Source organism: Jatropha curcas, chromosome 3, assembly GCF_041381405.1.
Source record: "Jatropha curcas cultivar XTBG-Jc1 chromosome 3, XTBG_Jcur_1.0, whole genome shotgun sequence".
NCBI classification, from domain to species: Eukaryota; Viridiplantae; Streptophyta; class Magnoliopsida; order Malpighiales; family Euphorbiaceae; genus Jatropha; species Jatropha curcas.
In genome coordinates this window covers 6185720-6257808 of record NC_143153.1, presented here as the reverse complement: position 1 = coordinate 6257808, position 72089 = coordinate 6185720, and the positions used below count along the sequence as shown (strand labels likewise).

Here is a 72089-nt window from a genome sequence, read left to right as displayed (position 1 = left end):
ATTGCAGCTCATTATGATTATGAGATTTGGCAAATGGATGTCAAGACAGCTTTCCTAAATGGAAGTCTTGATGAATGCATCTATATGAAGCAACCAGAAGGTTTCATAAACAATGGACAAGAAAATTTGCTTTGCAAATTGAATAGGTCCATTTATGGGCTTAAACAAGCATCTAGGTCATGGAATACTTGTTTTGACCAGGCGATCAAAAGTTTTGGCTTTGATCAGTATCATGATGAGTCTTGTGTGTATAAGAAATGGAATGGTAGTAAGGTTGTTTTTCTGGTACTATATGTGGATGATATTCTGCTTATAGGGAATTGTGTAGGTATGTTGAATTCTGTCAAAAATTGGCTATCCCAACGTTTTGATATGAAGGATTTGGGAGAGGCTGCTCATATTCTTGGGATTAAGCTTATGCGAGATCGCAAGAAAAGGATGATTGGCTTATCTCAAGCACTTTATATTGATACCATTCTTGCTCGTTTCAGCATGCAGGATTCCAAGAAGGGTTTTCTTCCCTTTAGACATGGAATCACTCTATCTAAGGACCAATGTCCTAAGACACCTGAGGAGATAGAGAACATGAAGGCAGTTCCATATGCTTCTGCAGTTGGAAGCCTTATGTATGCAATGTTGTGTACCAGACCTGATATCTGTTTTGCTGTTGGCATGGTTAGCAGATTTCAATCTAATCCTGGGCGAGAACACTGGACTGCAGTCAAGCATATAATCAAGTACTTGAAAAGGACTAGGGATTATATGTTAGTTTATCAATCTGACGATCTTGTACCCATTGGGTATACAGATTCGGATTTTCAGACTGATAAGGACTCGCGGAAGTCAACCTCTGGTAATGTTTTTGTCTTGGGAGGTGGAGCCATAAGTTGGAGGAGTATTAAGCAAACTTGTGTTGCTGACTCCACCATGGAAGCTGAATATGTGGCAGCTTCTGAAGCTGCAAAGGAAGCTGTATGGCTTAGAAACTTCCTTATGGATCTAGGCGTAGTTTCTTCAGTGCAATTGCCTATTACACTTTATTGTGATAATAGTGGGGCAGTTGCAAACTCGAAGGAGCCACGGAGCCATAAAAGGGCAAAACACATTGAGAGGAAGTATCATTTGATACGAGACATAGTTCAAAGGGGAGATGTGATAGTGACAAAGATTGCATCGGAAAACAACCTGGCAGATCGTTTTACAAAAAGCTTACCAGCAAAGACTTTTGACAGTCATGTAGAAGGAATGGGAGTTAAAGTTATAGATGCATGGTTATAAGTCTAAGTGGGAGATTGATAGAGATATACTATTAACCATGCATAATTAATAGTATAGCTATGAATGATTTTCTATTGACAATTATTTCTTTGTATTTAATTGGAAATTTGCATTAAATAAATGTTATTAGCATATGAATAATAATGGTGATTAGTACATTTTGTATGTATTTAATTGGACCAAGTAGAGAATGGATGTTTAGTACTGACTGTTAAACATATTCTCTAGGACATTAGAAATAATGTTTATTGTTCTTAATCTTGATTTATTTTAATATGAGCAAACATTGATTGTCTTGTGCTTTGATTCATTAAAGGGTGAGTTTCATTATTGGAATAATATTCTCGGTGAATTGGGCAAAGATTTTTTGTGTTTGTGAAATATTAATTAATGATAGAATCCATGTCTCGGTTTAGAGTTTGATGATGCACTTTAAGTAAGCTTATAAGGTTTCATAGTGTAAACCCTGCAGGTGGATATTGAATCCGACACATGAAATAAGTTGAGCGACAATCTTAAAGTTATATTGTGATTTAAATAAATTGTCAGTAAGTTATTTAAATGACAGCATCTGTAATCTTAACATGGGGAACATTATTTTATTATGTTGTGGAATAGTAAAATAAATAAGGAGTTCAGTCATGAGTTTTTAGTGGAATAATTCATGATTAATTATAATAAGAATATGTTGGTCTACATAGGTTCTTATTATAATTAGTAGCCTGATTTATTTTATTCCTGCGGTCCCTGTAGTGCCCTAATTATTTGGAAAGTTAAGGGTGTATTAAATAATAGATAAATTATTTAGTTTTAAAATAATTGATTTTATTTTAATTAAATAATTTTTTATTTAATTTATTTTATATTAAAAAATATCTTCCTATCGAAGAGAGGTTTTTTAATATAAGATTTGCAAACCTTAAGAATATAGAGACACACGTTATTCTATTCTCTGCCACTCAGAGAGTTCCAAAAGAGAGATAGTTAGGGATTACTGCAGAAGATCGTGGGTGACTCCAAGATCTCTGAAAAGAAGACCGGTGAGCGATTCTGCGCTTCAAGAGGTCAGTTTATTGATTTGTTCGATAATGTTTTTAGTTTGCCTCATATGGTTTCGATAAGGGTTGTTTCCGCTTTATACCCGCTCCCATCAAAAGTTACAGCTACAGCTCCATTGAAGAAATTGATGCAAGTGTTGTTGATAGTTTTTGGAGGTATTTGTTAAAGTCATTTAGATTTTGTTGTAGTCAAGAAGTAGTTGAACTACCTTGCTTTTAAGTAGGTTTGGTGAACAACCTTCCTTGACTTATGGAAGGTTGGTGAACAAACTTTAGACTAGCTCAACTACTTCTTGTCGACTCCAATTAGTTTGGATTAAAGTTTTAGTTGTCGTTGTTGTTATTGTATTAAAAAGAAAGAAAGAAAGAAACATAGAGGGCAAAGTAAAACATGGATTTTAAGTTTATGTTATGGTTGATTTGATGCAGAGAATGAACAATTTCAAGCAGACAAAGCTCAAGTCATCCAAGAAATTGCTAGTCTTAAAATTAAAGGAGACCAATCAGGTGTAGAGTCAGAAGACTGTGAGCTTGAATCTTAATTGCTATGTTCTTCCACTTACAACACCTATACCCATTTGAAATACTAATTAGCATTTAGTTTTTGTTTACACGTGATTTTTTGTTAATTATGTTCATCACAAACTGTAAAGAGTGTGCTTACTTGTCTATTACCAATATGATTGATTTTGTATAGAAACGTATAGAGTTGTTTATAGCAGAAGCTTCGTGTACCAGGCTACCCTTTCATAGATAGAGTTGTTTGAATTATTTTTTTCTTCTTCATATGTACTCATTCGCAAAATGGAATGGTGGAATCAACATCTTGAGAAGAACTTGGATTAGTTTTTCATCCTACCGTGTGGTGAAAAATTACTATTGATTATCACCATTTTGCAATATTGTTTTGTAATGTATTTGAATGTTTTAAGTATTTTTCAAGTTTTTCCAATCGCAAGCCTTGCAAATTTTTCCCACCATACTTATGCTAATATTTAAAAGAGGAATCAATGTTTCCGAAGATCAGACCAATTAATCTTTAAATTATAAATTTTGCAATAGTGAACAATGTCAAATGCCATGTTTGAGATGATAGATTTATCTAGACCGAATCCATGGCCTCATTCATAGATTAAATCAATAAAAAAATGAATTTTTGTCAAAACGAGAGTATTTCTAAGTATACACTGGAAAAAATGATAAAATAAGAATCATTTTTAAAAAATTATTATTTTCATTTGATACCAAACGTGGAGCTATGGACCCAATCTAGACAAGTATTTTTCATATTCCGAACCAAAAACAAGCATTCAACTGTTATTATACTCCTCTGTTATCTTTATTTAGCGAAAATTTCCTTTTTGGGTGTTTTTTTTATATAGAGAAAGTTACTCTAAATAGTAACTTTGGGATGCAAGTCAAGTTAAAAAGACTTGAAAGCCTTGAAGTATATATGTTTTTTAATATTGAAGCTCAACAATCAAGGAAAGTGGCAGACACAAATATTTTCAGCATTTAATACACGCGTGTTTCAAGGGACAAATTATCAACTCACTTTTTCATTTCGTTTTATAGCAACAGTAGTCTTTTTTATAAATTTGACCTCATAAATACAGAGTTAGCCCTTATTTATATGTTTGATGAATATATATCTGTTTTTATTATTGTAAATTTGGCCACAACCATTAACGTTATGAACAAATATATGCTATGCTTGGAGTGGGGATCCAAAGATGAAAATCGTACACTAAAGAAGCCAGTTACTCTTCCAAGAAGGGCTGGAAGAGTGCCTTCAGTTGCAGACAATAATTTTGAGATTCTAAAAAAATTGGATGCAATTATTACTCTTTTAGCCACATTAGTGGAAAAGATAGATAAAAACAGTGAGCAAACACACAAAAATAGTGCACAACTTGAAGAGCTTCAGTCTTTTGTTACTAATTTGAGGCAATTTCACCAAGAAACGGGTCAGTATTTTGAGATTTTCAAAATGCACTCGAAGGTAGTGATCTCAAGCACTTCTAGACTCAAATGAAATCCAACCTCCTACACAAGAACGATAGACAAGAGGGAAGTTTATTGACTCTAAAGATCCTTTTGCAAGTGATGAGATAGATGACCCAATAGGAAAAATTGTGGAGGACACACTTGCTACTATTAATACTGATCTAGGTAAGAATGGTGACAATAAATAAGTTAATGTGTAATTTTATTAGAAGTAATTATGCACTTTCTGATTATCTTTTGCTTTTTTATAAGCCAATTAGTGGCCTTTTGTTTTTTGTACTTGTGCACTTTTTCGAATCCTTATAATGGTTATACACGGTTGTAAGCCACTTAATGGCTTTTGTTTTTAGTATTTGTGCGTTTTTTCAATGGTTTTTGTTTCTCTGTGTTAGTTAACAGTTGTAAACTTCTGTAAGCCACTTTGTATCATTTTAATTATTAGTTGTGCACTTCTATAAGTTATTTTGTGGCCATGTTTGTAGTACTTATGCACTTTTACAATCGTTTTTGTTTCACTGTGTTAGTTAACAGCTGTGAAATTTCATAAGTTACTTTGTGGCTTTTTAATTTACTAGTTGTGCACTTTTTCAAGTCCTTATTATGGTTGTAGTCTTTTATATGTCACGTTGTAACCTTATTATTATTAGTTGTGCAATTTTCAAAATGTGAAGTTGTCACATATTTTGCTAGACTATGCACTTTCTTTAAAAGTTGTGCCGTCAAACTCACACTAAAACTCGGATTTTAATACTCACTTTTGTTAAGAGTTTTCAAATTAAAACTCGGAATCTATTTCATTGTCGCCGCAATGTATTGCATTTGAGCACTGCTTTCTGAATTTAATTTAAATTTGGAGAAATCAAATTTTGCTTTTAATTTTGAATTTGAATTGAAAAATTATTCAAGTTTAAACAAATTAGAGCCAAAATTTAAATTTTTCCTCCTTTATTTTTTGCAGAAAAGTTTAGAAATTTATGCCCTTCAATGAATAAGTTCAAAAATTTGGCTTTTAATTTGGCTCCAAAAGTTTTTTCGTTTTTTTGCACGTATGATGTTAAACGTCCCCGTTCTAATAAAGTCAGATAAAATTAATAAAAAATGTTGAAAATAACGCCCAAATAATGCAAGTAGGTTGTTGGATTATTTAGGATAATTCTTTATTATTATTTAGGAGCATGCTTTATTTCATTCTTTTCTCTCCTTCTACATACATTTTGTTAGAATCACTTTAGTTCGTTCAATGCTCCAAAAAATCAAAATTCAAATTAAAGTATTTTCTCATCTATGATTGTGAATAATAATAACTAGCATATACCATTTGCATCATACATGAATCATTATTATATAACGCTTTGTCTATTTATTTAATTTTCCAAGGACCAATTATTATATTATTAGCATTTATTACTTATATATTTATATATCTAATTGTATTTGCATATGATTGTCTATTTGTGCACTTGCATTATAGTGTTTAACGGTTTGATGCACTTGCATTTAATTGTCCTTCTTGATTACATGTGTTATGATAATGATGTGCTTTGTTTGTATGGAATTGGATGAAGTGAATCTCTGCGGGGTTTGTGAAGGTGAACTATGATACCGTCGACCATATATGGGGAGATCGGTGCCTCTGTGTGCATCTGATGATATATATTATATGGAAAACCACAGGGTGGCCTCCTGATGGTGATGGAAAAGAAAAGAGAGAATGGAAAAACAATGAGAGGACTGGTCAAGTGAGGATTAGATTGGTCGGCCATATATGGGGATCGGATCCCTGGTGCACACAATATAAGAGAATGGGCCATGTGTGAGGACGGCTCGCTGGGGGTTATGGTGACCTACAGACCAATCTCCACTTGTTTGATTATGTGAAGAAGATATTATTTGTGGGTGCTGTTGATGTGGCATATATATGTGTGTTTAAATGAATGTTCACTATTAGAATATCTCGGAGCATTTTGTGTGATTATATGAGCATGTAATTATTAATTATTCACTAAATTGAAGCTCTCACTTCCGCTTCACTTATTTATTATTATTTTTTTTTAGGAAACCTTGGTACTGCCTCTATATGAGCCAGAAGCATTGTATCCTTTCCTCTACAAAGCTAGATAGACTAAAGTTTAATTGAATTATAGGCTCTTCTTAATTGAATTTTCTTATTATAGTATAATTTGTAGAGATCTGCAATTATATAGAAATATTGTGTTTGTAAAAGCTTCTAAGATGAGTAAACTGCAGTTGAGCAAACATGAACCTGTGAATGTTGCATGTGTTACATATTTGATTGGAAGACCCATTGACTACAGGTGTTAAGCTTGTAAGATTATGAAAATTAATGGGATATATATGTACTTGTAGTTGAGCTAGGTTCGGGATAGATGTTTAATTGAGCGATTGTATTGGGCTTGCCAGGTAAATATTTACAATGGCCTTTAACAAATAACTATTAATGTATTAGGCTCACTACATGTCTCGGTGACCTTAACCTTATCAGGGCTCTAGTGTCAGTCCACCCAATAGTTTCGGGTCGTGACAAAACCATATAACACGTTGGAAGAGTTTTTTTCGAAAAAATTCATAAAATTAATTATATGCTCATAGACTTTAGCAAAAAGTAAAAAAAAAAAGGAAAATTTCCAAAATTATAAATGATAATATATAATATATAATATATTATAAATGATAAATGATAATATATATATATATATATATATATAGTATTCTATAATGGATATTTAAAGCATAAGAACCCAAGTCAAGCTAATCCTCTTCGAAAAAAATTTCCCACATTTCACTATATTTTATTTATCTAATATATTTTTAAATAACTTATTGCTTTATGGTTTGACCATATAAAATATGCTTTTCTAGTCTATGTGAAAGTCGAATAAGGCCTATTATGGGGCGGAATGAGCATATGGTTTCAAAAAAATTTAATTAATATATTTTTAAAACATGAGAAAATGAAAATGACGCAAACGGAGACAATACAAAGAAAGATAAACAATAAAAACGAGATAATATAAAAAGAAAATTAACTATAAAATGGGAATAAGATAGAAATGAAAATTTGATATCTCATTCATTCTCTTTAACATAATCCGCAACCCGAGCAAAATTATAAGCATTACAAGGATGCATGCCTATAATCCACCACTCAAGAATACAAAGGGTGCATCTCTGCATAAAGCATATTTTTATTAACAAACTATTAATTATTGTTATTCAAAGGATATGGTTCAAGACTTTTTTTGATTTTTTTATCTTAACATCCAGCCGGGGACAACTTTCCTGTGATTGTTGGCTTAACATTGGTGCATTCAGATTTTGCAGGGCCTTCACTTCCGGAGTATACAAGGTCGATATCAGCAAGTTCTACTTTTTCACATGGGAGGCCATTACTGCAAGAAAGTTGAACAGCAATAGGTGTTGTAGTAGTGCCTTTTATATTTTTGAAGGTAATATCGCTAATTTTTACTTTTGATGGTGCGTCCTAGAAAAACAATAAGAAAAAGAAGAAACAAACTTTAGTGATCTTTTAATGGCATTATAATTGCATAGTATGAGTTTTATTTTTCCTAGATTGAAGAGTACCTTGCTCGGGCACTGATCGTAAGGGCAATACATTTGATCTATAAGGACAGGATTCTTGACATCATTCATTACAATATCCTCAAAATGAATATTAGTTGCTTCGCCAGGTTCCATTCCAGGCCAAGATTTAATTCTCACTCCATTATCGGTACCTGTGATTGTGCAATTTTTAACGTTGACTCCACAAACAGGTTCTTCATTTTTATACCTCCCTAAACTTCCTATGCTGATGCCATGGCCAGGTCCGCATATTGCTTTTTCGATTTTCAGATCTGTTGTCCCATCACCAATAGAGATGCAATCATCACCCGTACCAATTTTTGTGTCAATTATAGTGACCTCTTTCGATCGTCCTACGTGTATTCCATCGGTGTTGATCGAAGTTCCAGGTGCATCTATTTTGAACCTTTCAAATGTGAGTTTTTCGCATCCAATGACATTTACGTGAAAATTCTTGCTATTGAGCGAAGTCACGTCCTTCACAACGCTGTTGGTGATGCAATTTAGCATTAACGACTGATAAAAATTTCAAGCAACGAAAATTCCGTTAAATATGTTATGGTGCATAGATTTTCTAAAATTGTTAGTTAAATTGTATTAGATATTACGAAAAGGAATTTACCATAGGAGGTGCTTCTCCGCCATTTTTACAATCATTTGCCTTCCATGCAGCTTCTCCCTGACCATCAAAAGTACCTCCTCCGCATATTGTGAGTTGATCTACATGATCGATGGTGATCCAACCTTCTCCTTTGATTGCTTTCGGGTCTGCCGGAGCCTTCAAGGTTCCTTGAAGTTCGATTTCCATTGCTCCTTTGCAAGGACCCTCCAACTTCACTATGCCCATCAAGAATGTTCCCTTCGGAATCAAAACTTTGCTTGATCCTGCCGCACATGCCTCTTTCCAAGCAGACATTACAGCCTAGGATTGAAAAAAAAAAGGAAAAAAGATTAGCGGTGATTTTTCAAGGATCAAATACTAAGGAAATACAGTTGTATCCCAGGATGAAACGCTTGCTCATACTTCGCAACAATCTGTTTTCTCGTCAGCTTGAGCACCATATTTGGTTATATCAAAGACAGCTTGTGCTTCAACTGTCGAAAGGAATAGTAACAATAGAGACATTGCTGAGATAATTTTTTTTGAATCCATTATTTTTATGGACATTTTTCTTTTTTCTCTCTTTTTTTTTTTTTTTTTTTTTGTTTTTTCTCTTATACGAACAAAAGGCGAAGCAAATTTAAAGAACTAACTACACAATCCTTCATTTGAAATTAAACTGACGTGATTAAGCTTTTATAGAACATAAAATAACTAAGTTAACTGAATGCTATAAAATATTGCCGATATTTTCGAATAACTTTTATTTTTTCTTCTGACTTTTCTATTTTGAAGCATAATATGTTTTTTAGTTAAACATAGATTCGTAAGATGAATCCTAACCAAGCATTTCCACACCATCCTTATTTCCCTTAAGCTAAATATTCAATATAAATGATATCTTAAATATTTATTATAATAACATTTCTCCTTTATTCAATTATATTAATAATTCACTTATACTTGAAGTGCTTTCAAATATATAGGTGTCGTCATGTGACTTATTCGCAACAAAAATAGTGAAATTAAAATTGAGTTTGAAATTCTTCATAAATAATAGAATAAAAATACTACTTTTGTTATAAGAACAATATTTGGTCCTCCATTAAAAAATTCAATCACAATGTTTGGAAAACCTGACCAAGTCATTTAGTCGTACCGGTTAAGGTGCAAACTAATGGTTGATATCCTGAGGCTCAATTTTAATAGCTAGATGAGAAAAATCCATGTTGGACTGCTAAAAACTACACAAACTTTTATGAACGCAATTCTATTTTAATTACTCTTTTTGGGCTTAAGCTCAGTAACTTCATGCCCTTTTGCAAATCCCTAACTCCTTTTGTCTTTTGATGCACTTCATGTCGGTTTACGATTATCTAGTTCCTTCTAAGAGAGTTGTTCTCTGGTTAGATATAAAGAGTATTAAACATAAAATATTAGGCCCTCCGTTGCTCAACTTAATCTTAATGCTATTATGAATTCTTCGTAAAGAAAAGGTAGCTCAAATACTGGGCAAGTATTTAAGTTCAACGACTTCAACGCGAACTGCTGGAATATAGAAATCCTGGCATGGAAGCTTCGCATGGTCTTTTCAGGAAACTTAAAACTTGAAACTCTTATATATCTGGCATTATCGTTAGATAGAAGTCCATAGCCTTCTGACCTAGATCGAAGGTTTCTAAAGTTGATTAGAATCTAACTTCACTTACTATTTATCCTAGCTTGAATTTAATTCCAATTCATTGGATACTATTTCACTTTATGAAGAGATGATCTGATACCAAAAATCGTGTACATATGGATTCTCTGGGGAGATCTTAACTCCTTTTATTTTCATATCAACACGTATTACCCAAAGGGCAAACCACATGATTATATTAACTAGGTAGATGACGATCAGTAGGCTAATGGGTAGTCTACTCTAAAGGCTATCTTAAAGTAGGGCTTGGCCTGGATGGATAATCCCAAGCAGACAATATCATACTGAGTTTGGGTACTTACATTTGGTATTACAGTCGATTTTTGTTCTTTTGTTTAAAGGTGGTGCAAATCTCAACGAGGGCAATGAGTCCCATAATGGGGTGAACATAACACCCTTAGGAAAATTCCATGTCGGATAATTAAGTAAAATGGGCAAGTGATGTAGATAAATGGAAATAGATTAAGGTTCTTTATCAAATTCCCAAAACCAATCCAAACAGACGGAAACTGAGCCAAAGCCACAGTTTTAAAAATTGATGATTTTGTTTGACTTTGTGAAATTTGAAAATCGATCTTTTAGTTCGGTTTACAGATTTGGGGCCAAAACTGCCCAAATCCAAAAGTATATATTGATTAACAAATTTAAACTTCTTTTTACATATCTTCTTATTTCTTTTTTCCTAGTTCTTGCAAAATTTTTCCATCAAGTAGCATGTCACAATATCCTACTTTTATTTATGCTATTCAATGACGGCATAGATCGTTATTATTGTGATTATGTGTTAACTTTGGCTTTCATGGTAATCTTTCATTCTGTATTTACCTTGCAGACTGTTGTGCGGTGCCCACTCAAGTGGGACCCACAATTGACAGCTTATTTTCGCAAGTGTACGAAATCGCTACAAGTAATATAGAGTGAGTAGAGTATCGTATCCACAGGGATCGTATACCAAGTACCAAAATTATGTTATCTTGTTATTATTTAAACGATAAATGAGGAAATTGTTTATAGAAATTAAATTTAACAAGTAAAAATAAGAAGTTAAGCAAGCAATTATTGATTAAAGAAATCAAGGAAGTAAAACTACTAGGGGTTTTGATATCACTTAACTCTATCCAATTTATTTCATTAGTTCATTGATCAATTTAATTATTCAAGTAGGGGAAACAACCCAAAAATCACTAACAAGCTCTCCTGATGTATTGTTAGCTATTTTAACCCGGTCTAATCACCTATCTTTCAATAGCGCAATCAAACATGAATTAAATCATTAAGTTTTATGGTTTGTTTGGTGAATTCATAACCTAAGGTCATTAACTTATGAAAACCCCCCATGAGTCAAACCGTATAGCTTCCGCATCAAGTTATTATTCTCATGTGTTTTATTAACCTTTTCATATCAAAGATCCTTCTTCCGATAGTGATAATTGAAATAAATCAATCTAGGGAAAAATTCTGCCTAGAAGCATTAAGTTCATTAATAAATCATAACTTGAATAAGGAAAAATAAATCTAATTGCATAAATTGGAAAAGAGATTAAGCTACATCAAACCCCCTAGTATAAGAGTTTAGTTACACATAGTACTTAAATAAAACTCAACAATACTTGATAAATATTCCATGATCAATAAAGATAATGAAAGAAATAAACAAGATTAAGAGTTTAGAAATAAGAACTAGTGATGAATTGCTTGGATGGCTTCCTTGAAACTTTGCACAACTCTTGAATACTTAACTTCTAAAGAAAATAAAACTATGTACAAGACTATAAAATGAGAGAAAGAAAGAGTGGAGTGTAGTGGGTGAGATAGATGGATCCTTTGGAGTGGCTCCTTCCTTTCCTTATATAGACTTCTTGGGGGAACAAGCCTTGTGCTTTAATGAGTAAAGTCCAACTTTGTGAGGTGGAAAAGTTTATAAATCAAGCCATAAATTGCTCTCAATTATGGTTTCTCATTTGCACATGGTTGAACTTTGACTGGCATGTGAAGAGAGTATCCAAAGTGTTTTGTGAAAATAGTAGGAATTAGTTGGCAACTTGACTCAAAATATTGATTTCTTGCTTGGCACGGGCGTGCACTGTAGCACGGGCTGGGGCGTGCACTCCTCTGGAAGTATGATGCAATAACAGCACGGGCGTGCTGATTAGCACGGGCACAATAGCAGCACGAGCACTGTAGCATAAGCGTGCTTAATGAGTTTTTACCTTATTTTTGTCCTTTTTCTTGCCAAACCCTACATTTTTCCTCAAAATCAAGTGAGTTGTGTTTCAAGGAAGCTTTTAAATAAAAACATATCAATATTACATAAAAACTAATTTAAATAAATTAAAAGTAATAGAAATTTTAATCAAAATCACAATAAAAATACTATAAAAATAACACTTATCAACAATAAATTTGAAAAGAAAAAAAAAAAAAAAAGGAAAACGTATTATTTGAAAATGTCAAAAAGTTGGCAGAAGGTTGGCAACCAACCATTACCTAAATGGAGAGCCGTGTGCAGCTCACACACGGTTCTCGCATTGCCTCTCCTATAAATAAGAGAGGATTTGCCTCATTTGAAGTACACACAGAAGAAAGAAGAAAGAAAATTTAGCGAGAGAGTTTTCTAGTTTTAGGATGGGTTTCCTAAAACTAGGGGGAGAGAAAAATAGTGAGGAAATTATTTTGGGGTGTTTTTGGAAAACACTTTGAGTGCCACTATTTTTGTATTACTCTCTTCGTGTGCCTACTATTTTTAATAGTGGAAGAATGATTCGGAGTTTGTCCCGCGGACGTAGCCCTAAAAGAGTTGAGTGTGAACCACGTAAGTTTCTGTGTGACCCATTTCTATTATTCCGCTGCGTTAATTTTCTCTTAATTTGTTCTTTTGTTTAAAGGTGGTGCAAATCTCAACGAGGACAATGAGTCCCATAATGGGGTGAACATAACACCCTTAGGAAAATTCCATATCGGATAATTAAGTAAAATGGGCAAGTGATGTAGATAAATGGAAATAGATTAAGGTTCTTTATCAAATTCCCAAAACCAATCCAAACAAACGGAAACTGAGCCAAAACCACAGTTTTAAAAATTGATGATTTTGTTTGACTTTGTGAAATTTAAAAATCGATCTTTTGGTTCGGTTTATAGATTTAGGGCCAAAACTGCCCAAATCTAAAAGTATATATTGATTAACAAATTTAAACTTCTTTTTACATATCTTCTTATTTCTTTTTTCCTTGTTCTTGCAAAATTTTTCCATCAAGTAGCATGTCACAATATCCTAATTTTTTTTATGCTATTCAATGACGGCATAGATCGTTATTATTGTGATTATGTGTTAACTTTGGCTTTCATGGTAATCTTTCATTCTGTATTTACCTTGCAGACTTAATCTTAGTCCATAGAAATGTCCAGACTAAGAAGCTTATACCTTTAATTTTTGTTCATTTTCCTTCAAGTAATTAATTATTTTAGCTGTACTGATGCTTCGAGTTGCAAGAGTAACTGTTTATTGACATACTCATGATTGTCGAATAAATTAACTAAGGTTATTGATAATTATATTAGTTTTCTCCAATTGCTTATAGCAGGAATGAAGGATCAAGGATTATTTTAGCCATGGTGGGACTGATGGTAAGCTATTGTAGAATTATATTATATATATATAAAGTGAGAATGGATGGGAAACATTAGGATTGTCAAAAACATCCATAATCAGTTTACACATTGACAAAAATATAATAGAAGGCTTTAATTTTATTGAATGAGAAATAAAAGATAATTTAATTATGATTTGTTATATTAAACTCTTAATTAAATCTAAATTCTACTTGATAATATACGAAAATATATTATATAGTATATAAGTGATATATTAAATATGATAAGAATATAATATCTTTAAGGATGTTGGATTTTTAGGGAAGGAGAAATGGAAATGCAAAAGATGATTAACAATATTTAGCACTTCATTGAATTAACAAAAGGATATGCATATTTATAGATTTACAAGTGAATCAATTAAGACCTAAAAATACTCCTAAAAATCATTAATCCTAATAATAAAAACATCAAATTTGTGTAGAAAATCTGCACTAACTAAAATTGAAATCTCAAAATATTTTTAATAATATTATTTTGAATTAATCCTAACATTCCCTCTTAATTCAAACATAATATTTTTTTATTACAATAATTAACAATTAAAATTTTTAGTCTAGCATTTGAAGCACCTCTCCTCAATTAACTTTGTTGAAGCACCTCTCTCCAACTCATCATTTTGATGCACTTCTCAACAAATATTGATGCACTCCTCATCAAACTAGCAAATGAATTTTAATTGTTTTTTTTTTTTTTTTTTGAAGCACTTCTCTTCAAATATTGATGCATCTTTTATCACTTTCTTTATTTTAGAGCACATCTTTCCAATGTTCTCTTGGAGCACATCTCTCCAATACTCAAAAAAAGATTTTTTTTTTTTTTTCAACCACCCTTCTTTCGAAAAATTCCACACCAAGTAATCTAATTTTATTAACAATGGACATGAGATAGTTAACATATTCTCTGACACCTTCAGATGTTTTTATTTTTTTGCATCTTAAATTCTCTTTTGAGATTCAAAACTTGCATCAATTTCATTTCCTCGTTGCCTTGATGCTCATTTTTAATAAGTGCCATATCTCCTTTGCTATTTCACATGTCATAATGCTTGTGAAAATTATGTCCGAAGCAGAAGAGAGTGAGGCAGGTTTTTGCTTTGAATTTTTTGGCTTTTTCTTCATTATGATTTTTAATTTGAACCATAGTTGGGTTGGATGGCAATGGAGGGATTTCTTTTTCTGTTTCAACATGCTCCCATAAGTCATAAGCTTGTAAATAAGCTTTCATTTTAACAGCCCATAGTTGATAATTTTCACCAACAAAAATTAGAGGGGAAGAAAATGGAATAGTGTTTATGGCCATTGTATCCTCTTTTTTTTTTTGGCTCAAAGGGACAGGCTCTGATACCAAAAATGTTGGATTTTTAGGGAAGGAGAAATAGAAATGCACAAGATGATTAACAGTGTTTAGCACTTCATTGAATTAACAAAAGGATATGCCCATTTATAAGGGTACAAGTGAATCAAGTAAGACCTAAAAATCATTAATCTTAATAACAACAACATCAAATTTATGCAGAAAATCTGCACTAACTAAAATTGAAATCTCAAAATATTTTTAATAATATTATTTTGAATTAATCCTAACAATGGATCCTTAATTTTATTATTTTAACAATAAATATAATTTAATTTTGATTGGTTATATTAATTTTCTATTTAAATCTAAATTTTTTGGGATAGGCTAAAAATCATATTGTATACTAAATAAAATATATATTAAATATGGTAAGGACGTAACATCTTTTAAAGATTTTAATTTTATTAGATGAAAAAATAGATGTAATTTAATTTTAGAGAAAATTACTGTTAGGTCCCTATACAAATTTTAAATATATTAGTTAGGACCTGCTTGTTTTTAAAATACATGAATATATCTTTAATTTTTGTTCCCATCTAACCATTTAGTCCATCTATGAATTTTAAGAGATTTTTTCCATTATTTTGTGTTAAAGATACAAGAAAAACCCTTCATCTTATTTTAAGCCTTGTAACTAACATTTTTGTAAAAATGGAGAGACAATGAGGAGAGAGAAAATAACAAACTCATTTTCACTTCTAAAAAGAAAAGAAAGAAATATAAGATAATCCACCCCAGCTCATCACTCATGCCTGCCACTCTTTTCCTCCAATTTTAATCTTAAGAGTCTCATTTCTTTCTCCTTCTAAAAAACAACAAAAATTTCCTTTCCTTCTATCTGGGACTTCACATTGCCATATCCTACTCTTTGTTGATAATGCTAAACACAGAAAGGTATGAGTTAACAAACTTTTGTTAATAAAGTTGGATTTGGATGATGAAAACAAGCTAGAATGAGTGATATACACTGACTTAAATGGCAAAAGCTTGTTGAAATATAGTAGCGAGATGCATATCAAAGAATCCATAAATAGTGAAGAAATAACAACAATTCAACAGATCCACAACACAGCTCAACCCAAAGTGTAATTCGACATCATACTATTCCAGCGATATTTACTTTAAATCCAAACAAATAATGCCGAACAGAAAAGATAAAGAGCATATGCATGTCAATCGCCGATCTAAGTTACAACCGACAACTTATTTAATTCATATTAATACCTAAGTTAATTTTGATGGGTTTGAGATCGGACATAGTTTTGTTCATATTGGAGGAGATGAGAAATTAAGAGTGGATAAAAATTTTTTACTTTAGTAAGGGAAGACAGGTTTCTGAATTAGAAATGATGAAGGAGAATGGTTGCTAAAGCAATTTATGTACAGAGGGTGTTGGATAACAAATTGGGATTTGAGGGTATTTTAGTTATAAAAGAATTCTCTCTCCTTTGACTGTGAGTTGACTCATGGTAAAACAATTAAAAATGAACGAAAGGACTAAATGATTGGACGGAAATAAAAGTTAGGGACGTAATAATATATTTTGAAAAAAGCAGGTCCTGAGTAACGTTTTTAACCATTATACATGGACGGAAAAATAATTTTCCCTTAATTTTAATTGAGACTATAAATGAGATTGTTGATTACATGTTATATGTGTATTTATATAATAATATCCATGCATGTTATTTCATATCTATAATTATGCAACACTATTAGTGAGGTTGATTTGGTCCGGAAACTTCTTGGTGGTGAATTATATAAACGACGGATGGGAATAGATATTGTGAATTGCTTGACGGATGAGCTTTTAGAATTTATTATTAAATTAGGGTTTCAAGCAAGTGGTTAATCCAGTTTTTAGGGGAGGTTCGACCGAAATTTCGATAGAATCTAAGATTAATTATACTTGTTAAATAGGTTGTTGGATTATTTAGGATAATTCTTTATTATTATTTAGGAGCATGCTTTATTTCATTCTTTTCTCTCCTTCTACATACATTTTGTTAGAATCACTCTAGTTCGTTCAATGCTCCAAAAAATCAAAATTCAAATTAAAGTATTTTCTCATCTATGATTGTGAATAATAATAACTAGCATATACCATTTGCATCATACATAAATCATTATTATATAACGCTTTGTCTATTTATTTAATTTTCCAAGGACCAATTATTATATTATTAGCATTTATTACTTATATATTTATATATCTAATTGTATTTGCATATGATTGTCTATTTGTGCACTTGCATTATAGTGTTTAACGGTTGGATGCACTTGCATTTAATTGTCCTTCCTGATTACATGTGTTATGATAATGATGTGCTTTGTTTGTATGGAATTGGATGAAGTGAATCTCTGCGGGGTTTGTGAAGGCGAACTATGATACCGTCGACCATATATGGGGAGATCGGTGCCTCTGTGTGCATCTGATGATATATATTATATGGAAAACCACAGGGTGGCCTCCTGATGGTGATGGAAAAGAAAAGAGAGAATGGAAAAACAATGAGAGGACTGGTCAAGTGAGGATTAGATTGGTCGGCCATATATGGGGATCGGATCCCTGGTGCACACAATATAAGAGAATGGGCCATGTGTGAGGACGGCTCGCTGGGGGTTATGGTGACCTACAGACCAATCTCCACTTGTTTGATTATGTGAAGAAGATATTATTTGTGGGTGCTGTTGATGTGGCATATATATGTGTGTTTAAATGAATGTTCACTTTTAGAATATCTCGGAGCATTTTGTGTGATTATATGAGCATGTAATTATTATTCACTAAATTGAAGCTCTCACTTCCGCTTCACTTATTTATTATTTTTTTTTTTTTTAGGAAACCTTGGTACTGCCTCTATATGAGCCAGAAGCATTGTATCCTTTCCTCTACAAAGCTAGATAGACTAAAGTTTAGTTGATTTATAGGCTCTTCTTAATTGAATTTTCTTATTATTGTATAATTTGTAGAGGTCTGCAATTATATAGAAATATTGTGTTTGTAAAAGTTTCTAAGATGAGTAAACTGCAGTTGAGCAAACATGAACCTGTGAATGTTGCATGTGTTACATATTTGATTGGAAGACCCATTGACTACAGGTGTTAAGCTTGTAAGATTATGAAAATTAATGGGATATATATGTACTTGTAGTTGAGCTAGGTTCGGGACAGATGTTTAGAAAATTCTAAATCAGTTTTTGATTTTCAGCAAGAGCAAGAACTTCCAGTTGACAATGAAGAAGAATCAGATGAAGATGATTATGCAATTAGAGGGACTAGATCCCTAGATGAAATTTACAGCAGATGTAATGTTGTCTCACTTGAACCAACTCAGGTGGATGAAGCCTTAAAATTGCCTGAGTGGAGAGCTGCCATGGAGGAGGAGTTGAAGATGATTATGAAAAATGAAACATGGATTTTAGTTCCTAGACCATTGAATAAGCATGTAATTGGAACTAAATGGGTATTCAAATTGAAATTAAATTTTGATGACTCCATCAATAAGCACAAAGCAAGATATGTTGTTAAAGGCTACGCTCAACAGCAAGGGGTTGATTTTACAGAAATCTTTGCACCAGTTGCAAGATTTGACACTATTAGATTGATTTTGGCACTAGCAGCAAGTGAAGGTTGGCAAGTCTTTCAATTGGATGTGAAATCAGCTTTCTTAAATGGTTCTTTGAAGGAAGAAGTGTATATTGAGTAGCCTCAAGGTTTTAATGATAGAAGCAATAGAGTGTGTTTGTTGAAGAAAGCACTCTATGGTTTAAAACAGGCCCCAAGGGCCTGGTATGCCAAGATTGATCATTACTTGCTGAATTTGGGTTTTAAACAAAGCTTGAATGAGGCAACACTTTACGTAACTCAACAAGGAAGTGATGTGCTTATCGTTTCTGTGTATGTTGACGATCTACTTGTCACAGGCAACAATTTACAATTAATTCAAGAATTCAGATTGAAGATGCAGCAGGTTTTTGAGATGAATGATCTTGGCTTAATGTGCTATTTCCTTAGGATTGAAATTGCTCAAGATGAGCAAGGGATTTTTATTTCACAAAAGAAATTTGCTTGGGAGCTACTTAAAAGGTTTGAACTTAGCAAATGCAAACCAGTGAGTACACCTACAGCCCATGGAATAAAATTGCAAAAGGATGATGGTTCTCACTCTATAGATGCTTCAACTTATAGGAGCATGGTTGGTTCTTTACTGTATTTATCTGTAACAAGACCAGATATCATGTTTGCAACAAATTTACTGTCGAGATTCATGAATTCTCCAACTGAAAACCATCTTACAGCAGCCAAACGAGTTTTGAGATATGTGCAAGGGACTGCTGAATTTGGCTTGTTTTATAGAAGATTAAATGGTGTGAAGTTGTTGGGGTTCTCAGACAGTGATTGGGCTGGGTCATTGGACGATATGAAGAGCACTACTGGTTTTTGTTTTTCACTTGGTTCTGCTGTCATTTGCTGGGGAACAAGAAAGCAAGCTTCAGTCGCTCAATCAACTGCAGAGGCAGAGTATGTTGCAGCATCTGCTGCTGTAAATCAAGCTATTTCGTTGAGAAAGGTGTTAGTGGATTTGAATTTTCAGCAAGAAAATCCAACTAAAATACTTTGTGACAATAAATCAGCTGTTGCTATGGTTAAGAATCCAATTTTCCATGGAAAAACCAAGCATATAAAAATCAAGTACCATGCAATTCGTGAAGCTGAAAAGGAAAATGAAATTCAGATTGTTCATTGCAGTTCTGAAGACCAAACAGCAGATATTTTCACCAAGGCATTGCAAAAACCAAGATTTGAATTTCTTAGGAATAGACTTGGTGTTTGTCTCAACTCTTGCATCAAGGAGGAGTGTTAAAGTTACAGCTACAGCTCCATTGAAGAAATTGATGCAAGTGTTGTTGATAGTTTTTGGAGGTATTTGTTAAAGTCATTTAGATTTTGTTGTAGTCAAGAAGTAGTTGAACTACCTTGCTTTTAAGTAGGTTTGGTGAACAACCTTCCTTGACTTATGGAAGGTTGGTGAACAAACTTTAGACTAGCTCAACTACTTCTTGTCGACTCCAATTAGTTTGGATTAAAGTTTTAGTTGTCGTTGTTGTTATTGTATTAAAAAGAAAGAAAGAAAGAAACATAGAGGGCAAAGTAAAACATGGATTTTAAGTTTATGTTATGGTTGATTTGATGCAGAGAATGAACAATTTGAAGCAGACAAAGCTCAAGTCATCCAAGAAATTGCTAGTCTTAAAATTAAAGGAGACCAATCAGGTGTAGAGTCAGAAGACTGTGAGCTTGAATCTTAATTGTTATGTTCTTCCACTTACAACACCTATACCCATTTGAAATACTAACTAGCATTTAGTTTTTGTTTACACGTGATTTTTTGTTAATTATGTTCATCACAAACTGTAAAGAGTGTGCTTACTTGTCTATTACCAATATGATTGATTTTGTATAGAAACGTATAGAGTTGTTTATAGCAGAAGCTTCGTGTACCAGGCTACCCTTTCATAGATAGAGTTGTTTGAATTATTTTTTTCTTCTTCATATGTACTCATTCGCAAAATGGAATGGTGGAATCAACATCTTGAGAAGAACTTGGATTAGTTTTTCATCCTACCGTGTGGTGAAAAATTACTATTGATTATCACCATTTTGCAATATTGTTTTGTAATGTATTTGAATGTTTTAAGTATTTTTCAAGTTTTTCCAATCGCAAGCCTTGCAAATTTTTCCCACCATACTTATGCTAATATTTAAAAGAGGAATCAATGTTTCCGAAGATCAGACCAATTAATCTTTAAATTATAAATTTTGCAATAGTGAACAATGTCAAATGCCATGTTTGAGATGATAGATTTATCTAGACCGAATCCATGGCCTCATTCATAGATTAAATCAATAAAAAAATGAATTTTTGTCAAAACGAGAGTATTTCTAAGTATACACTGGAAAAAATGGTAAAATAAGAATCATTTTTAAAAAATTATTATTTTCATTTGATACCAAACGTGGAGCTATGGACCCAATCTAGACAAGTATTTTTCATATTCCGAACCAAAAACAAGCATTCAACTGTTATTATACTCCTCTGTTATCTTTATTTAGCGAAAATTTCCTTTTTGGGTGTTTTTTTTATATAGAGAAAGTTACTCTAAATAGTAACTTTGGGATGCAAGTCAAGTTAAAAAGACTTGAAAGCCTTGAAGTATATATGTTTTTTAATATTGAAGCTCAACAATCAAGGAAAGTGGCAGACACAAATATTTTCAGCATTTAATACACGCGTGTTTCAAGGGACAAATTATCAACTCACTTTTTCATTTCGTTTTATAGCAACAGTAGTCTTTTTTATAAATTTGACCACATAAATACAGAGTTAGCCCTTATTTATATGTTTGATGAATATATATCTGTTTTTATTATTGTAAATTTGGCCACAACCATTAACGTTATGAACAAATATATGCTATGCTTGGAGTGGGGATCCAAAGATGAAAATCGTACACTAAAGAAGCCAGTTACTCTTCCAAGAAGGGCCGGAAGAGTGCCTTCAGTTGCAGACAATAATGTTGAGATTCTAAAAAATTGGATGCAATTATTACTCTTTTAGCCACATTAGTGGAAAAGATAGATAAAAACAGTGAGCAAACACACAAAAATAGTGCACAACTTGAAGAGCTTCAGTCTTTTGTTACTAATTTGAGGTAATTTCACCAAGAAACGGGTCAGTATTTTGAGATTTTCAAAATACCTACTAGAGAAAAAAGTGGCCAAAAAAGTAAAAATGCACTCGAAGGTAGTGATCTCAAGCACTTCTAGACTCAAATGAAATCCAACCTCCTACACAAGAACGATAGACAAGAGGGAAGTTTATTGACTCTAAAGATCCTTTTGCAAGTGATGAGATAGATGACCCAATAGGAAAAATTGTGGAGGACACACTTGCTACTATTAATACTGATCTAGGTAAGAATGGTGACAATAAATAAGTTAATGTGTAATTTTATTGGAAGTAATTATGCACTTTCTGATTATCTTTTGCTTTTTTATAAGCCAATTAGTGGCCTTTTGTTTTTTGTACTTGTGCACTTTTTCGAATCCTTATAATGGTTGTACACGGTTGTAAGCCACTTAATAGCTTTTTGTTTTTAGTATTTGTGCGTTTTTTCAATGGTTTTTGTTTCTCTGTGTTAGTTAACAGTTGTAAACTTCTGTAAGCCACTTTGTATCCTTTTAATTATTAGTTGTGCACTTCTATAAGTTATTTTGTGGCCATGTTTGTAGTACTTATGCACTTTTTCAATCGTTTTTGTTTCACTGTGTTAGTTAACAGCTGTGAAATTTCATAAGTCACTTTGTGGCCTTTTAATTTACTAGTTGTGCACTTTTTCAAGTCCTTATTATGGTTGTAGTCTTTTATATGTCACGTTGTAACCTTATTATTATTAGTTGTGCAATTTTCAAAATGTGAAGTTGTCACATATTTTGCTAGACTATGCACTTTCTTTAAAAGTTGTGCCGTCAAACTCACACTAAAACTCGGATTTTAATACTCACTTTTGTTAAGAGTTTTCAAATTAAAACTCGGAATCTATTTCATGGTGGCCGCAATGTATTGCATTTGAGCACTGCTTTCTGAATTTAATTTAAATTTGGAGAAATCAAATTTTGCTTTTAATTTTGAATTTGAATTGAAAAATTATTCAAGTTTAAACAAATTAGAGCCAAAATTTAAATTTTTCCTCCTTTATTTTTTGCAGAAAAGTTTAGAAATTTATGCCCTTCAATGAATAAGTTCAAAAATTTGGCTTTTAATTTGGCTCCAAAAGTTTTTTCGTTTTTTTGCACGTATGATGTTAAATGTCCCCGTTCTAATAAAGTCAGATAAAATTAATAAAAAATGTTGAAAATAACGCCCAAATAATGCAAGTAGGTTGTTGGATTATTTAGGATAATTCTTTATTATTATTTAGGAGCATGCTTTATTTCATTCTTTTCTCTCCTTCTACATACATTTTGTTAGAATCACTCTAGTTTGTTCAATGCTCCAAAAAATCAAAATTCAAATTAAAGTATTTTCTCATCTATGATTGTGAATAATAATAACTAGCATATACCATTTGCATCATACATGAATCATTATTATATAACGCTTTGTCTATTTATTTAATTTTCCAAGGACCAATTATTATATTATTAGCATTTATTACTTATATATTTATATATCTAATTGTATTTGCATATGATTGTCTATTTGTGCACTTGCATTATAGTGTTTAACGGTTTGATGCACTTGCATTTAATTGTCCTTCTTGATTACATGTGTTATGATAATGATGTGCTTTGTTTGTATGGAATTGGATGAAGTGAATCTCTGCGGGGTTTGTGAAAGCGAACTATGATACCGTCGACCATATATGGGGAGATCGGTGCCTCTGTGTGCATCTGATGATATATATTATATGGAAAACCACAGGGTGGCCTCCTGATGGTGATGGAAAAGAAAAGAGAGAATGGAAAAATAATGAGAGGACTGGTCAAGTGAGGATTAGATTGGTCGGCCATATATGGGGATCGGATCCCTGGTGCACACAATATAAGAGAATGGGCCATGTGTGAGGACGGCTCGCTGGGGGTTATGGTGACCTATAGACCAATCTCCACTTGTTTGATTATGTGAAGAAGATATTATTTGTGGGTGCTGTTGATGTGGCATATATATGTGTGTTTAAATGAATGTTCACTTTTAGAATATCTCGGAGCATTTTGTGTGATTATATGAGCATGTAATTATTATTCACTAAATTGAAGCTCTCACTTCCGCTTCACTTATTTATTATTATTTTTTTTTAGGAAACCTTGGTACTGCCTCTATATGAGCCAGAGGCATTGTATCCTTTCCTCTACAAAGCTAGATAGACTAAAGTTTAGTTGAATTATAGGCTCTTCTTAATTGAATTTTCTTATTATAGTATAATTTGTAGAGATCTGCAATTATATAGAAATATTGTGTTTGTAAAAGCTTCTAAGATGAGTAAACTGCAGTTGAGCAAACATGAACCTGTGAATGTTGCATGTGTTACATATTTGATTGGAAGACCCATTGACTACAGGTGTTAAGCTTGTAAGATTATGAAAATTAATGGGATATATATGTACTTGTAGTTGAGCTAGGTTCGGGATAGATGTTTAATTGAGCGATTGTATTGGGCTTGCCAGGTAAATATTTACAATGGCCTTTAACAAATAACTATTAATGTATTAGGCTCACTACGGGTCTCGGTGAGTTAACCTTATCTGGGCCCTAGTGCCAGTCCACCCAATAGTTTCGGGTCGTGATAAAACCATATAACACGTTGGAAGAGTTTTTTTCGAAAAAATTCATAAAATTAATTATATGCTCATAGACTTTAGCAAAAAGTAAAAAAAAAAAAAAAGGAAAATTTCCAAAATTATAAATGATAATATATAATATATAATATATTATAAATGATAAATGATAATATATATATATATATATATATATATATATATATATATATATATATATATATATATATATATATAGTATTCTATAATGGATATTTAAAGCATAAGAACCCAAGTCAAGCTAATCCTCTTCGAAAAATATTTCCCACATTTCACTATATTTTATTTATCTAACAGATTTTTAAATAACTTATTGCTTTATGGTTTGACCATATAAAATATGCTTTTTTAGTCTATGTGAAAGTCGAATAAGGCCTATTATGGGGCGGAATGAGCATATGGTTTCAAAAAAATTTAATTAATATATTTTTAAAACATGAGAAAATGAAAATGACGCAAACGGAGACAATACAAAGAAAGATAAACAATAAAAACGAGATAATATAAAAAGAAAATTAACTATAAAATGGGAATAAGATAGAAATGAAAATTTGATATCTCATTCATTCTCTTTAACATAATCCGCAACTCGAGCAAAATTATAAGCATTACAAGGATGCATGCCTAAATAAAGCATATTCATATTCAGATACAGTGTAACTATAATCCACCACTCAAGAATACAAAGGGTGCATGTCTGCATAAAGCATATTTTTATTAACAAACTATTAATTATTGTTATTCAAAGGATATGGTTCAAGACTTTTTTTGATTTTTTTATCTTAACATCCAGCCGGGGACAACTTTCCTGTGATTGTTGGCTTAACATTGGTGCATTCAGATTTTGCAGGGCCTTCACTTCCGGAGTATACAAGGTCGATATCAGCAAGTTCTACTTTTTCACATGGGAGGCCATTACTGCAAGAAAGTTGAACAGCAATAGGTGTTGTAGTAGTGCCTTTTATATTTTTGAAGGTAATATCGCTAATTTTTACTTTTGATGGTGCGTCCTAGAAAAACAATAAGAAAAAGAAGAAACAAACTTTAGTGATCTTTTAATGGCATTATAATTGCATAGTATGAGTTTTATTTTTCCTAGATTGAAGAGTACCTTGCTCGGGCACTGATCGTAAGGGCAATACATTTGATCTATAAGGACAGGATTCTTGACATCATTCATTACAATATCCTCAAAATGAATATTAGTTGCTTCGCCAGGTTCCATTCCAGGCCAAGATTTAATTCTCACTCCATTATCGGTACCTGTGATTGTGCAATTTTTAACGTTGACTCCACAAACAGGTTCTTCATTTTTATACCTCCCTAAACTTCCTATGCTGATGCCATGGCCAGGTCCGCATATTACTTTTTCGATTTTCAGATCTGTTGTCCCATCACCAATAGAGATGCAATCATCACCCGTACCAATTTTTGTGTCAATTATAGTGACCTCTTTCGATCGTCCTACGTGTATTCCATCGGTGTTGATCGAAGTTCCAGGTGCGTCTATTTTGAACCTTTCAAATGTGAGTTTTTCGCATCCAATGACATTTACGTGAAAATTCTTGCTATTGAGCGAAGTCACGTCCTTCACAACGCTGTTGGTGATGCAATTTAGCATTAACGACTGATAAAAATTTCAAGCAACGAAAATTCCGTTAAATATGTTATGGTGCATAGATTTTCTAAAATTGTTAGTTAAATTGTATTAGATATTACGAAAAGGAATTTACCATAGGAGGTGCTTCTCCGCCATTTTTACAATCATTTGCCTTCCATGCAGCTTCTCCCTGACCATCAAAAGTACCTCCTCCGCATATTGTGAGTTGATCTACATGATCGATGGTGATCCAACCTTCTCCTTTGATTGCTTTCGGGTCTGCCGGAGCCTTCAAGGTTCCTTGAAGTTCGATTTCCATTGCTCCTTTGCAAGGACCCTCCAACTTCACTATGCCCATCAAGAATGTTCCCTTCGGAATCAAAACTTTGCTTGATCCTGCCGCACATGCCTCTTTCCAAGCAGACATTACAGCCTAGGATTGAAAAAAAAAAAAGGAAAAAAGATTAGCGGTGATTTTTCAAGGATCAAATACTAAGGAAATACAGTTGTATCCCAGGATGAAACGCTTGCTCATACTTCGCAACAATCTGTTTTCTCGTCAGCTTGAGCACCATATTTGGTTATATCAAAGACAGCTTGTGCTTCAACTGTCGAAAGGAATAGTAACAATAGAGACATTGCTGAGATAATTTTTTTTGAATCCATTATTTTTATGGACATTTTTCTTTTTTCTCTCTTTTTTTTTTTTTTTTTTTTTTTGTTTTTTCTCTTATACGAACAAAAGGCGAAGCAAATTTAAAGAACTAACTACACAATCCTTCATTTGAAATTAAACTGACGTGATTAAGCTTTTATAGAACATAAAATAACTAAGTTAACTGAATGCTATAAAATATTGCCGATATTTTCGAATAACTTTTATTTTTTCTTCTGACTTTTCTATTTTGAAGCATAATATGTTTTTTAGTTAAACATAGATTCGTAAGATGAATCCTAACCAAGCATTTCCACACCATCCTTATTTCCCTTAAGCTAAATATTCAATATAAATGATATCTTAAATATTTATTATAATAACATTTCTCCTTTATTCAATTATATTAATAATTCACTTATACTTGAAGTGTTTTCAAATACATAGGTGTCGTCATGTGACTTATTCGCAACAAAAATAGTGAAATTAAAATTGAGTTTGAAATTCTTCATAAATAATAGAATAAAAATACTACTTTTGTTATAAGAACAATATTTGGACATGCATTACGATTATCATAAACATAAAATTTAGAAGGAACAATAAAAAGTTCCTTCTGAGAGAGTTGTTCTCTGGTTAGTTATAAAGAGTATTAAACATAAAATATTGGGCCTATCGTTACTCAATGTTAGGACCCAGCAATAAAATTACGAGAATAATAAAACAGCGGAAAAATAAAAATATGACACAGATATTTACGTGGTTCACCCTTTAACTGTTAGAGCTATGTCCACGGGACAAAAAACCGAATAATTCTTCCACTATTAAAAATAGTAGGCTTACAAAGAGAGTAATACAAAATAGTAGCACTCAAAGTATTTCCCAAATTATCCTCACTATTCTCTCTACCCGAGTTTTAGAACCCAATTCTAAAACGCAAATTCTCTCAAACACTCTCTTCTGTCGCTCGGTTGTGTGTGTTGAAGCTCTAGCACCATCTCTTATTTATAGGAGAGGTGGAAGCTTGATTAGGAGAGGTGGATGCGTGATTAACGCATCCACCTACCAGCGGATCACCTACCAAAGACTTCCTTTTTTTTTTCTTTTCAAACTACATGTACCTACCATTTTCTATTTTCAACAAAGTGTGGGTCCTACCACATTTTCCATTCTTCTCTTTTTTTTTTTATTTGTTTCAAATGTGGGTCCCATTGAGTGGGCACCGCACAACAAATCTCCCCCTGCACACTCAAGTGGGGACGTTAGCCATACCGGCTATCTTTCTGCAAGTGATAAGTTTCTCCGTAGGTAAAGCTTTGGTCATCATATCAGCGCCATTATCATCAGTGTGAATCTTTTCAATCTGAAATAACTTCATCTCCAGCGCATCACGTATCCAATGATACCTCACATCAATGTGCTTTGACCTTGAATGAAAGGTCGAATTCTTGCTGAGATGTATCGCGCTTTGACTATCACATAGCAGAATGTACTTCTCTTGTTCTACACCCAATTCTTGTAGGAATTTCTTCATCCACAAGAGTTTTTTGCTAGCTTCTGTAATGGCGATATATTCCGCCTCAGTGGATGAGAGTGCAACGCATTTTTGCAATTTTGATTACCAAGAAACTGCTGCTCCTGCAAAAGTCATCAGATATCCAGAAGTTGATTTGCGCGAATCAACATCACCACCCATGTCTGCATCTGTGTAACCATCTAACACAGGTCTATTATCACCAAAACATAAGCACATTTTCGAAGTGCCCTTAAGATACCTGAGAATCCACTTTACTGCATTCCAGTGTTCTTTACCTGGATTTGAAAGAAATCGGCTAACAACACCAACAGCATGAGCAATATCTGGTCTTGTGCATACCATGGCGTACATCAAGCTGCCAACGGCGGATGCATAAGGAATCTTCTTCAGTTCTTCTTTTTCTTTCTCACTTGAAGGACATTGATTGAGACTTAATTTGAAATGACCTGCAAGTGGAGTACTAACTGGTTTCGCATTGCTCATGTTGAATCTGCTGAGAACTTTCTCGATATACTTTTCTTGAGACAGCCACAACTTTCTCTTTTTCCTGTCTCTGGAGATCTTCATTCCCAGTATCTGTTTTGCCGATCCCAAATCCTTCATGGCAAAGGATTTTCCAAGTTCCTTTTTCAAGCTCTCAATTTTCTTAGCATCTTGGCCCACAATAAGCATATCATCCACATATAACAAGAGAATAATAAAGTCGCCTTCTGTGAACTTTTTCACAAATACACAATGATCAGAAGTAGTTTTCTCATACCCGTGATTCACCATGAAAGAGTCAAACTTTTTGTACCATTGTCTGGGAGCTTGTTTGAGGCCATACAAGCTTTTCTGCAATTTACACACCAAGTGTTCTTTGCCTTTGACTCTGAACCCTTCTGGCCACTCCATATAAATTTCCTCCTCTAAGTCACCATGGAGGAAAGCAGTCTTTACATCAAGTTGCTCGATCTCCAAATTCAACCTAGCTGCTAATCCGAGCACAACTCTAATAGAAGACATCTTGACTACAGGTGAGAAAATTTCTTCAAAGTCAACTCCTTTCTTCTGACCGAATCCCTTCACAACCAGTCTCGCCTTGTACCTTGGCTGTGAGTTGTTCTGTTCAGTCTTCAACCTGAACACCCATTTGTTCTTCAATGCTTTCTTACCTTGAGGCAGTTTCACCAACTCATAAGTATGGTTCTCATGCAAGGACTCCATCTCATCTTGCATGGCTTTCAACCACTCATTCCTTTTACAATCTGCCATTGCCTCCTGGTAGTTCTTTGGTTCTCCCCCTTGAGTCAACAAGTCATACTCATTAGGAGAATATCTCTGGGAAGGTATCCTGCCTCTCGCAGATCTTCTCAATTGAGGCAGTTCTTCTATTGGAGCTAGTTCAGCATCATTCTGAACTGGTTCACCATTGTCTTCTTCATCACTTTGTGGTTCTACACGAGGTTCTGCATCAAGACTAATAGGAAACTCATTGATAGACTTTGGCTTTTCATTTTTCTCAAAGTCTTCAATGGTTTGGTCTTCCAGGAATACTACATCTCTGCTTCTGATGAGCTTCTTTTCAACTGGATCCCATAATCTGTACCCAAAATCATCATTTCCATAACCCAAGAAGATACACTGTTTTGACTTCGAATCAAGCTTGGATCTTTCATCTTTTGGAATATGAACAAAAGTCCTGCAGCCAAATATTCTAAGATGATCGTAAGAAATATTTTTCCCTGACCACACCTTTTTTGGTACATCTCCGTTGAGGGAGGTTGAAGGTGAAAGGTTGATCAAGTAAACTGCAGTATTCATTGCTTCAGCCCAAAAGGTTTTAGGAAGTTTAGCATGAGAGAGCATACATCTAACCCTTTCAACAATGGTTCTATTCATTCTCTCTGCAACTCCATTCTGCTGTGGAGTTTTGGGAACTGTCTTCTAAAGTCTGATGCCGTGTTCTGAGCAATACTTCTCAAATGGACCTCTGTACTCACCACCATTATCAGCTCTAACACATTTTAGCTTTCTTCCCGTTTGTCTTTCAACACTGACATGAAAGACTTTAAACATATCCAGCACTTGGTCTTTTGACTTTATTGGAAAAGCCCACACCTTTCTAGAATGGCCATCAATAAAGCTAACATAATATGAGCAACCACTCAAGGATTTGTCACCCATTGAGCAAACATCAGTGTGTACCAATTCTAAAATACCAGGTTTTCTAGATGGAGAAGGAGATCTTTGAAAGGAAACTCTATGTTGTTTACCAGACAAACAATCAGTGCATATTTTCAGAGGCAAACCTTTCAAAGATAGCATTTTCTTCTTAGTGAGAGTCTCCATTCCTTTCTCACTCAAATGACCAAGTCGTTGGTGCCACAACTCAGCAGATGAATCTTCAACTGCATTCACCACTCCCGTGCAAACTTTGGCCTGGGTGTAGTAGAGGGTGTTGAATTTTCTTCCTCTACTGAACACCAAGTTACCTTTGGAAAGCTTCCACGTTCTATTAACAAACAGATTTGCATAGCCCAATTCATCAAGACAATGAACTGAGATCAGATTGAAGTTTGCCGTAGGAGTGTATCTCACATCTTCCAACCAGAGATCATAACCAGCATTGGTTTTGATGCATACTGTTCCAATGCCACAATTTTCCACATATGTGCCATTCAAAGTCTTGACATGGTCGTAATCTCCGAGGGTAAGTGATGAGAAATATTCCTTCTTTGAAGAAATATGATAAGAACATGCAGAGTCAATAATCCATAGAGATTGTTGACTAGTGGAACACTCACTGAGACCAGCATGAGAAATCAACGCACTACCATCACCAAGTGCGTCAGCATCAATAGCTACTGAAGCTACCTCCGGATTGTCTTTTTCCTCATCACTTTCTTTGGCTCGTTCCTTCTTCCACTTTCTGCAGTGCCTTTGGACGTGACCGGGCTTGCCACAATGATAGCAAGTGACTCCTTTTCTTGACTTGGATCTTCTCCGTGAATGGTCACGTTTGTCTGGATTTTGGGGGTATCTAGTTTTGCTTCTCCCCCTCCTTTCTGTAATTGTAACGAGTGCATCTGAGTTGCTACTCGTAGCATTCTCCTTCCATCTGGTTTCTTCATTCAGAATGCTTTCCTTAACTGTGGTTAAGGTCAGATTCCCCTCCGACACATTACTGAGTGTAACAGTCAGCGTCTCCCAACTGTCCGGCAAGGAACTCAATAAGAATAGTGCCTGTACCTGGTCGTCAAACACTATCTTTGACGTCGTCAGTTGGTTCACTATTTCTTGAAATTTGCCCAAGTGATCTGAAGCACTTTCACCATCTCTGTACTTCAGATTTACAAGCTTTTTAATTAAAAAAGCTTTGTTCTGGGCATTCTTCCGCTCGTACATGTTCTCCAACTTCTTCCAAATCGAATAGGCATCTTTCTCATGAGCGATATGATTTATGACGCTCATTTCAACAGACTGCCTGATGGTTGCGACTGCTTTTCTGTTAATTGACTTCCAATCGCTTTCATTTATTGAAGCTGGCCTAACTCCTTTCAACTCAATCGTTTCAAAAAGATTTTTACAGCATAGAAGATCTTCCATTAATATCTTCCATACTGCATAGTTTGATGAGTTGAGTCTAACCATTGTGCCTGTTGTTCTGTCGTCCATTTTTAACTTGTGCAGAATATTATCACCAACAAAAAACTGTATACGTAAATAGTAGTATACGTGAATAGTGATCGTATGCCTGAATAGTAACAGTATACGTAAACAGTACCTGTATTCGTGAATAGTAACTGTATACGTGAATAGTGCTGGGCTTACTTGAAACGGACTCAGCAACGCCAATAGTACTGTTCACCATCGACTTTGAGTTACTATTTTACTATTCATCACTAAATCGATTCTGCAACTTCTTTCCAAACGGACTGCACCAATGGACTCGGCGTAATTTTCTCGTCGCGTGGTATATTTATTTTCAAAATATATCCACGGAAAAATAGAAATATGACACATATATTTACGTGGTTTACCCTTTAACTGTTAGGGCTACGTCCACGGGACAAAAAACCGAATAATTCTTCCACTATTAAAAATAGTAGGCTTACAAAGAGAGTAATATAAAATAGTGGCACTCAAACTATTTCCCAAATTATCCTCACTATTCTCTCTACCCGAGTTTTAGAACCCAATTCTAAAACTCAAATTCTCTCAAACACTCTCTTCTGTCGCTCGGTTGTGTGTGTTGAAGCTCTAGCACCATCTCCTACCTATTTATAGGAGAGGTGGAAGCTTGATTAGGAGAGGTGGATGCGTGATTAACGCATCCACCTACCAGCGGATCACCTACTAAAGACTTCCTTTTTTTTTCTTTTCAAACTACATGTACCTACCATTTTCTATTTTCAACAAAGTGTGGGTCCTACCACGTTTTCCATTCTTCTCTTTTTTTTATTTGTTTCAAATGTGGGTCCCATTGAGTGGGCACCGCACAACACTCAACTGTAATCTTAATGCTATTATGAATTCTTCTAAAGAAAAGGTAGCTCAAATAACTGAGCAAGTATTTAAGTTCGACGGCTTCAATGCCAATTGCTGGAATAAAGAAATCCTGGCATGGAAGCTTCACATGGTCTTTTCAGTAAACATAAAACTTGAAACTCTTATATATTTGGCATTATCTTTAGATAGAAATCCATAGACTTCTGACCTATCTTGAAGGTTTCTAGAGTTGATTAGAATCTAACTTCACTCATTATTTATCCTAGTTTGAATTTAATTCCAATTCATTGGATACAATTCATTGGATCCCAAAAATCGTACATATGGATTCTCTGGAAGATCTTAACTCCTTTTATTTTCATATCAGCGCCTATTACCCAAAGGACAAACCACATGATTATAATAACTAGGTAGATGACGGTCAGTAGGCTAATGGTTAGTCTATACTCTAAAGGCTATGATGGTGGTGTCATTCTTTTCCAAGCTTTGTAGTATTGACACCCACTCAATACCTACTTATTCGATTAGGGGGGAGTTTCCTTTGTTGGTTAATGATTTTTTAAAATCCTTAATTGATGGGTTAATGATTTGGAAACTTTTTAAGGCTTTATTAGATATAGAGCCCATGAAAGCCACTAGTCTTACTGGCTTCCAAGTAAGTTTTTATCATTCTCAATGTAGTGTATTGAGTACTCGGTTTGCAATAAATTTTTGTCAAAAGTGGTTTGTGATTCTCCCTCTCTTATTTTAAAATTCCGGCCTATCATTCTTTTTGTGGTTTTATTTAAAATTATTATTAAAATTGTTGCTAACATGTTGAGAAAAGGTTCCTCCAAAGAATGCCGGTCCGACTAAAACTAGCTTTATAACACCCTTAGCTAAGTCGCCAATAGCATAAGGACAAGTGTGAATGATGTGTACGAGTAGGAATAGACATTAGATCATTAGTTTTGACACGTTTTCGGCTGAAGATTGTCTTGGCTTGAAAGGTCCAGAAACAAAACCATGCTGATATCTTAAAGTAGGGCTTGGCCTGGATGGATAATCCGAAGCAGACAGTATCATACTGAGTTTGGGCACTCACATTTAGTATTACAGTCGATTTTTGTTCTTTTGTTTAGAGGTGGTGCAAATCTCAACGAGGACATTGAGTCCCATAAGGTGGTAAATGTAACTCCCTTAGGAAAATCTCATATCGGATAATTAAGTAAAATGGGCAAGTGATGCAGATAAATGAAAATAGACTAGAGTTCTTCATCAAATTGTCCAAATCGATCCAAACAGATGGAAACTGAGCCAAAACCGTAGTTTTAAGAATTGATGATTTTGTTTGACTTTGTGAAGTTTAAAAATTGATCTTTTGGTTTGGTTTACGGAATGGGGGCCAAAACTGCCCAAATCTAAAAAATTATATTGATAAACAATAGATTTTTTTGTTCAAAAAAATTGAACTGAATTTCAAATTTCAATATATATATATACATACTCTCTTACATGTTAAACTTCTTTTTACATATCTTCTTATTGCTTTTTTCCTTGTTCTTGCAAAAATTTTCCATCAGGTAGCATGTCACAATATCCTAATTTTATTTATGCTATTTTGATAACGGCATAGATTGTTATTATTGTGATTATTTGTTAACTTTGGCTTTCATGATAATCTTTCATTCTGCATTTACCTTGCAGACTTAATCTTGGTCCATAGAAATGTTCAGACTATGAAGCTTATACCTTTAATTTTTGTTCTTTTTTTCCTTCAAGTAATAAATTATTTTAGCTGTAGTGGTACTTTGAGTTACAAGAGTAACTGTGTATTGACATACTCGTGATTGTCGAATAAATTAACTAAGGTTACTGATAATTATATTAGTTTTCTCCAATTGCTTATAGTAGGAACGAAGGATCAAGGATTATTTTAACCATGGTGGAACTGATGGTAAGCTACTGTAGAATTGCATTATATATATAAAGTGAGAACGGATGGGAAACATTGGGTTGTCAAAAACATCCATACTAAGTTTATACATTGACAAAAAAATAATAGAAGACTTTGATTTTATTGAATGAAAAATAAAAGATAATTTAATTATGATTTGTTATATTAAATTCTTATTTAAATCTAAATTCTACTTGGTATTATATGAAATTATATTATATAGTATATAAAGTATATATTAAATATGGTAAGAATATAATATCTTTAAGGATCCCAAATTTTGTTATTTTAAAAATAAAGATAATTTAATTTTGATTGGTTATATTAATTTTCTATTTAAATCTAAATTTTTTTGGATGGGCTAAAAATCATCTTGTATACTAAATAAAATATATATTAAATATTGTAAGGACATAACATCTTTTAAAGATTTTAATTTTATTGGATGAAAAAATAGATGTAATTGAATTTTAAAGAAAATTACTGTTAGGTTCCTATATAAATTTTAAATATATTAGTCAGAACCTGCTTTTTTAAAATACATGAATACATTTTTAACTTTTGTTCCAGTCTAACCATTTAGTCCATTTATGAATTTTAAGAGATTTTTTCCATTATTTTGTGTTAAAGATACAGAAAAACCCTTCATCTCATTTTAAGCCTTGTAACTGCCATTTTTATAAAAATGGAGAGACAATGAGGAGAGAGAAAATATCAAACTTTTTTTCACTTCTTATAAGAAAACAAAGAAATATAAGATAATCCACCACAGCTCATCACCCATGCCTACCACTCTTTTCCCCCAATTTTAATCTTAAGAGTCTCATTTCTTCCTCCTTCCAAAAAACAACAAAAATTTCCTTTCTTTCTATCTGGGACTTCACATTGCCACGATATCCTACTCTTTGTTAATAATGCCAAACACGGAAAGAAAAGAGTTAATAAATTTTTGTTAATAAAGTTGGATTATCAAGGTTTTATAGAACATGAATATAACTAATTTAACTGAATTGCATAAAATATAGCCAATATTTTGTAATAACTTTTGTTTCATTGTTGGCTTCTCTACTTTAAGGTACAAATTGTTTTTAGGTTAAAAATAGATTTCTAAAATAAATCCTAACCAACTGTTTTCACATACTCCTTATTTCCCTTGAATTATTTATTATATTGATTTCTTCATGTTTAATTATTACTAATGAACTTAAACTAAAGTTGAGTTGAAATTTTTCATAGATAATGTACAAGAAGAAAAAGAAACACCAGTTTCTTACGAGAACAATATATGGACACACACTACAAAATCGTGATTCAAGTGCAAGGTAAAAACTTAACCAGACAGACCAATCAGATTGATCAACCGGCAAACTAATGGTTGATTAGATTGGATTCAACTCTAAATCAAAAAAATCAAAAGATCGAGTTAGACCACTAAGAACCGAACAAAATTCATTGGAACCGGTTTTTGTTTTAATAATACCATTTTGGCTTAAATCCTATTTATTTTATACCCTGAAGACTCTTTGACTTCTTCATCCATTAGGAACTTTGTAAATTCTGGATTTTGTTTTAATTAATCTTTTGATCGGTCATTGGAGATCAAGAGAAAAGAATTATCAGTTAATTTGTTTCTCTGATTTCAATATATACATGTGTGTGTTCGGCCTTAAGTTCTAACTTTTGATATCACAACCTATTTATATAATAAATTAAAATCCTACTATGATTTATTTTCTAAGTTGCATATTTGGTTGGATCACAAATTAATATAAATTTGTGGATATTTTTGCTTACATAATGGAGTTCTTATACATGCACTCCAGCATTATTGGTTCTTTGGGTTTGTTTGGTGGATTGATGGATGGACTTTTGATTGTACATACGTGGTGAAAAAGTATCCAAGCTTGTTTTTCAGTTATAAATAAATTGCCGTTTATAAGTTTTTATAAAAAAAAAAAATTAAAAATCGAAAGTCCAAGCATAAAGGTTATTTTGCCATCAAGTAAAATGAGCTTTCCTCAGACTTGAATTTGTATTCTCATTCTTACAGGGTTAGCGTCGCTTACCATGCCAATTAATACATTGTTTGTTAGAAATTGAACTTTTAATAAATAACAAAGTGCATTTGAAAGGCACAAACGACCGCATGATACAAAAGTAATATAATGTTATACACCATAGCTTATTTTAATCTGTTAGGGTCCCGGCAATAAAATTACGAGAATAATAACACAGCGGAAAAATAGAAATATGACACACAGATATTTATGTGGTTCACCCTCAATTGTTTAGGGCCACGTCCACGGGACAAACTCCGAATCATTCTTCCACTATTAAAAATAGTAGGTACACAAAGAGAGTAATACAAAAATAGTGACACACAAAGTGTTTCCCAAAAACACCTCATAATAATTTTCTCACTATTTTCTCTCCCTTAGTTTTAGGAAACCCTTCCTAAAACTAGATAACTAACTCGCTACATTTTCTCTCTTCCTTCTGTGTGTGTGTATCTTGTGAGTTGCAATTGCCTCTATTTATATCGAATGAAGGACGCGTTATTAACGCGTCCACCGTTTTCTTTTTCAAAGAAAGCGTGTTGCAACGCGTGTACAGTATAACACGTTTTCTCTTTTTTTTTTCTTTCATTCATAGCGTGTAGGTCCCACATGTCGGAGGGACCCACAACAATTCTCCCCCTCCCGACAACATGGTGGGACTCTTCATTCCTGCTGCTTTGACACACAGCTCGAACTTCTCCTTCTGCCTCAGTTGTTGACAGAGCAACACACTTCTGTAATCTTGACTGCTACGACAAATCTCCCCCTGCACACTCAAGTGGGGACTTTAGCCATCATCATCCCTGCAGCTATAATCTATTAGATCTGCCCACCATCTTGTACCGCCGCTATAACTTTGCGGGACACGCTGCCCGACCTCCTTTTGTCGGGAAGACTTTCGACACAAGGCACCACTTGCAGATCTTTTTTCGGTCTTTAGCTACCACAAATGAACCTTTTGTGAGCTTCCACTGACCATTTCTGAAGGTGCTACAGAAACCTTCATCATCAAATCTACAATCGAGATTTGAAAGCATGCTCAAAATCCCATTCCTCATCAGTCTTGCCTTCCGGTTTAGTTGAACTAAACACGGTCACATGCATTTTGATTACCATAAGGAAATATCTCATTTCTCCATATATGGTAATTCTCGCCATTTAGACTGATCATTTTGCTTGTCCATTTTGACTTGCGCAGAATATAATCACCAACATAAACCGTATACGTGAACAGTAGTATACGTGAATAGTGACCATAAATAGTAACAGTATACTCGAATAGTAACTGTATGCGTGAATAGTAACTGTACATGTGAATAGTTCTATGCCTGAATAGTGCTGGGCTTATTTGAAACGGACTCAGCAACAGCCAATAGTACTGTTCATCAGCAACTTTGAGTTACTATTTTACTATTCATCACTAAGTCGATTCTGCAACTTCTTTCCGAACGGACTGCACCAATGGACTCGGCGTAATTTTCTCGTCGTCGTGGTATATTTATTTTCAAAATATATCCACGGATCCGGTAAACCTTCGGCTCTGATACCACTTGTTAGGGTCCCGGCAATAAAATTACGAGAATAATAACACAGCGGAAAAATAGAAATATGACACACAGATATTTATGTGGTTCACCCTCAACTGTTTAGGGCTACGTCCACGGGACAAACTCCGAATCATTCTTCCACTATTCAAAATAGTAGGTACACAAAGAGAGTAATATAAAAATAATGACACGTGTTTCCCAAAAACACCTCATAATAATTTTCTCACTATTTTCTCTACCCGAATTTTAGAACCCAATTCTAAAACTGAAACTCTCTCAAAAAACTCTCTTATTTGTTCTGTCACTCGGCTGAGCCATCTCCTATTTATAGGAGAGGGTGGACGCGTTAATTACGCGTCCACCGAAATACAGGTCACCTACCAAAGAAATCTCCCATTTCCTTCTTTCCTTTATCAACTATGTATGGGTCCTACCACGTTTTACATTCTTCTCTATCTTTTTTTTATTTGTTTCAAATGTGAGTCCCATTGAGGGTTAGCCTCGCTTACCATGCCAATTAATACATTGTTTGTTAGAAATTGAACTTTTAATAAATAACAAAGTGCATTTGAAAGGCACAAACGTCTGTCTATTATAATGCAATGACCGCATGATACAAAAGTAATATAATGTTATACACCATAGCTTATTTTAATCGGTTGACAGCCTATTCATAAAACAATTCGTTATTTTATATATATATATATATATATTCAAATTAAAGGTGAGATAATGGGTTAAATTCAACTTAACTGAACAATTCTTTTACGATTGGGGGCACTTCTTTTATTTATATCAATTGGTGAGAAATTTTTTTTTTTTTTTAATCACGCTTTCCACAACACTGCCCACCAATTTTTTATAAAAATTTTGATTCGAAAATATTTTTGGGTCGGATGAATTCAATAATAGACGTTTGTTGACATCTCGGTCTTCCTTTTAGCATCTTCAAATAAATTATATACTAACTCTTTAGAAAATAAATTTTCGTTTGTCCATGTTTCGAGATACGTAAGAAAAAATAGCAATATAAGGCTGCTGCAAAGAGTGGGCATGTTTGCTTTTTTCCATTATTAGTAGAGTACCATTTATTTTGAGTTAGACTGAACTAAAACTAGGGTTTATTGTTGGGTCCAACACAATGGAGGAACCAACTTGACTCTCAAAGATGTAGACATGGCTCGACAGAGAATGAGAAATTAAGTAAAGAAAAGAGAAATTAATTGGTAAAAGAAAATAATAGAAAAGAAAAAAAAAAGAAAAAATAATGGTGATGATAGGGAAGCGAAAATTATTCCATTTGAGAAATAGACAAATTGAATTATTTTATTGAAAATAATATAATATAATTTTTTTTTCTCAGTTTGATCCCGGAATACAATTGCAACTAAATTATAAAATTGGTTTCCACTAATAAGAGAAAAAAAAAAAAAAAAAACACTGCAATTACAATAAGCCCCAAATTATGAGAGAAAAAAACATCATTAGGCCATAATAATTCATAAAATGCAACTTTTTCTTAGATAAGAGGTTTAAATATATATTATTTACCCTAGTTATTAATAAATCATACGCATAGAAAGGAAATATAAACTAATGAATTTAAATTAAATAAATTTCATATGTCAATATAGTAGTATAATGCATAACAAGAAATTTATTTTCTTATAATAAGAGATTTAAATATGATTTACCCTAATTATTATTAAATCATAATAATCATCTAAAGCAAATATAAACTTGGAATAAACTTCATATGTCAATATAGTAATACAAACTATTGATAGATTATTTTTCTTATATTGAAAGAGAGGAATTATTACCATTAAATAATGTCCCTACATGCAATTCTTTTGCTTTCGAAAAATATATATACAATATATAAAAAAGCAAAGCCATATGTAGGCATATGGGGAGGGCTTTGACGAGCATCCTTATATTGCTGTCACAAAAATTGCCATGAGATCTAATAAAAGACAATCGTAAATTTTAAGTTGCAAGCATAAAACAAGTGTTTTGCACGCGAATGGGATTTCTCATTTGCTTCTAAATTTAACAACAATCAAACCCCAAAAAAAGGTTAATTCCCATATTGTAATTTACCAACCATTGTTGATGTTGATCCTTTTTTTTCTTCTCCTTCTTCTTCCCCTAAAACCCTAATCATATTCTAAGAATCCAAACCAAAACACGTAAACAAGGTACATGAAAATATCAAATACGTAATTCATATCCTATATGCATACACAAATTTCAAACTCCTCCAATTACATTTATATATAAACTTAATTACATTTAGAAAGAAAATAAAAAAGAAAAGATGAAAGGACTATTCAAATCCAAGCCACGAACACCGGTGGAGCTTGTGCAGCAAACGCGAGAGCTTCTAAACTTTGCCCATCTGAATAAAGAAACTCGCGAGCGCAAACGCGAAGAAAAGGTTTTTTTTTTTTCTTTTTTTCCCTTTTAGTAGATTTGGCTCTGATGGGGATTAGAAAAGTTCCTTTATTTTGGCTTTTGTTTTGTTTTTTTTTTTTTTTTTTTTTTCTTGAAATCATTTTCATGGAGAAACGCGAAAGAAATTATTGTATTGATGGATATATTGTTATGCAGATGTCAGAGCTGAGTAAATCAATCCTGGAAATGAGGACAGTTCTATTTGGAAATGGTCAAAGTGAGCCAAGTTCTGATGCTTGTGCACAACTAACGCAAGAGTTCTTCAAAGAGGATACATTTCGTCTTCTCATTATTTGTCTCCCAAAACTTGACTTAGGGGTAAAATTTCAATTATATACAAATTTTCTTTCTATTTTTTGTACTTTTATCATCATTTTTTTTTTGGGATTGTGATTGTTGTTTCATCATAGGCACGTCAGAATGCCACTCACGTCATAGCAAATTTGCAAAGACAGCGTGTTAATGGTCGGTTAATGGCTTCTGAGTTCTTGGAAAATAATTTGGATTTTATGGATATTTTGCTACCTCGGTAAGATAGATGTTTTTATTTTTATCAAGAAACCTAAAATTATGCCTTGTTGTATATATATGAATTTAAGTGCTTAACTAGGTGTTGACGTTGTTAGTTATGTAGATGGTGACATTGCTCTAACCTATGGTGCAATTTCAAGGGAATGCATACGTCATCAATCTGTTGCTAGGTAATCAATTTTGTTATTTGAGGTTAATTCTTTAAGTCCAAGAAAAAATATTACTATCAAATTTCAATTTGATTTAAGGCTTTAAATTTGATTCCGTAAGTTTAAAAATTTTAGCTTTAATTTCAAAGAAAATAATTCCCATAGTGATTTTTTCGATTGTTAATTTAGTGTCATTAGGATTAATATATATAATTTAATGATCAACTATCTAGAGAATCGAATCATGATAACCGCCACCCTCTTTAAATATTTCAGATACTTATACCTCAAAACATTGTTATTTAATTTGTGGTAGCTACCAGAATATAGGGACTTTTCTGGCTAAGTTCTATTATTGATCTCTCAGGTATGTCTTGGAATCAGAGCACATGAAGAAAATTTTTAGTTATATACAAATTCCCAATTTTGATATATCATCAGATGCTCAGGCAACTTTTAAAGTTAAGTATATTTCACAATTAACAAGAATAAATTTATTTTTCCTCCATTGCTTTATTCATTCTTTTTTAGTAGCTAAAGCCCCTTTCAAATTTTGCTTCTTATTTTTATTTTATCCATCCCTAAGCTTCTAATTTTTAACATTTCTTTTTTCATTTATACATTTGAACAGGAGCTTTTGACAAGGCACAAATCTACAGTAGCTGAATTTCTTTCTAAAAACTACGAGTGGGTGAGTCAATTTTCTTACAGTAACATTTCAGTAATATGCTCGTAAACAACCACTTTATACTAATTTCTTCCAACTTTTGGTTTCTTGAATCCAGTTCTTTCAAGAATACAATTCGCAATTGTTAGAATCTTCCAATTATATAACCAGACGACATGCTATCAAGGTATTTATCATTGTTATTTTAACCAATGATAATTAATATAAAAAATTTTTTTTAATGCACCAGTTTCCTTATACCCATTTTACACATGAAACCAATCTCGTTTTAGAATAACTAGTTATCTCTCCTCATAATTAAATATTTTTCCACGGATTGAACTGAACTTCTGACTGCACAAAAATTATTTGCAATGATTACTCTTTCTAATGACATATATGTACATTTTTCCATAGCTGTTGGGAGATATGTTACTTGAACGCTCAAATGCTAATGTGATGATTCGCTATGTGAGTTCACTGGAGAACATGAGAGTCCTGATGAACCTTTTAAGGGTACTCTTTCTTTCTCTATGGGTGTGTGTGTGTGTGTGTGTATATATATAACACTAAATTTTTTATCTACATCATAAAATTGTTTCATTCATTTGCAGGACTCCAAGAAAACTATACAGTTGGAAACATTTCATGTTTTTAAGGTAGCATAAAAGGTTTTTTGGAAATTATAGATTGTTTGCTCTTGCTTTTATTTATCAATGTTTATATATTCTTTTTTTCTTATTGATAGTTGTTTGTCGCAAATCAAAATAAACCCCCAGAGATTATCGGTGTTCTTGTTACAAATAGAAGCAAGCTTCTCCGTTTGTTGGGTGACTTAAAAACCGAAAAAGGTAAGTGGTGTTGATTTCATTTCTGGATATTATTTGTTGGGTCCCGGCAATAAGATTACGAGAATTATTGTATGTTTTTTTTTAAAAAAATATATTAGAAACGTTAGTTAGTGTGAACTTGATTATGAGCAGAGTAGAATGTAAATAAAAAATTTTTTATATAATCGACTCCAATTAGTTTGGATTAAAGTTTTAGTTGTTGTTGTTGTTATTGTATTAAAAAGAAAGAAAGAAAGAAAGAAACATAGAGTGCAAAGTAAAACATGGATTTTAAGTTTATGTTATGGTTGATTTGATGCAGAGAATGAACAATTTGAAGCAGACAAAGCTCAAGTCATCCAAGAAATTGCTAGTCTTAAAATTAAAGGAGACCAATCAGGTGTAGAGTCAGAAGACTGTGAGCTTGAATCTTAATTGCTATGTTCTTCCACTTACAACACCTATACCCATTTGAAATACTAATTAGCATTTAGTTTTTGTTTACACGTGATTTTTTGTTAATTATGTTCATCACAAACTGTAAAGAGTGTGCTTACTTGTCTATTACCAATATGATTGATTTTGTATAGAAACGTATAGAGTTGTTTATAGCAGAAGCTTTGTGTACCAGGCTACCCTTTCATAGATAGAGTTGTTTGAATTATTTTTTTCTTCTTCATATGTACTCATTCGCAAAATGGAATGGTGGAATCAACATCTTGAGAAGAACTTGGATTAGTTTTTCATCCAACCGTGTGGTGAAAAATTACTATTATTATCACCATTTTGCAATATTGTTTTGTAATGTATTTGAATGTTTTAAGTATTTTTTAAGTTTTTCCAATCGCAAGCCTTGCAAATTTTGCCACCATACTTATGCTAATATTTAAAAAAGGAATCAATGTTTCCGAAGATCAGACCAATTAATCTTTAAATTATAAAATTTTGCAATAGTGAACAATGTCAAATGTCATGTTTCAGGTAATAGACTTGTCTAGACCGAATCTATGACCCCATTTTTATAGATTAAATCAATAAAAAAAATAAACTTTTGTCAAAACGAGAGTATTTCTAATTATACACTGGAAAAAATGATAAAATAAGAATCAATTTTAAAAAATTATTATTTTCATTTGATACCATACATGGAGCTATGGACCCAATCTAGACAAGTATTTTTCATATTCCAAACCAGAAGCAAGCATTCAACTGTTATTATACCCCCTCTGTTATCTTTATTTAGCGAAAATTTCCTTTTTGGGTGTATTTTTTATATAGAGAAAGTTATTCTAAACAGTAATTTTGGGATGCAGGCCAAGTTAAAAAGACTAGAAAGCCTTGAAGTATATATGTTTTTTAATATTGAAGCTCAACAATTAAGGAAGTGGCAGACACAAATATCATCAGCATTTAATGCACGCGTGTTTCAAGGGACAGGTTATCAACTCACTTTTTCATTTCGTTTTATAGCAACAGTGGCCGTTTTTATAAATTTGACCATATAAAACAGAGCTAGCGTTTATTTTATATGTTTGATGAATTATATCCACTTTTATTATTGTAAATGTGGCCACAACTATTAACATTAGGAACAAATATATGTTATGCTTGGAGTGGGGATCCAAAGATGAAAATCGTACACTAAAGGAGCCAGCTATCCTTCGGCTGGAAGAGTGCCTTCAGTTGCAGACAATAATGTTGAGATTCTGAAAAAAATTGGATGCAATGACTATTCTTTTAGCCACATTAGTGGAAAAGATAGATAAAAATAGTGAGCAAACACAAAAAAATAGTACACAACTTGAAGAGTTGCAGTCTTTTGTTGCTGATTTGAGGCAATTTCACCAAGAAATGGGTCAATATTCTGAGATTTTCAAAACACCTACTAGAGAAAAAAATGGCCAAAAAAGTAAAAATGCACCCGAAGATAGTGATCATCAAGCACTTGTAGACTCAAATGAGACCCAACCTCTTACACAAGAACCATAGACAAGAGGGAAGTTTATTGACTCTAGAGATCCTTTTGCAAGTGATGAGATAAATGACCCAATAGGAAAAATTGTGGAGGGCACACTGGCTACTATTAATACTGATCTAGATAAGAATGGTGACAATAAATAGGTTAATGTGTAATTTTATTAGAAGTAATTGTGCCCTTTCTGATTATCTTTTGCTTTTTTGTAAGCCACTTAGTAGCCTTTTATTTTTAGTACTTGTGCACTTTTTCAAATCCTTATAATGGTTGTACACAGTTGTAAGCCACTTAGTGACCTTTTGTTTTTAGTAGTTGTGCGCTTTTTCAATGGTTTTTGTTTCTCTGTGTTAGTTAACAGTCGTGAACTTCTGTAAGCGACTTTGTGTCCTTTTAATTATTAGTTGTGCTCTTCTGTAAGTCATTTTGTGGCCACGTTTGTAGTACTTATGCACTTTTTCAATGGTTTTTATTTCACTATGTTAGTTAACAATTGTGAAATTTCGTAAGTCGCCTTTTAATTTACTAGTTGTGCACTTTTTCAAATTCTTATCATGGTTGTACTCCTTTATATATCACATTGTGACCTTATTATTATTAGTTGTGCAATTTTCAAAGTGTGAAGTTGTCACATATTTTGCTAGACTGTGCACTTTCTTTAAAAATTGTGTTGTCAAACTCACACTAAAACTCAGATTTTATTACTCACTTTCAAAATAAAATTTTTTAAGAGTTTTCAAATTAAAACTCGGATTCTATTTCATTGTGGCCGCAATGTATTGCATTTCAGCACTGCTTTCTGAATTTCATTTAAATTTGAAAATCAAATTTTGCTTTTAATTTTGAATTTGAATTGAAAAATTATTCAAGTTTAAACAAGTTAGAGCCAAAATTTAAATTTTTCTCCTTTATTTTCGCAGAAAAGTTTAGAAATTTATGCCCTTCAATGAATAAGTTCAAAAATTTGGCCTTTAATTTGGCTCCAAAAGTTTTTTCATTTTTTTGCACGTATTATATAAAACGTCCCCGTTGAAATAAAGTCAAATAAAATTAATAAAAAATGTTGAAAATAGCGCCCAAATAATGCAAGTAGGCAATAAATACACTTATTAGAATTGCCTTTTTTGTCGGCTATTGTTCCCATAATTAATGATGAAATAAAGGGCATTTTAGAAAGAAATTTTAATTTAACTAATTTTAAGAGCTGAAGGAGTATTAATTGTGTATATTTCAAAATTGTTAAATTCATTTTAACATGATAAACACGGTCAATAGATCTCATTTCAACCTTGACCATAGAATGAAATGACATTATTTTCTTATTTGATAAAATCTCCGCCATTCTAAGTGAGGATGACTAAGATTGAATTGAAATGACAATTTTGGCTAAGATGGCATGCTACTAAGTAGAGGTATAAACACCAAAAAAAATAAAAAAAAACAGCTGAGCCGGGTTGAATTCGAATCTTTAGCCATATATATTCGAGTTCAAACTCAATTCCAACTTCAAAAATTATTCTCGAACTCTTTAGTGTGTAAATGAGCCGAATTTAAGGCTTGTTAAGTTGGCTTACAACTCTCATTTCAAAGTTCAAGCTTGCTAGTCACATATAGGAACATAAACAAGTCAGCTGAGCTCGAACTTGTGAGACTCGAAGCTTGGCTCAATAACTTTAGCTTGACTCGAAACTTGACGAGTTTGAAAATTTTAGGCTCGAGCCTAGTCGTGACTCAAGTTTGACTCAACTCAAGGCTCGAGTAAATCTAAATAAATGTTATATATATATATATATATATATGAACTTGATGAGGTTCGACGAGCTGTTGAGCCGAACATCGTTAGGCATGAGCTCGGCTCATTTACTAAACAAGCTAGATCGAGCTCGAGCTCAAGCTTGTTTTTAGCCGAATTTGTTCAAACTTTTTTCAAGCCAAGCTCATACACACTTCGCTCAGTTACATCCTTAGTTACATATGTCAAATAAATACAAATAAATTTTTTTAAGTTGAATCTCAAGCAATTCAGAGTGATTTGATTCATTTACAATCATACTGTTGGATGAGTAAAAAACTAAAATAATAATAATAATATAACAACAACAACAGTCAATGTCAAAAAAACATTATAATAAATCATCACTACAGTACCATATGCTCCATTGTTTCAGTAAAATAACTTGAAGGAAAATAATTTACTGAAAAATATTTTTCATGAAAACATTTTCCTTGAAAAATATTTTCCAAATGACTTATTTTTCGTTGTTTGTTGTAATATTGAGAATTAGTTAAAAATATTAAAATTTTTATCAAGTAAGACCATAAAAAATATTAATAATAATAGAAATTTTATATTTAAAAATTTTATTATCAAATATGAGAAGAAAGAAAAAAAAAGATATAAATTAGGAAAGTTGCCAGTGGCTTGTGATGGCCGATGGTGGTGACTAGTGGTAATGACTATGGTGATTAATAAATTAAAAAAATATAGATTTATAAGGTTTGTCAATATCTGAAAAATGTTTTACTCTCTTGAAAATTGAAAGTTATTTTCCTGAAAAAAATAACTTAATTTTCCTTTAACTAGGAAAATATTTTCTGTTGACTTATTTTCCTGAATGCCCCCAAACAACAGAAAATTGTAATAAATATTTTCTTAAAGTTATTTTACGGAAACAAACAAAGCCTAAACTACAATAATAGTCCATTTATTTTTTAAATTTATTTACTTAGATCAGATTTATAGCCCCACTCATACACTAAATTAATGAAAATAGAATTTTTATTGAAACAATAATTTTTCTAACCATTAAGAGAAAAAAAGAATAAAATAAAAAAATTTTAAAAAAAACTTTTATATTCATTAATTTGATCTATTGTTCGGGTCATATATCCGGTCTAAACAAATATTTTCCTTTATTCTTAATCTTTCAAAGCTGTCACGATTTGAAGACGAAGAACTAGCGGATCTTTTTGATGATAATGCTCTATTGGATCAAGCCCGACTACTTTTTTCAAAGTAAATAATTTCAAGTTGATGAGTGTTTGAACTAGTGAGTGCTTTTTGCATTTCAGTTATATAAACAGACGGCTCTAATGGAACAATCCGCCGTTGCAAGGCACAAGCCCAACTTATTAGTTCAGCAATAGGAGCCTCATATAAGAATAGTACAGTTTAATTGAACATTTACAAATTAAATCATTTAATATCTGATTTAGTATAAATAAATTTCAAAGAATTTTGCAAATTTTATTTAAATTATATGAATAAAAGTGTTTCAATTTCATGAATTTATTTAAATATATTAAATCCTAAATTTTTTAGAATTTGGATGCCAAAAAAAGTTTTTAAAAATTAAAAGAGATAAAGTGAAGGTTTTTTTTTTTGGCATTATTTTGTAAAGCAAAATTGAAAAAAAAAAAAAAAAAAAAAAAGGAGTTTGAGAAGGCCTGGGATTGTACGAAATCAAACAAAAATAATAATACAAAATGAATAGAAATAAATATGAATAATGCAATAAAATCTCTCAATATGTAAACAATAGTGTGACAGCATCTAAACTAGTGAAATCAATCCTAACACAAATAAACTCTACAAACATATATATAGGTAATCTAATCTCTGTAATAGACCCAAAAAAAGAAAATAAAAGAAAAGAAAGTTACACAGACTGCTGAGAATATCCATTAGTCCCATTGACATGTTTATGAGAGTGGGCTGTTTTCTTCCTTCTGATCACAATAATCCATGTTACTACCTCCAAAACAACAGCGACGGCTCCCAAAAATATGATGATCCCAGTGTAAATCCATTTCCATTTGTCTTCAGGATGGTTCAAAATGTCAAGTCCCTCGTAGATGTTAACGATGCTCAAGGCGATGGTACAATATCCAATCGCATGGTGGTAGACGTTCCAGTACAGTCTGTATTTGTGATCTGGCTTTGGCCTCAACAGCAAGGCAAATAGCTGCACAGTAATACCATTTAATTATATTAGTTTGATTTCAACCAAAGAGGCTCCTTCTAGAAGCGTAAGTGGGGTATGCTTTGAAAAGATCGCACAAAGATTTGACCTTTTAGAAATGGTAGAAACAGAGAAATTGGTTCATTACCTGAAGAGTTCCAAGGCAGAAGAGGGTTATGCCAATGTTCCTGTGCTTGTTGTACTTAACGCCAGGAGAATCGCTGCCCAGTTTAAGACCGGTTCCCCATCCAGCAACCCCAATAATATAAGCAGAGGATTGGCAAACCACATGAAGGTAGAACCATGCTGGGTTTGCTATTTTGAACACTTTTACATATCTTGCTATCATCACTCCCATAGGCATCAGAATTCCCCAACTCACTGCGTTTAGTACTCCGTGAACCTGAAATCATTTCATTTTAAATTTTAAGTTAATCAAACTCAAATAATTTTTTTGTTCCATTTTATAATGAACATAAAAATTTCACTTACATTTTTCTTAGTGCTTGTTGGGGCACTTCCGGCAGCGGTAGCTCCGGTCGCAAAATTGATAGCACCAACAGATGCTCTGTTTGCTGTATCCAAGGGATGGATACCGAAAGAAGTTCCACTCATAGGACCTTCTTGCCAAACTTGATTTGTAGATACCAAAGTATCATCAAGCTGAAGAGTAGCAAATATAACCATCTCTCTATTTGTATACTCTGCTCTAAGATTAGACACACCAAAAGTCAAGCTCCCCTGTTGCATAGTCGGCGACGTACTCTGTATTTGCGTCGTGTAAGCAGTAGGAGAGCCACTAGAGTTGTGGAAAGCCACAATAGCCTGGGATCCACTCATCTGTTGCCCGCTAGGATTTAAAGCCCATGCAACCCAATTTGTCGTCGTCGTTCCGGTTTTCCGGAAGGCGATATCGGCTGTTCGGTTGTCAGTATGGTAAGTCCAATGAAGGAAAGAACTCAAAACTGGAAGATCGCTGCAATTTGCATATACTTGATTGCTAGAGAAACTATAGCTCTGGCAAGTTTGAGCTAAAGATGATGGAATGGACAAACAGAAAAGCAGAGTACAAGATAAGAAGGCAGCCTTTAAATATTTATCCATTTTTAACAGGAGATGTGATCAAAGAAGATGATTTCTATATCAATTTTGCAGAGAGAACAAGATTTCAGTATGTGGGTATGTCCTGAAATTGTTCCCTTCGGTGTTGTTAGAGACTTATGAATCCAGAAATTTGGAGAGAGATATATATAGGAGTCTCTTGAACTTGTAGTCAAGAGGGGAAACTGGCTTCTTGGAAGGGTTGTGGTGTGGTACTTTGACTAGTTCTTCTTTCCTAGAATTGGGAGTAGAGGAACATAATTTAAAAATACATTATTATTACAACCTACCAAAAAAAATATATTTATATACAATATTCATGTGGGAAATATCATTACAAAGAAAAGTTCATTTTGTATTAGGAATTAATTCTATATTTTGCTGTTAAATTAGACTAATTAATTTATTAATGCAAACTTTTTTTTACTGCTTATGTAAGACTTGGTGTATGTCAATTTTATAAATGTAAAAGAAACAATTAAAAAGAAAAAGTAAGCTGCTATGTTGTGAAAAGAAAATTCTGTGATCAAATGGTGATATTTAATTTACATTTCTATTGTCAAAATTATTTTTTAAAATATTTTCTTTTTGAATTAAATAATAAAAAAAAAATAAGTGAATTCAAAAAGTTAGTTTCTTTTTGAATTAAATAATGCTGAGTCCAACTAATCTCCATGTTCACACATCGTTGCTTTCTGGGAAGGTTGCTTATATTCCTATTCTGACCAATATGATGACGAATAACATAGTAGTTAGAAATTAGAAATGTTCCAAAAAGAAATATATGTATAGGGGAGTGGAAAATTAGAGGAGTAGGTAGGGCCTACACGCCACAAAAACAAACAAGTCTACAAATGTGAATTACAAAGTCAATTTTAATATATCAACCTATCCACCTACCCACTTGAAGACAAAAAAAAAACAGACCAACTTTGTTAACACGTAATTAGTTAAAATCAAAAACACAGTTATGTGAAGATTATGACTTTTTTTTTTTTTTTACTTTCTATAATTCAAACAATTTATAACCCACCTAATAACAACCGTTTCAAGTATAAATGATTTAGCTTTTTTTTTTAAGTATTAAGAAAAAGATTCGATTCTAGATCTATTGTCAGGTCATATATGGATTTATCATTAAATTATATCTCGACGTGTTTAACATTTTTTTTTAAATTATATTGATTTTTATAAATGGAACAAATATTAGTTAGAAGTGTTTTAATCTTTAATAGATTGATTTGATGCAAGCAGAATTTAGTTCTAAATAAACTAGTTGAATAGCTTTAAAAAAAATCATAATCTAACTGCAAATCTCAAAACGATCGACTAAATATTTTAAATTCAAATTAGATGAATGAAATAAATATTACTTAAAAGGAAAGATAACATATCCATTCATTTAAACCTTGGTTTGGCATATGGAAATGCTAGCCATAAGCGTGTCATGAGTTCAGTACCCTAGTGAAAATCCACGAACGTTATACGATATGATGTCGTTTCGTGGTTATTATCTCTATATATGACAAATAAATTCCAACACGCCAAAGATTATACTTATTCGCAAAGGAAAAGATTTTGGATATGATTAGAATTTCTCGAATTTCTAACAAAGATATTCCAATGGAAGTAGTTTTTTATTTATTTATTGAGATTAAAATAGATATAGTCATTTAAAAACATTAAATTTATTTCAATTAAGGGTTTTTCGGTAAAATTAACTCTTTTGATAACTGTTATTTATTTTAATAGCGTTTAACTGTTAGTTATTTTGAGTAGCCTTTTATGAAATATTAAAAGCTAAACACTATATAATTTAACTTTTCATAAACTTTTAGAAGTTAGTTCAAATGTTATGTTACTGAATACTATAAAAAGTAGCGTGTAGCATTTTGATTAAAAGTTATTTTAAAGTTATTGCCGAACACAGCCTAAATGTAATTCGGGTGATTTTTCATTTGAAATTTTCAATTTTTCATTTAAGGGAAGGATATATTTCTAGAAAATGGAATGTTTCTTATTCCATTCTTTTCCATTTATAAGAATTTCAATCAATTTAGTCTTTAATAAAATAAATAAAAATAAAAATAAAAATAAAATACTAAAATCAAAGAAGAATAAATTGGATATTAAACATTTATTTTCTTTTTATAGGCCATATTTGGTTTTGTTACTCATTTTATACTCTTTTTTATGATTTTTCTCTTCACAGAAAAATTTATATATGTAAATCGATAGAATGCAATTATACTATATTTTCTGTAAAGTTGTTTTTTTAGTATTATATTTTTTGAGAAGTGAACTTTCCAGAAAGAAGATTAGTTTGAACTAAACGAGGTCTTAGTACAGTTAAAAACATAACTCAATTGTGTTAAAATACAAGTAAAAATTGTTAACTCCAATTGTGTTTAAAAAAAAAAAAAAAAAGACATGTTTGTTATGTAGACTTACGACACAATGCAACTTAATTAATTTTTTTTTTTTTTTTTTTTTAGTATTGAGGAAGAAATTTGAATCTGGATTGACCTATTTAGATATGGATAAATTCTAAAACATACATGTACTTAATTCTAATATATTCAAAATAAAATAAATATCCTTAATCTTACATTAGAAAACTAAATATGTCCTATCTTAGACGTAATATTCCAAGTCCCATAATATTTCAAATTGGTAATATTAAACATATTTTAAAAAATAACTAATATCTCTAGTTTTTAATACTAGAATAGAGTCTTAGACAACGAGGCATTAGAAACTTCTTTTTTTAATATAAAGCTAGTAAACTGATGTGTTTACATTTATACTTTTATCGATTTTTAATTAATATTAATTATTTAAATTTGTGAAAAATAAAAAATTATTCAAAATATAAATCCAACAACTTTTATCAAATTTAAATGGATGGTATGCCACATATTAATATGCAAATCTAAGTAATTAAATAGATTATATTATATAACAACAATTAGAACCAAAAAAGAGAAGAATTCGTAGCACATGACGGACGTGTCATGTTAATGAAATTAAGTTTTTTTTTTAAATAAATAAATAATTAGTGGCGTAAACGTGTTGACCCAAGCCAGGTCAATAACGCATACAAAGTACAAAGTACAAAGTACAAACTTGAGCGTTCAGCAATAGAGTCGGCGTTTCAAACATGGAAAATGGAAGCTTCTACACTACATGTGCCTTCACTTTTTTTTTTTTTTAATTATTAAAAAAAAAAAAAAAAAAGACTCTGATACCTTTTGACCGACGAGTCTCCGTCGACTCGTCGAAACCTACGACGTCGTATCACACGTTGGACTTTCTTTGCCAGTGCCGTGTCGGTTCAGTGTGAACGTGCCGCTTTTAACGGCGTCTTTTTTTTAATCTTGCAGTGTGGTGTACGTGTGCCTGATTAGCCAAATACTTACTGTTTAAAGGTGTAACCTGCATTTCCAAGTTTCAATCATTTTATTAAAGAAAAAAAAACTAACAAAGCATGGTATTGTCTCGTAAAATTAGAAGAGCTGTCAATATTTTTAGCTTCGACCAGTCATCAAATCAAAGAATGGAATATTATTTTTGTTATTTTAATTTTTCTGCAAGTAAAATGCATAAGATTTTCTTTTAATAAAAATGAAAATCTGTCTTTACATTACTAATAAAAAGTTTATTTTGTTATATTATAGAACCTTATTTTCTCAAATTAAATATTTGGCTCTTAAATAAAGATTATTTTATTAATTGGAAAGAAATTATTATTTGTTATTTGTTATTTGTTTTCACAAAAATTATTTTGTCAAGCCCCATTTTAAAAAATAAAAGCAAATAAATTCTAAGTGGATTTATTTCAGATATAATTACATGGAATTCAATTATATTTTATATTAACATATTAAGCATAAAAATTTATTTATAATAAATAAATTTCATATTTTAAATTCATTTATATAAAATAGACACAATTTGCATTCATTTATAAAAAAAAATTGATAATGTACTTTTATTTTTAACTAGTTAACTTTATTAGAAAAAAATTTAAATTTTGCAAGTGAAACCTCGAAAATATTATATTTACAGGCCGGCCAAAAATATAGACCAAATGTGGTCAAATTAATTTGAAGGAAAAAAAAAAGTCTATGACGCTTGAGTAACTAACTTTCAAGATATATTGAAATTGGTCCATTTGATTAGTTCTGTTCTGGTTTGCGTTTCATTTCCGAAATTGGAATAACTAACAACATTAAATGGCATAAATTGGAGGATTTGATGGCTTCACAATCTGTACATCTCTTTCAGCTCCACTTTTGAATTTTGCCTTGTTTGAAATTCTGAATTACCTACCGTGTACTCTAACCTACAAAGTCTTCGAGTTTTATTTACGCTAATGTTTGGGAAGAAAGAGGAAAGTAAAATAAAGGTTGAAAGTGTAAAATAACACTATTCAATTTCCTCCTAAAATAGAGTGAAAGTTAGACTAGAAACAATGTAAAATAAATTTATGTTACATTTCACCTGATCCAAATACGAGATTTTGAAAATTTTAAAGCATTTTCACCCTCTATTTTACATTTTTACGATATTTTACCTCCATCCAAACAATTCATTAAGTTTTTTTTTAGAGAAGATATATCTAGAAAATACTACTACCTCCCTCATTTGTTCGGACAATATTTTTAATTAGAGTGACCCTTTCATTTAGATAAACTTATTACATTGGGTAAAAATCTAATATAATTATTTATGTAATTAAATTATTTTTAGGCATTTTTTTTAATCATCAAGTTTACTTTTTATTCATTGTATGAAATGAGTAATATTTTTTTGAATCCCTATAAAAAATTTATAGCTCTGTTAGTGCATTTGTATGATATATATTATGTACTAAATAGGATTAAAGCAAGTTGGAAATGAAATGTCCTCAAACGCTATGTATACTTGCTAAATGAGCTCCTTCTATTAATTGCTTCATTTACAATATTTTTATCAAATATATGTGATGAAATCATGGAGTGAGACTTTTATTTTGCTTCCCTTGCAAGTTTATGTAAGAAGGTTTCAATGTGAATTGTTGTTATTCACATGAGGACATTTGTAAAGCGGCTGAGACAATTCAGGTTGTTAGAAATTTTTAGCTCCAAAATCAAAACTTTCCATATTTCATTATGACACATTTCATAATAAAAACAACTTAGGTTTGAGTTTCCCAAAAATCAAAATATTAAGAGGTTATGTTATAGCAGTACTTTTGTTTCATAATACTTATTACATTTGGAATTTCACGTTACTTAAGAAAATTATTAAATTTGTCTGAGTTATAATAAATTATTGAGTAAATTGACTATATTACATTTAATTTAATACTAATTCTTTAAGAAAACCATTAAATATGGGGTAAATATGGAAAAAAGGCATTTATTACTTTTTGAAACTATAAATGTGACAAGTATTTTGGAACAAATTATTTTTTTAAATGTGGCAAATATTATGAAATGGGGCTATTATTATTATTTATTTTCAAGTTTTTTTAATCATCAATTCATTATTTTTGTTTTCAAGTCATTAAATGATTTTATTGGATAAAAAAAAATGAGATATTGTACTTTATGAAAAGAAGGGTGTAATTAATGCAAATGTTAAGGACAAATTAGAAAAAGAGAATCTTAATTCCAATGTAAGACTACTTTTATCCAAAAAAAATGAATCGAAGAAAATACTAAGTAAAGGAGATTTCGAGTCTTTTCTTTTTCCTATGCTAGTATGTTTTATTAGAAGAGATGAGTTTAAATTTGTTTAGAAAACCAAAAGTCAAAAGATGCTAATTCATACAATGAAAATAAATAGAAGAAAGATTGATAGAGGACTAGTGACAAAAAAAGCCTGAACTTTGACATTTTATCAATTCTAGCCATATCTTTTAATTTTATCAATTAATACCACGTATTTAGTTTTCCGTATCAATTCTAGTATCCATTTGTCTTTCGTCAATTTCATGCTAATCTGGCAGTTATCTCTCATAAATGGGCCCTACAACATCCAATGTCAGCGCCAAGTCAATATATCCATGTATACTAAAAAACATGAACTTTAACGTTTTTATCAAATTTAACCAATTCTTTTAGTTTTATCAATCAATACCGCGTACTAATTAATTTCTATTAAATGATTTTGTTATATTGATATTTATTGAATTAAATACTTTATTAATTGACTATGTATATTAAGTGTATATTAGGATTAATCAATTAGAATTCAATTTTACTCAATAATTTTTTTAAAAATGTCATTTTTAAATATACTAATCAATATAGAATTTAACTTCTCAAAACTTATTTTTCTATTATAATAATAAGTTCTTTTGAATGAAATCAAAGAAGTTTTAGAAAATCACTATAAGAAGATATCTACTGGTTATACCCATCAAGATCATGATCTTTTTCAAGTTGTTTTTCGCTTTCGATTGTTAAGAGAGCAAATATATTGATTAGTATATTTAGAAATAATATTTTTAAAAGACGCTTAAATAGAATTGAATTCTAATTATTAATCACATTATACAATTAATATATATATATAGTTAATTAATAAACTATTTAATTGAATAAATATCAATATAACAAAATCATTTAATAAAGATTAATCAGTATGTGGTATTGATTGACAAAAATTAAAAGAACTGGCTAAATTTGATAAAAACGTTAAAGTTCATATTTTTTTGAATATATGTGGATATATGATTCGGCACTGACATTGGATATTGTAGGGCTCACTTGTGAAAGATAACTGCCACACATTAGGATGAAATTGATGAAAGACAAGTGCTAGAATTGATATAGAAAATTAAATATGCAGTATTGATTGATAAAATTAAACGAACTGGCTACAATTCAAAGTTCTGGCTTTTTTTTGTCATTAGACCATTGATAGAAAAGGTAATTCATTGACTAATAAATTAATTAATTAAAGACAAAAGTAAAAGGAAAATATTGTTCTCTCCATCCTCAAATATAAGTCATTTAAAATTTTTGTATAGAAAATAAAGAAGCACTTAATTCTCCTAAAATTATAATAAAACTGATGGTAATTTAACCAAATTAACTTTTATCTCAAAATCAAAAATAATTTGTGAAGATTGCTATTGTATTTAATATAAATAAAGGTAACATTCACTTATTACTTTAAAAATGCTCAAAATGAGTTATATTTTTGGAAAAAACGATCGCCCTAAAATGATTTATATTTTAAAACGGATAAAGGAGTACTTATTTTATTAAGTTGGTCGGTTTTTGTCTTGTTCATAAGAATTAATTAAATGACCAAGTCATTTCAATTTTTTGAAAGAAATAAGAGTAATTGAGTAAATTACCCTTTAATTAATGGTCATTTAATTAGGATTGTATTTGGCAACAATTTTTTAAATAGTTAGTCAAAACACTAAACGTTACTTAAAAAGTTGTTCGGTAATTTGGATTAGCTTCAGAGATTATGGTAACGTTTTTTGAAAAGTTAACTCATGTAATGTTTAATTTTTAGCGTTTCATGAAAAACTATTCAAACAGCTAACAGCTAAATACTACTAAAACAATTAAAAACTATTAAAATAATTAATTTTATCGAACAGACCTAAGACAATTTAATGCAAATATTTAGACAAGGGTAAAATTGAAATAAAATACTTAATGTTACTGTGATTTTCTTAACGTTTCTTTTAAATTAAAAAAATAAAAAAAGTTTCAGATTTAACAGAACAAGGGAGTTATGAAAAATGTAATTAATTAATGTTTTAATAAATTTTCTAAGAAAATATGAAGTGACGTTGTTTAATTGGACCAATTTATAAATAATGTAATAAGCATAGTCTACCTAAAAGTTTATGAGGAAAGGGGAGATGTGGAATGTAAGAGGGAACCAAACCTCTCGTTAAACCTCCAAAACCACCATGAAGCAAACGATTATGTAATAGCATTTGAAACCATGTTATTAATTAATTAAATGCTGAATATATAAATTCATATCTGAAATTTACAATTTTAATCTTGTAGCACTTTTAATTTTGCGGATGACTTATTATGCACTTGAATTTATAAATTTTAGTAATACTATATACTTTTCGATACTAATATCACTAATTTTTTAGATTTTTGGTCTTTATATGCAAAATATCGACTTGTCATGTAGTTAGCATAACTTTTGGAACAATAATTTTCATAAATTTTAACTTTTTAATAAATATTTAATTGATCTAATTTTACAAGTTGTAGTGTTCAATAAAACAAATTTGAAAATTAAAGTGTTTAATAAGCGTAATTTTATAAATTGAAATATTTGATGGATCAAAATAAAAATTGAGAATGTTATAAAATTAAAATAATAAAGTTCAGTGGTGAATTTATGTATTCCGTTATTAATTAAAAACAAATGTGTTGAAAATTATAAGGTTAAAAAATTGACAAATAATAGCATTATCTTTTGACAACCTGATTTTGGAAGTAAATTTTACCGATAAATTAATAATATGAAAATCATATCACTAATAATGAATAAGGTCAATTCAAAAGATTTACTGATAAAGATGTTTTAAGACATAATCGAATCATGATATGGGGCTGCTGGACCATATATACCTCAAGTCTTATGTCATATAAGAAATATAAAATCATAAGATAAAAATATAATCAAAATCAAAGCCCATGGTTTCACATCATATAATTGTTTTGTTCCTTTTATTTATTTATTTATTTATTTATTAAAAAATAAGTGAACCGAAATAGTTAGACATGACTATGGTTCTAGAACCGCTAGTTTTAGTTTTAAAACTATCAATTCCAGTTAAAAAAAGCTGAAATTGAAATCAAACTATTTTTAGATGGTCTTTAAGACGGTTTTGGAATTGTCGATTTCGAATTTATTCCGGATTTGAACCAAAATTAGATAATTTATTTCAAACTTTTTAAAATTTTTTTAGAGTTGTAGTTTAAATAATAATAATAATAATAAAATATTACTATTGAAAAAAACTAAACCAATTTAATAAAAATTCTTAAAATTTATTTTAAAATTTTAAAATAAAACAAGAAAATAAATTGAAAGTCTTTTAATAACGTGTCTTTCAAAATTTCAAACTGGAACAACTATTTTTAAACCAAAATCACTTGTTCTGGTTTCAAAAAATAAAAAATCAGAATCAAACCTTAATTATATAGTTTTGATTATGGTTTGAAACTAAAAACCATTGGTGTTGACCATGGTTTAATTCGTTTTGACCTATTTAATCTAGATTCAATTCTGGTTTGAAACTAAAATATGATCATTCGTATAAATAATACAAGTGTTTCATCTCTTTCTTTTCCAACAAAAAAAAAAAAAATACAAGTTTCTCATATCTTTAATATATTAATAAATAAATTAGCAAAAATTCTTATCATGCTACTTGAATTTACGGGATCTTGCTTTTAACATTTTAAAAAACTCTTTACACAGTAGAACTCAAATTTGACATTTTTTATTTTTCAGTCTTTTAAATGGTCAATCAAATTACATTAATAACATAATTATATTATTCTGTCAATATTTTCTAGTTGAAACAATTAAAGGTTATATTTTTATTTGTGGGACATCAAAATTTTTTAAAAAAATTATTCAATTCATAATTGAATAAAAATACTTCTTTCATATTTTTCTCTAATTATATTATAGTTTACGATCAAAGCTTTATATATAAGTTATCAGAATTAAGTAATTTTGACATAATTTCTAGTAATTTTGTCATTTCGAGTCGATCTTAATTCAATCTTTTCAATTTTAAACCAATTTTAAAATTGACCATTCTGAATTAATTTCAATCTTTTTTTTCAAATCGATTTCAGTTTAAAGCTGACATTGATCGCATCAATATGGAAGAGTGGTGTGCATACGATGCTAGTAAATTATTATGATCCATGTGATGTGAATATTCTTGACATTATAGTCTGTAAGAGTCTATGAAATTGATATTTATGGACCTAAACTAAACCAAGTGGTCAATTTTAAATAAGTGAAATTTGTTCACACATACAGCAGCATGACAAGATGATGACCTTTAAGATTTTAATATTTTAAGATTTAAAAACCATATCAAACGGAGCAGGTAGACAACTTTCTTCCTAATTTTAGGTTGGCATCCATCGAACTTTCGTCTTAATTGTTGATTTTTCAAGCCCTTATCTCTCTCTTAAATTAATGGTACATATAATAATATTCTTTGAAATTCAAATATCACCCCAATTGAATCTTTTTTATTAATATTTTAAAAAATATTAGAATATTAAATTTAATATTATAATATTTAGCTATTGATTTTAGACAAAACACTTTCAGTTGGTAATTAGCTATCAACTAGCAATGGAAAATTTAACTGTAAAATTAAAAAAGATTATGTGAATACATATTGACGAATTAATAATGAATTGCGTGTCTATGTATTTAAATTCCATAAATATTTAAATGTGCTAAATATTCACGTTTAATTTTTACCTTTTTTATAAATCGGTGAAAGATCTTAAATTCAACCAATGAAAAAACGTATGATTAATTTATTATTATTTTGATAATCTTTTGCCATACCATAGAGTTATTAGTGACAAAATAATATTATGTCAGCTAACCTTTTGCTATTTGACAACAAATTAGCCTAAGTTGGAAAAACAATATTAAAATTTAGGCAGCATAAAGTAGTGGTGGTGATAGAAAAATTTAGTGACGAAATTCTAAAATTAGTGTTACATGCATAAATTGGAAAAAAAAAAACAGCCAAGTTAACAATGAGAATTTTTTCATGCAGCGTCAACAATATTCAGAAATTGTTATGGTGTTTGTTAGGCCCATGTCTATCGGAAATGCCTACAGATAGGCACTACAAAAAAAAATGAGACAAAGGGACGAGAATTAAGGATAACAAATACTATTTGTCCCCAAAAGTTATAATCCCTTTAAATTAGGAAACAATTTTAAAAATTGTCACCTTTTATGATAATAAGACTCAAATAGGAGAATTAATGTTTATTACAATAACTTTTTAATATTTTAATTAGAAATTAGAATAACAGTTACGCCAACAATAAAAAACAATTTACATTTCCAATACTAAGGAAAAATATTATTTTTAATTTTGAAAACGACTGATGTTTCATATGGGAGATGGGACAACTGGTGTCTCTATTACTAATAACAACTTACGTCTGACATCTGACATCCTATATATTGGGATACGTCTGACATCCTATATATGAGATACATCTTACGTCTCGTATACTAAGGACAATTATCGCATCAATTTTGGGATGATTGATGTCGTATATGTATTGGATACAATTTATATATCGTATACTAAGAGCAATTATTGTTATCAATTTTAGGGATGATTGTCGTCCCATATAGAGGGGATAATTTATGTCTCCTATGCTAATAATAAGTATGACATATATTAAAAAGAGAGAAATTAGTTATCAAAGACATTGTTTGGTGTAATGGTTTGCAAAGTTAAAAAAATTCTTGAGTTAAGTGTGTTTCTTTAAAAGAAATCTTAGAATGGGTAACCTCCTGGTAAGTTTTTTTTATTTCATGTAAGGGATGATATATGACTCTTAATTTGAGGATAATCATCGTCCATTGGAAAGGGGATGATTTATTATTCCCTATAGAATAGGGGACCCTCAATAGAGACAATGTTAATTGTCCCGAAAAGATTTTCTTTTCACAACACAAACATATTGCTTTTTCTTTTTAATTGTTTCCTTTACACTCATAATGCAAATAGATAAATTCATAAATTTAATTTGTAATTTACAACAAAAAAAAAAAAAATTGTGGCATTCTCAACTTTGATTTTAATATATATAAAGTTAATTTTGTAATCATTAAACACCAAAAAACATTTTAATAAACTAAACTCTAAATTATGAAACACACACATTAAATTTGAAAAAACACAATTAGCAGTCGTCTCCTTTATCAAGCTCTCCTACATAAATAACATCAAGTTCTTATCTACTACAATTATTTTTTATTCTACTTCTTTGGGTATGAAGTGATCCACCTCCTATAGTTCTTTTACTGCTTCAAATATCCAAATCCTCCAATCACTAACTAAAGCTCAAATTCACAAAAATAAAGCAAATTCCTCAATATACAAATATAAATAACCAATTTACTATTCTTACCACCAAAATCCAATCTTCATACGCATATAAATTACCGATTCAATCACCGTTTATATTCATAAAAATGGCGAAATGTTTAAATGTTAAAGCTCTATGGTTTTTTTCTTTACATTTTTCCTACATTTTCTTAAATGTTTCTTTAACACGTGAAAAATACACGCAAAAAAAAGAAAGTACCAAGTATGATTCGTGTTGGTCTTATTAAATAAATTTAAGAGCCAAATAAAGGATGTCACTCGACTCCCAATTCTACGAGAACGAGTCACAATATCAAAACCCCTTCCAAGAAAGCCAGTTCTCCGTGTTGACTAAGGACTACTCGTTAAACAGATTCCTATATATATCTCTCTCCAAATTGCTGGATTCATAAGTCTCAAACGCCACCAAAAGGAACAATTTCAGCACATACCCACATACTGAAAACTTGTTCTCTCTGCAAAATTGATATAGAAATCATCTTCTTTAATCACATTTCCTGTTAACAATGGACAAATCTTTAAAGACTAAAAAAATTAACTGAATTCATCTTATTGAATAAGAAGATGGAGAGAGCGACAGATACAAGAGAGACCTAAAAACAGAGGAAGATTACAATATTGAAAAGGAGAAGAAGAATACTCTAGAAAACTTCACCACCCAAGATCTTTATACAGTTCTTTATACATTTTTTACGGACGCCAATGACATATCAAATTTAGCTCTTAAAATCTATGACAACTCATCTTTCTCTCTTCATTCTCTGTAACTGATTTGCAACTCCTTAACTGTTTTCGTTATCAGCAAGAAGAAGGTATACTGCATATGTTTTGTCACTTGCATTCGTTAGCTGTGCGACGCCGTTTTTCTGCTTTTAATTTCTTTCTTTCTTTTATAAAACGGTGTCGTTGGCTACTAGCCGTTATTAGTAATAACGGCTTTCTTCTTCAAAACATCAGCATCTTCAACCTCTGTTACCCCCCCGCAAGCTGGGCCATGGATGTCAGACATGCCCAGTTTGGACATGAGAAACTTAAAGCGAGAAGGGGAAAGGGATTTGGTATACACGTCAGCAAGCTGCAGCTCTGTAGAAATAGGCATAAGATGAACAAGGCCAGAATTAACTTTTTCTCGAATAAAATGGCAATCTATCTCTATATGCTTCGATCGCTCATGAAAGGCAGGGTTAGCTGTGAGATAAATTGCAGATTGATTATCACAAAAGATACTGATGGGTGCAGATAAATTATGACCAAGATCTGACAATATATAGCTCAACCATTGAAGCTCACAGGTTGTAACAGCAAGAGCTCGATACTCTGCTTCTGAAGAGGATCTGGACACAGTCACCTGCTTCTTCGATCGCCAGCTGATCAAGGAATCTCCCAGGTAAATTCCATAACCTGTTATGGATCGCCTTGTATCAGGGCAACCTGCCCAATCAGAGTCGCTAAAAGCAGTGAGCTTTGGTGCTGAACTAGCTTTATAGAATAAGCCATTACCAGGACTAGATTTAACATATCTGAGAACCTTGAGTAAAGCCTGATAATGAGATGTTCTTGGTGCAGATAGAAATTGGCTCAAGGTATTGACAGCATAAGTGATGTCTGGCCTTGTGGTAGTGAGATATAAGAGTTGCCCCACTAGTTTTCTGTAACCAGTTACATCATTCAACAAGTCACCATCATCTTTGGACAGTTTGACATTATAATCCATAGGAGAGGAGGAAGGCTTAGCACCTAAAACTCCATACTCAGTCAGGAGCTCTAGTGCATACTTTCTCTGACATATATGCAGTCCTGCCTTTGACCTAGCAATTTCCAATCCCAGAAAATACCATAGATTACCAAGATCTTTTATTTTGAATTTGGCATCAAGAGAAGCTTTGACTGAGTTAATCTCTGAAGAATCATTTCCTGCTAGAACAATATCATCTACATAAATCAATAAGGCAGTAAATTGTTCCCCTTTTGATTTAGTGAATAGAGAGTGATCTGATTGTGATTGTTGAAAGCCAATAGCAACAAGGAAATCTGTTAACTTGTGAAACCATTGTCTACTGGCTTGTTTCAAGCCATATAAACTCTTCTGCAACTTACAAACTGAACCAACAGGAACCTGCAACCCCAAAGGAGCCTCCATATAAATTTCTTCATGCAAATCGCCATGAAGAAAAGCATTGTTTACATCAAGCTGCTCCAAAAACCACCCTTTCATTGTAGCTAAAGCTAAGAGAATTCTGATAGTTGTAACTTTAGCTACAGGAGAAAAAGTATCAAAAAAATCCTGGCCCTCAACTTGTGTGTAACCCTTGGCAACAAGTCTTGCCTTGTGCCTCTCTACAGAACCATCTGACTTCAATTTTGTTTTATACACCCATTTACAACCAATAGGCACCCTGTTTGGTGGAAGGGGAACCACAATCCAGGTATTGTTTAAAGCCAAAGCTTCAAGCTCCTTATCCATAGCTTCCCTCCATACAAGATGTTTAACAGCTTGTGTATAGGTTTTTGGGTCTTGAAGACAAGAAACATTTAAAATAAAATGTTTGTAGGAAGGAGACAACTGAGAATATGTAAGCACTTGGGAAATAGAATGCTGTGTAGAAGCAATAGGCATAGTTTGATTATCATATGCCAGATTACAATGATAATCCTGCAGGTATTGAGGAGCTCTCCTTGTCCTTGTGGATCTTCTTGAGCCATTATTTTGCATAGAAGCATCAACTACATCTGCTGCAGTGACTGCATCTGCTGCAGGTGACATAGGAACATAGTCTGCATCTGCATATGTGTCATTCACTTGAGACAATAATGGTTGAAACTGTTTTTCTGAATAAGGAAAAATAGTTTCATAGAATATGACATTCCTTGAAACCAATAATCCTCTAGTATGCAAATTCAGCATTAAATACCCTTTGGTACCCTCTTTGTAGCCTAAAAACAAACATTTTTGAGCTCTTGGTTCTAACTTAGTTCTCCCACCCTGTAAAGTATTGGCATAACACAAGCTCCCAAAAACCTTTAAGGTTGAAAGATCTGGTAGGCTATGATAAAGCTTTTCATATGGAGAGCATTCCTGTAATAGTGGAGTTGGAATTCTATTAATGAGATAAGTGGCATGCAATACAGCAAAATTCCAAAAATTCTTTGGCAAATTAGCTTGAAACAAAAGACTTCTTGTGACATTGAGTATATGCTGATGCTTTCGTTCTACAACTGCATTTTGCTCTGGGGTTTCTGGACAAGTAGTTTGATGTAATATACCCTCTGCTGCATAGTAATCTTTCATCAAGAATTCTGCACCATTATCAGATCTGATGCTTTTAACTCTTTTGTCAAACTGTGTTGCTACCATCTTAACAAATTGTTTGACTAAAGGCCTAACTTCATTTTTCTCTTTTAGCAGGTAGACCCACAAGAATCTGGTATGATCATCAACTATAGTCAAGAAATATCTATGCCCTGTCCATGAAACAGTGCCAACTGGACCCCAGATATCCATGTGTAACAAATCAAAAGGAGATTGAGACATAGTTACACTAACAGGAAAAGAAAGTTTCTTCTGCTTTGCCATATGGCAAATATCACAAGGTAAATCAGTCTTATTCATATGAATTTCTGGATGTTTGGTACATAAAATGGATAATCTGGTCTTGGGAACATGACCAAATCTAAAATGCCACAAATTATTATTACTACACTGAGTACTAAACAATGTAGTAGCAGCCAGCACTGCTTTATTTTGTCTAACATCAGTAAACTTCTTAGGATCTTCATTTTGCAGCAACTTGTATAGTCCATGGAACACTTTAGCTATACCAATCATCTTCCAGGTCTTGAAATCCTGGACTAGGCATAAATCATGATAGAGAAAGAGTGAACAATGTAGTTGAGCAATAAGGCTTGTAACTGAGACAAGATTGAAAGCAAATCCAGGTATATACAGCACATCTTTAAGGAAAAATACTTCTGAAAAAACTACAGTGCCAGAAAAATGAGCTAATAGGTATTCTCCATTTGGCAGCTTTACTCTTATTGGTGAAATTCTTTTGAAAGTTGTAAACATATCAAGAGACTTGCATATATGATCTGTAGCTCCACTGTCCAAAAACCACACAGAATTAGATACAGATTTTAATATACCTGTTTTCTGTGTTTGATTAGATATGGAAATTGCTGATTGTTGATCATTGGTTGCCATGATGCTATTGACTGCATGCTCTCTATTGATTGTATGTGCTGTGCCATCTGCTGAATCTTGATTAATGAGTGTCATAATCTTGTTATATTGATCCGGTGTAAAAGAAATAGCTGCTTCAGATGGTTGTTGTTGAGTTGCACTCCTTGAACAGTTTGTGAAGTTATTCTCCACAGCTTGAATAGGAAACACATTAGAGTTAGGATCATAAAATTCACTTGCATTTTGATAATAAGAAGGATTCTGTTGATCTCCATAAACTGCATTGACTGCTGCATTTGCAATCACATTTGGTCTCCCTAAATTGTAGTTGTTTCTTGGCTTGAATCCTGGAGGATAGCCAATTCTCTTGTAGCAACTGTCTATAGTATGATTAGTTCCATTGCAAAAAGTGCATTTTCTTGTTGTATTAATTTGTGCAGGAAACCTTTGTCCTCTGGATGTCTGCTGTGGAAAACTTTTAGCACCAAAATTTGGTCTATAAGACTTGTTGAGCATAATCTTTGACTCAGATTGTGAACTGTGATTAATCTGCCTTTCTTGCTGTATTGCCATCGAGAAAACTTTAGTTAAATCAGGAAGAGGATCCATCATTAACACATTAGATTTAACAGACTCAAATCTCTCATTTAAGCCTCTTAAGAATCTTATGACTTGTTCATGCTCAAAGTTTCTTCTGTATTGTGTAACTGCTCCACAATTACATGCATTGATACACATACATGCAAGTATTGGTCTAAGAACTAACAGCTCATCCCATAGGATCTTAAGTTGTGTGTAAAAATCATTCACAGTGGAATCTCCTTGCTTAAGACTTGCAATTTCATCTAACAAATCAGCTATTCTGTAATTATTTCCTTGAGAAAATCTGATTTGTAAATCTCTCCATACTTCTGAAGCATTGTCTATCCACAAGATACTTTGTGCAATGTTTGGAGACACAGCCTTCTGGATCCAAGAAATCACCATTGTATTGCATCTGCTCCAGATATTATACAATTCACTGTTCTGATCAACTGGTGCAGGTATCGCTCCAGTAACAAAACCTAGCTTATTTTTGGAGGCTAGCGCTATCTTCATTGCTCTGGCCCAAGAATGATAGTTGTAATCATTCAATGGAACTGAAACAAGAACTAAGGCAGGCGTTTCATTTGGATGCAGATAGAAAGGATTAGAAGGATTTGTCAAATAGTCATTTTGAGCCATTTTAACAAAATTAAAGAAAGAAAGTAAGAACGACAGGATCAAAGATTAAGAATGAGATGGAAGAACTAACAACAGATCAAGGAGATCAAAGAAAACAACAATCGATTGAAAAGAAAGAAAGGAAAAAAAAAAACTCCAAATCAATCAGTAATAAGTTGCAAGAAGAAAAAGCATCAAATCAAAGAAGAAACTGAATAAACCTGCGCAGCACTGCTCTGATACCATGAAAAAATTAACTGAATTCATCTTATTGAATAAGAAGATGGAGAGAGCGACAGATACAAGAGAGACCTAAAAACAGAGGAAGATTACAATATTGAAAAGGAGAAGAAGAATACTCTAGAAAACTTCACCACCCAAGATCTTTATACAGTTCTTTATACATTTTTTACGGACGCCAATGACATATCAAATTTAGCTCTTAAAATCTATGACAACTCATCTTTCTCTCTTCATTCTCTGTAACTGATTTGCAACTCCTTAACTGTTTTCGTTATCAGCAAGAAGAAGGTATACTGCATATGTTTTGTCACTTGCATTCGTTAGCTGTGCGACGCCGTTTTTCTGCTTTTAATTTCTTTCTTTCTTTTATAAAACGGTGTCGTTGGCTACTAGCCGTTATTAGTAATAACGGCTTTCTTCTTCAAAACATCAGCATCTTCAACCTCTGTTAAAGACTGCCTTCTTTTCTTGTACTCTGCTTTTCTGTTTGTCCATTCCATCATCTTTAGCTCAAACTTGCAGGAGCTATAGTTTCTCTAGCAATCAAGTATATGCAACTTGCAGCGACCTTCCAGTTTTGAGTTCTTTCCTTCATTGGACTTACCATACTGACAACCGAACAGCCGATATCGCCTTCCGGAAAACCGAAACGACGACGACAAATTGGGTTGCATGGGCTTTAAATCCTAGCGGGCAACAGATGAGTGGATCCCAGGCTATTGTGGCTTTCCACAACTCTAGTGGCTCTCCTACTGCTTACACGACGCAAATACAGAGTACGTCGCCGACTATGCAACAGGGGAGCTTGACTTTTGGTGTGTCTAATCTTAGAGCAGAGTATACAAATGGATAGATGATTATATTTGCTACTCTTCAGCTTGATGATACTTTGGTATCTACAAATCAAGTTTGGCAAGAAGGTCCTATGAGTGGAACTTCTTTGGGTATCCATCCCCTGGATACAGCAAACAGAGCATCTGTTGGTGCTATCAATTTTGCGACCGGAGCTACCGCTGCCGGAAGTGCCCCAACAAGCACTAAGAAAAATGTAAGTAAAATTTTTTATATTCATTATGAAATGGAACAAGACAATTATTTGAGTTTGATTAACTTAAAATTTAAAATGAAATGATTTCAGGTTCACGGAGTACTAAACGCAGTGAGTTGGGGAATTCTGATGCCTATGGGAGTGATGATAGCAAGATACGTAAAAGTGTTCAAAATAGCAAACCCAGCATGGTTCTACCTTCATGTGGTTTGTCAATCCGCTGCTTATATTATTGGGGTTGCTGGATGGGGAACCGGTCTTAAACTGGGCAGCGATTCTCCTGGCATTAAGTACAACAAGCACAGGAACATTGGCATAACCCTCTTCTGCCTGGGAACTCTTCAGGTAATGAACCAATTTCTCTGTTTCTACCATTTCTAAAAGGTCAAATCTTTGTGCGATCTTTTCAAAGCATCCCCCACTTACGCTTCTAGAAGGAGCCTCTTTGGTCGAAATCAAAATAATATAATTAAATGGTATTACTGTGCAGCTATTTGCCTAGCTGTTGAGGCCAAAGCCTGATCACAAATACAGACTTTACTGGAACGTCTACCACCATGCGATTGGATATTGTACCATCGCCTTGAGCATCGTTAACATCTACGAGGGACTTGACATTTTGAACCACCCTGAAGATAAATGGAAATGGATTTACACTGGGATCATCATATTTTTGGGAGCCGTCGCTGTTGTTTTGGAGGTAGTAACATGGATTATTGTGATCAGAAGGAAGAAAACAGTCAACTCTAGTAAACATGTCAATGGGTATTCTCAGCAGTCTGTGTAACTTTGTATAACACATCTTCTGTATCATTTTTTGGGTCTATTACAGAGATTAGATTACCCATATATATATTTGTAGAGTTTATTTGTGTTAGGATTGATTTCGTTAGTTTAGATGCTGTCACACTATTGTTTACATACGCAGAGATTTCTATTGCATTATTCATATTTGTTTCTATTCATTTTGTATTATTATTTTTGTTTGATTTCGAAATATCTAATTTTTAAATTTTAAATTCAATTTAATTGCATTAAATTTCATAAGATCGAAGTGAATACCAGTCAAATAAACATTATTAGTTTTATAAAGCACGTTAATATAAAAGGGCAAAGGCTAAATAGCCATTGCCTTCTCTTTCACTCCAACGGACATTTCAGCTGTTGGAAGGCAACGGCCTGCATTTTTTTTTTAAAAAAATTTTTCTTGAAATCATCAAATTGTCTAAAATACAGTCGTTTTTCAACTTATACGGGGCTTTTTTGAAAATGAAAAATAATTAGAAATTTGCATAAAAGGTGAAACTGGAATTAAAATTTTCTTTTTTACACAAAATTCTATGAGGACTTCCTTAAAAATGCACAAAGTGAGGATGTAAGAATTATTTCAAGATTGATCTGTATTATAAGAATTCCATTGATACAAAATTTTGTGCTTAAGGATTTTGGTTAATTAGTCGAAATTAAAGCATGAACACTCACTTGAATTTTCTTTTTTTGCTGCAATCATTTTGAAAAGGAAGATTTTCTTGAAGAAGAAGGTGACCATTATTAAAGTATATTCAGTTTCAAAAAGCAAACCCACCATCTTTCAAGTTTGTGCATGACTTGGTAGTGACAAAATGAGCTTTCTGTTCTCAAGTCTTTGCACTATATTGGTTCAGTCTGTGTTAATTTGATATTCTGCTAAAAAGATATATAGAGAGAAATTCAATTGACGCATCCTTCGACGGTTGAGGAAATTCTTTAGACCACCTGATTATTAATCAATCCACTATTATGATATAAAATTTCCATTTACCAAAAATCTCTTTTTACCAAACTGAAGGATTGGAAACTTGCCAAACTCCATAAACAATTTCTTTTTATTTTACAATTAGAAATTTATTTTTATTTTCGATAAACAATTTACTAAGTTTTCTTATTATGGTTCTCTGAGTCTCAAAATTTTTACACTGGATTTTATAATGTAACATTTAATGATCGATTTCTCAAAAAAAAAAAAAAAAAAAAAAGCAAATTTAATGACTAAAAGTTTAATTTTTGAAATGAAACAGCAAAGGAGATTTTTTTTTTTTCCCATGAATTCCCTAATTTTGAGGTACGTGTTTATACATTAATACTGGGTCATTTCCAATAAGAATCGAATTCGAGATCTCACACTCAATACTGGGTCATTTCCAATAAGAGTCGAATTCGAGACCTCACATTCTTCACGTAAGTGAGAAGACCAACCAGACCACATCTAATTTACATGATTTTGCATATTTGATTAAACACTATTAATTAGTTATTAGTTTTGTTTCCACCTCATTGACCTTTAATTTGTTTTTTAGGAAATATTTTGCTTAATTAATGCAATAAAGAATATTATAGTAACCAAATCAGCTTGCTCTAATATTTGGTGCATGGATAATTTGGTAATTACCAGAAAACGAAAGTTACAAAGTAATGTCGACTATTTCCAAACTTTTAACAGACTTTTCTTTCATTCACATTTGTCACAATAAGCACCAAATCACTTCCTACCAAAACCAGAAGTTCATATTACAAGTCAAGACCATCTATAGACCTACTTTGCAAAAAATAATAATATATAAATTTGGAAATTTGCAGCCATTGTAGACTATTCGGTTGTTGTCTAAGAGGAAAAATCCCATTTTAGCAGCCAAGAATCAAAGCAAGCAAAAATCAAAAAACTTTCTTCCATGCACAAATCACATCACATCATCTACTATGAGGAAAGATTCAAGTCATCTGTCCTGAAAAATACATTTTCCTTCCATAGAATTTTCTTGCAAATAAATATTATCTCGACTTTTGAACTTAACAAGAAAGGTTAATCAAAATACATAACCTAACTCCCTATCTACGTTTTTCATTTCTTCCAATCTTCTGGATCCATGTAATTCCATCCATTAGCATAATAGCTTGGTGGCCTGATTTCGTTCCATAATATTATAAATTGATTCGATACATAAATTCACCTCTGAACTTTGTAATCTTGTGGCATTCTTAAATTTTACTTTGATCTATCAAACTCTTCAACTTATAAAACTACACCTATTAAACACTTTAATTTTCAAAATTATTTTATCGAACACTAAATTTGCAAAATTAGAT

General features: G+C 31.9%; 4 protein-coding genes and 1 pseudogene across 5 annotated transcripts; 2 read left to right on the top strand and 3 right to left on the bottom strand.

Annotated features, from left to right (window-relative positions):
• Positions 1-7411: 7411 nt before the first annotated feature.
• Positions 7412-9201, bottom strand: LOC149497422 (exopolygalacturonase-like). Its single transcript, XM_089719804.1, has 4 exons — positions 8971-9201; positions 8569-8868; positions 7947-8462; positions 7412-7845 (listed from the first exon to the last, which is right to left on the bottom strand). Exons 1-4 carry the CDS (start codon positions 9112-9114, stop codon positions 7618-7620), a joined length of 1188 nt encoding a protein of 395 aa, XP_089575930.1. The 5' UTR covers positions 9115-9201; the 3' UTR covers positions 7412-7617.
• A 15976-nt stretch (positions 9202-25177) lies between these two features.
• LOC149497421 (exopolygalacturonase-like) lies at positions 25178-27006 on the bottom strand. Its single transcript, XM_089719452.1, has 4 exons — positions 26775-27006; positions 26371-26670; positions 25749-26264; positions 25178-25647 (listed from the first exon to the last, which is right to left on the bottom strand). Exons 1-4 carry the CDS (start codon positions 26916-26918, stop codon positions 25420-25422), a joined length of 1188 nt encoding a protein of 395 aa, XP_089575578.1. The 5' UTR covers positions 26919-27006; the 3' UTR covers positions 25178-25419.
• A 13618-nt stretch (positions 27007-40624) lies between these two features.
• On the top strand, positions 40625-43840 carry LOC149497420 (putative MO25-like protein At5g47540). The gene is made up of 11 exons (XM_089719453.1): positions 40625-40900; positions 41074-41235; positions 41328-41446; positions 41544-41618; positions 41965-42058; positions 42229-42288; positions 42383-42451; positions 42682-42780; positions 42879-42923; positions 43013-43115; positions 43417-43840. The coding sequence occupies exons 1-11, from the start codon at positions 40781-40783 to the stop codon at positions 43527-43529; spliced, it is 1059 nt and encodes a 352-aa protein (XP_089575579.1). The 5' UTR covers positions 40625-40780; the 3' UTR covers positions 43530-43840.
• A 4713-nt stretch (positions 43841-48553) lies between these two features.
• LOC149497419 (cytochrome b561 and DOMON domain-containing protein At5g35735-like) lies at positions 48554-50262 on the bottom strand. Its single transcript, XM_089719843.1, has 3 exons — positions 49521-50262; positions 49177-49431; positions 48554-49031 (listed from the first exon to the last, which is right to left on the bottom strand). The coding sequence occupies exons 1-3, from the start codon at positions 50130-50132 to the stop codon at positions 48726-48728; spliced, it is 1173 nt and encodes a 390-aa protein (XP_089575969.1). The 5' UTR covers positions 50133-50262; the 3' UTR covers positions 48554-48725.
• An 18065-nt stretch (positions 50263-68327) lies between these two features.
• Positions 68328-69927, top strand: LOC149497418 (cytochrome b561 and DOMON domain-containing protein At5g47530 pseudogene; annotated as a pseudogene). Its single transcript, XR_016319982.1, has 3 exons — positions 68328-68966; positions 69057-69311; positions 69457-69927. The product of XR_016319982.1 is annotated as a cytochrome b561 and DOMON domain-containing protein At5g47530 pseudogene (transcript).
• Positions 69928-72089: the final 2162 nt, after the last annotated feature.

Excerpts from the sequence above, each read along its gene's own strand:
- LOC149497422 (XM_089719804.1), bottom strand. The coding sequence starts at position 9,114 with ATGTCCATAAAAATAATGGATTCAAAAAAAATTATCTCAGCAATGTCT. Across the intron at positions 8,463-8,568 it reads GCGGAGAAGCACCTCCTATG|TCGTTAATGCTAAATTGCAT; the intron begins GTAAATTCCTTT and ends AATTTTTATCAG. Across the intron at positions 7,846-7,946 it reads ACGATCAGTGCCCGAGCAAG|GACGCACCATCAAAAGTAAA; the intron begins GTACTCTTCAAT and ends TTGTTTTTCTAG.
- LOC149497421 (XM_089719452.1), bottom strand. The coding sequence starts at position 26,918 with ATGTCCATAAAAATAATGGATTCAAAAAAAATTATCTCAGCAATGTCT. Across the intron at positions 26,671-26,774 it reads AGAAAACAGATTGTTGCGAA|GCTGTAATGTCTGCTTGGAA; the intron begins GTATGAGCAAGC and ends TTTCAATCCTAG. Across the intron at positions 25,648-25,748 it reads ACGATCAGTGCCCGAGCAAG|GACGCACCATCAAAAGTAAA; the intron begins GTACTCTTCAAT and ends TTGTTTTTCTAG.
- LOC149497420 (XM_089719453.1), top strand. The coding sequence starts at position 40,781 with ATGAAAGGACTATTCAAATCCAAGCCACGAACACCGGTGGAGCTTGTG. Across the intron at positions 41,447-41,543 it reads ATGGATATTTTGCTACCTCG|TTATGTAGATGGTGACATTG; the intron begins GTAAGATAGATG and ends TGACGTTGTTAG. Across the intron at positions 42,289-42,382 it reads TTTCTAAAAACTACGAGTGG|TTCTTTCAAGAATACAATTC; the intron begins GTGAGTCAATTT and ends TCTTGAATCCAG.
- LOC149497419 (XM_089719843.1), bottom strand. The coding sequence starts at position 50,132 with ATGGATAAATATTTAAAGGCTGCCTTCTTATCTTGTACTCTGCTTTTC. Across the intron at positions 49,432-49,520 it reads CAACAAGCACTAAGAAAAAT|GTTCACGGAGTACTAAACGC; the intron begins GTAAGTGAAATT and ends AAATGATTTCAG. Across the intron at positions 49,032-49,176 it reads TCTGCCTTGGAACTCTTCAG|CTATTTGCCTTGCTGTTGAG; the intron begins GTAATGAACCAA and ends ATTACTGTGCAG.